Raw genomic sequence first — 72,089 nt, 5'->3', positions numbered from 1 at the left:
TAAATTCAACTAAATACTTGGGGATTACAGTTACAAATAACCTAAATTGAGACCATCACATAGATAATATTGTAGGTAGAGCAAACCAAAGACTGCGATTCATTGGCAGAACACTTAGAAGGTGCCACAGGTCTACCAAAGAGACCGCTTACACCACGCTTGTCCGCCCTATTCTGGAGTATTGCTGTGCGGTGTGGGATCCGCATCAGGTGGGACTGACGGATGACATCGAAAAAGTACAAAGAAGGGCAACCCGTTTTGTATTATCGCGAAATAGACAGACATGATCCGTGAATTGGAGCGGCAATCATTAAAACAAAGACGTTTTTCGTTACGACGCGATCTTCTCATGAAATTTCAATCACCAGTTTTCTCCTCCGATTGCGAAAACATTCTGTTGGCACCCACCTACATAGGGAGAAACTATCATCACGATGAAATAAGAGAAATCAGGGCTCGCACATAAAAATTTGAGTGCTCGTTTTTCCCCGCGTGCCGTTAGAGAGTGGAACGGTAGAGAGACAGCTTGAAGGTGGTTCATTGAACCCCCTGCCAGGCACTTTTTGTGAATAGCAGAGTAATGACGTAGATGTAGATGTAAAAAGGTGTAGACAATCTTTCGCTTCCTGCATTTTATCCCTGCTATCTCCAGAATTTCAAAGAGTGTTCCGCATCAAGTTTTTCAAAAGCTTTCTCTAAATCTACAAATGACATAAATGTAGATTTGACTAATTTCAGTGTGTCTCTATTTCTTCGTGTCTTCCTACTTTTCCCTGTACCCCAAGCCGATCTTCCTCGAGGTAGGCTTCTACCACTTTTTTCAGTCTTCAGCGAGTAATTCGTGTCAGTGTTTTATAACAGTACCTTATTAAATTGATGGTTCAGTAACATACGCACGTACCAGCCTCTGGCTTGTATAGAAATTGAATGAGGATATTTTTCTCAGAGCGTGAAGGTACTTCGCCTGTCTCATGAATATTGCACACCAGGTGAAATACACTGAATCACCAAAGAAACTGGTATAGGTAAGCATATTCAAATGCAGAGAGATGTAAACAGGCAGAATATGGCGCTGCGGTCGGCAACGCTTATATAAGACAGGTTTCTGGTGCAGTTGTTAGATCGGCTACTGCTGCTACAATGGCAGGTTATCATGATTTAAGTGAGTTTCAACGTGGTGTTATAGCGGGCGCACGAGCGGTGGGACACAGCGTCTCCGAGATGGCAATGAAGTGAGTATTTTCCCGTACAAGCATTTCGCGAGTGTACCGTGAATATCAGGAATCCGGTAAAACATCAAATCTCCAACATCGCTGCGGCCGGGGAAAGATCCTGCAAGAACGGGCCCAATCACGACTGAGAGTGTGCAACCCTTCCGCATATTCCTGCAGATTTGAATGCTGGACCATCAACAAATGGCAGCGTGCGAACCATTCAAAGAAACATCATCGATATGAGCTTTCGAAGCCGAAGGCCCACTCGTGTACCCTTGATGACTGCACGACAGAAAGCTTCATGCCTCCCCTGGGCCGTCAACACCGACGTTGGACTGTCGATGACTGGAAACATGTTGCCCGGTCGAACGAGTCATGTTTCAGATGGTATAGAACGGATGGACGTGTCCTGTCTGACCGCCCATATGCGTTCATGTCCATTGTGCATTCTCACGGACTTGGCCAATTCCAGCAGGACAATGCGACATCCCACACGTCCAGAATTGGTACAGAGTGGCTCCAGGATAACTCTTCTGAGTTTAAACACTTCCGCTAGCCACCAAACTCCCAAGACACGAACATTATTAGCATATCTGCGATGCTTGCAGTGTGCTGTTCACAAGAGGTCTCCACCCCTTCGTACTCTACGGGTTTATGGACAGCCCTGCAGGATTCATGGTGTCAGTTCCCTCCAGCATTACTTCAGACGTTCGTCGAGTCCATGCCACGTCGTGTTGCGGCACTTTTGCGTGTTCGCGGGGGCCCTACACGATATTAGGCAGGTCTGCATATTTATTTGGCTCTTCAGTGTACATTCGTCATGGTTGGTTCTCACAAGGGTCTCCATAATTCTGAGCGAATATCATCTACTCCACAGGTCTTGTTTTGACTTAGATGTTTCAGGTCCCTGGCAAATTCTTTCTGCCGTATCACATTTTCCTTCTCATTTTAATGTTCTTCCTCTTAAAGTACTACACTACTGGCCATTAAAGTTGCTGCACCAAGAAGAAATGCAGATGATAAACGGGTATTCATTGGACAAATATATTATACTAGAACTGACATGTGATTACATTTTCACGCAGTTTGGGTGCATAGATCCTGAGAAATCAGTACCCAGAATAACCACCTCTGGCCGTAGTAACGGCCTTGATACGCCTGGGCATTGAGTCAAACAGAGCTTGGATGGTGTGTACAGGTACAGCTGCCCATGCAGCTTCAACACGATACCACAGTTCATCAAGAGTAGTGACTCGCGTATTGTGACGCGCCAGTTGCTCGGCCACCATTGACCAGACGTTGTCAATTGGTGAGAGATCTGGAGAATGTGCTGGCCAGGGCAGCAGTCGAACATTTTCTGTATCCAGAAAGGCCCGTACAGGACCTGCAACATGCGGCCGTGCATTATCCTCCTGACATGTGGGTTTTCGCAGGGATCGAATAAAGGGTAGAGCGACGGGTCGTAACACATCCGAAATGTAACGTTCACTGTTCAAAGTGCAGTCAATGCGAACAAAAGGTGACCGAGACGTGTAACCAATGGCACCCCATACCATCACGCCGGGTGATACACCACTATGGCGATGACGAATAATCGCTTCCAATGTGCGTTCACCGCGATGTCGCCAAACACGAATGCGACCATCATGATGCTGTAAACAGAACCTGGATTCATCCGAAAAAATGACGTTTTGCCATTCGTGCACCGAGGTTCGTGGTCGAGTACACCATCGCAGGCACTCCTGTCTGTGATGCTGCGTCAAGGGTAACCGCAGCCACGGTCTCCGAGCTGATAGTCCGTGCTGCTGCAAACGTCGTCGAACTGTTCGTGCAGATGGTTGTTGTCTTGCAAACGTCCCCATCTCTTGACTCAGGGATCGAGACGTGGCTGCACGATCCGTTACAGCCATGCGGATAAGATGCCTGTCATCTCGACTGCTAGTGATACGAGGCCGTTGAGATCCAGCACGGCGTTCCGTATTACCCTCCTGAACCCACCGATTCCATATTCTACTAACAGTCATTAGATCTCGACCAACGCGAGCAGCAATGTCGCGATACAATAAACAGCGATCGCGATAGGTTAGAATCCGCCCTTTATCAAAGTCGGAAACGTGATGATACGCGTTTCTCCTCCTTACACGAGGCATCACAACAACGTTTCACCAGGCAACGCCGGTCAACTTATAACACTACCGTGTGCTACTGCTGTACCATAACCTTAAAGCTGGAAACAGGTTGTGAAATAAAACTATCTTATTAAAGCAATTATGGTATAAAGCAACAGAGCAGTGTTACCCTCTGAGAGGAATTTTGTTATGTTGACCGTGTTGTTCCTAACGGAGGTGGCTTATCGGAAATGGAAGTCAGAATTACGTAAATATTTGAACAGTGACAAACAAAATTTTGCCTATCTGCACTGTTTAACGGATAACGAAAACGGTCGCCAGCCTAACTAGGCAAGAGAATGATTAACATTCTCGTTCAAGAAAATAGTTATTAGTAACTTTAATGGATAAACACACCCTATACTTTGTCACACGCGAGTGGAGTGAACTCTGACACATACATATGTTTACGGTAAGATTGAAACTAACAGTTAGAGCAGCACAAACTATTTGCAAAATTATAACAGGTGCAGAAAAACACTATCACTTTCAGGGCTTATACAAACTGAATGGTCTTTATAATGTTATTATTACTATTCACTGCAGAATCATTAATTAGATATAGGTTAAGTCTCTCTCGGTTAAATACTTTACTATTTAAAATGAAAGTTAATTGGAATCCACTAACAGGTTGCTTCTCACTATCATTTGAATAAAGAAATTATAGTTTTCATAATTAGTCGTCTTCCCATTACTTGTTACCCAGCATTAACACAATAGACAAACTGTGGATCCTGTTATATTATTAATATGCACTTCCAATACACAAGAGAGACAAATGCTTAGCAAACATGAGTATAACTTTTCACAACTGCAGTTTTCCACTTTTACTACCGTGAGAAACAAAATTAACATATATGTAAGATACTGACTCACTTTCTCCGATTTACAACAGGCAGTAATGTGATCATTTACTAAGCAAAACTTTATAAGCCTCAGTCTTAAGAACTTTTAATTTGAAATTGACAACAACACATTAATAAGCAGTTTTACTAGGAAAATTATTTTCAGCAAGCATAATTAACTTTAACTCACTCTCTTGCCACATTAACTTTAACTTTCTCTTTACTATGTTCAAGAGGCATTAATTAGAAAACTGGGTTTTAATATATTTTCAGTAAGGACACTCGATAGTCACTTTAGTTCAAACGGAGAGGAACCTGAGAGGTGTTATGATGAGAAAAATCAAGTTTGGTATATAAATTCAGATATAAATAACCTTATATTTGAACACACTAACACATCCATTAAGCTGATCCTTCACTGTACATCATAATTGTAGCATTCCGATGCAATGATTGCGCAATGTGGTGGCAACTGCATGTTGGTAGGTGGAACTGCAGGTAGAATTGCTGGACTCTGTCATTTCTTGGTGGCGACGACAGATACAAATTCCAGAATAGTTCCAGCTATTTATCCATCCATCCGATGCATTGGAAAGTAGCAGAAAAAACCTCTCTCGGAACCAGCACAATATGCATCTTTTACATGGCAGTGCACAGTTCGGTAGCTCGTCCCCGACTCGTAGCTCGTCCCCGACTGACTATCAGTTCCACCTTTTCTACCTGGGCCAACCACAATTTGCGCGCGCTACACGGTTCCGTTCCCGAGGGGAACCACTACATCATTTACACACAAACTAACTAAGAACCCTAAGTGAGGATCAGCAATTTACATAACAGCAAACATACATTTTAAAAAAGACAGAACATTTGCACATATCGACATTTCTACAAAAAATTATTCACACAGAAATTACAATTATATAGAGTAAGTTTTGTTCCCTCCAAATGGGACAAAGAATTTAAATGACAGATACGCTACATTGCATAGAATCAAATCATGACATCAAAGTTCTTACAAATAAAAGAGTATACAGTTTTGTGTTATTGATTCAAACAAACACATTTACAGAATCTCATCAATGTAACATTAAATAAAACAAAAGCAAAATAAATCAGTAGAGTTATGGTGTTACAAATTGCTGTTTGTGTATGTTAAATCGGTTGTTTACTTTCCTCGTGTCAGCACGTTGTAGGTGTCGCCACCGGCGCCAACCTTGTGTGAATGCTCTGAAAAGCTAATCTTTGCATACCACAGCATCTTCTTCCTGTCCGTTAAACTTCGCGTCTGTAGCACGTCATCTTCGTGGTATAGCAATTTTAATGGCCAGTAGTGTATGATATTATTCTAAAGTTCTTTTCCTTTGTGTAGGCCTTCTATATTCCTTCCACCGTTCGGCCTTCCCTTCTATAGTTAGACTCTTGCTTTCCATCAGAGCTCCTAATATTCACAAATGAGCTTCTCTTTCATCCAAAGGCCGTTAACGTCGCTATAAGAGGCGCCCATCTTTCCCCTAGTCATTCATAGTTCCAGAGATCTGCATTTTCCTCCTACATAGCAATTTCGCACTTCTGTCAATCTCATTCTTTAGATTTCTGTATTTAGCTTTTCTGCATTTAATTACTTTCTCCTTTCGTCACTTGAGTGTCTAGTGTGTTATCCAGGGATTTCGTCTTGCCTCTTTACGCTATTTCATCTCTTAAAGCTACCCATTCCTCTTCTATTTGTTTGATGGTCAGTGGCTAATGTTCCCTTTGAAACTCTCAAAAACCTCTGCGTATTTCATCAAAGTCCTGTCACCTTAATTTGCTACCTTTCAGAAGTTTCTTCACTTTTCATCTGCAGTTCAATAAATTTAAATTTAGAATTTCCTTTGAGTTACTGCATTTATTCTATACAACTGGCTACAAAATTGTAGTCGCCGTTTCCTCATTGTATATTTTTTGTGTAACTTGATACTGCTTTTGTTCCATCTTCATGCATAAGCTGTTCTCACATTTTATCCCAGGATTTTCCACATAAGTTTTGACCTTTGTTTATATACGTTTTTTGCTTGAAAAGTGCGATCAATAACAATACTTTCAAACGAGTAAGGTATTTCTGTTTTAGCAATTGTGTATTAACGTTCTAATGGAAATAGTTCATTACATCTGTTCCCAGTGAGTGTGTATGTAGATGGCAGCATTATAATTATTCATTATTGTTTAACTTTCCGATTTAACCATTCCTGTTCTATAACAAAATGAGAGTAATAATTATGGAAACAAGTTTCTGAACGATAAACTAAGAAATACATTTTTTTCAATAACTTTTTCCACAGTTGATTGCATGCTTCAATAACATGGTGAACACCAGTGTAACTTCTGAGCCTTTCCTTAACAAAATTAAAGCTTTTCACCGTAAGAAATATTTTATCACGTTACTATAAGGAAAAGATTCATCCTGTGGTAATGATTGATTTAGTGTAATTTGAATATAGTAATGGTAGTGCTCAATCACGTTCAACTGCAATAACCTCCCAAAATGTGGAACTGTAAGCGATGTACTTTTTAGGCGACTGTGTGCCAGAAACTGACCACATTGTTGTATCTAACCCACAATATCGTCAGATCGTCGCCCACTAGCCTCACTGCAACACACAACCGAAACACAACGGAAATGTGGTCTATGTAGGTATATAAAACAGCAAATTAATTTTATCCATAAATGGACTGTAATGTAATAAACGACTGTTGCTCTAAAGGGTAACGTTGAAGAAAATCCGCTACCAGTTGCTTTTGCAGTTGGTTTGTTTAAAATACGATAGGTTTCGGGCTTCTGTCCGTCTTAAGGTAGTTACATTCCAGAGTTCACTCTTTGAACTCTAATAGAGGCGTACTGAGAGTCACGCGAAAGGAATCGAACAGGATGTGGTTATTGATAAGAGGTGCGTGCACTGTACAGCGCCCGAAGGAGCCCACTGCCGCTGCTGCAGGCAAACACGCCGGCTTCCCACGTGGCGCCAGCTCCCTGGCCACGTGAGCCCGCAGTGTAAACACGACACTCCCTCCCTGCAGCCTCGAGCTTCTCCCGTTTGACCTTCTCAAAGTCACCCGCGCCTTCGCCGCCGCCACGCCGACAGTGACACGTCACGAGCCGCGTGACGTCACGGTCCGACCGCAGCGACACTGACGGCGGCCGGTAGAAGCACTCGAGCGCGCGCCCGCGCAGCGGGGCGCCATCTTAAATAACGGAAGCGGAGCGAAGCGAGGCGAGCCCTCCATGTCGCGAGCGCGCGCTCGCGTTTGAATTATCGATGCGCGCGCGTCGGTCGGCGATCGACAGCTGCCGTCGATACGGGCGTCGCTCGCGTGGAACATTACAGTTTCAAATACGTGGCGGAGGACATTCGGTCTCCCTCCTCCAGGCTTTTGGTTCCATTCACGGCCGAAGGATTCGGTGAATGGCAGCGTAACCTATAACTGTAACCGACGAAAAGGTTTCCGACAAAAGCTTTCTTCATTAATTTACACAGGATGTTCAGAAGTTGGCGTCCATAAATGTAGCTTTCTTGACATAAAAACAATGCAGAAATTGCGTATGAAAATCTGATTTTGTCCATTATAAAAAGTTTTTTGAAAGTCTGCGACTGTGAAATCAGTGAGTTTGTTTATAAAAATCCTTTCTGGTACTGGTCATGATTTTCTTTTATTCGTATTTTATACGATGCCTTTCGGGAAACGATTCCCATTTCCAAGTGTGTTTTCTCTTTGTACTATGCGATTTGACACATCAAGAGAAAGGGCATTCACAATAGGTTTCGAACTCTTGATCTTTTTCTAGCAAATGTACAAACATAACTCCACAAGAGACCCAAAGGCACATTTCCGTGGCCATTCTGTCCCATTCGAAAAATTCCTTCGTGGCGCGTAATTTTTTTCGTTTTGCAGTGTATAAGAAATATTCTTTTTGGTTTTGAATTTCTTGGTAGTCTGTAGGTAAATAATCCGAAACTAGTAAAAGCAACATAATTGCCGGCCGATGTGGCCGAGCGGTTCTAGGCGCTTCAGTCTGGAACCGCGCGATCGCTACGGTCGCAGGTTCGAATCCTGCCTCGGGCATGGATGTGTGTGATGTCCTTGGGTTAGTTGGGTTTAAGTAGTTCTAAGTTCTAGGGGACTGATGACCTCAGATGTCTGGTCCGATAGTGCTGAGAACCATCTGAACCATTTTTGAGCAACATAATTAGTCATTACGGTTTTATTTGCTTAACATAACGTTTAACACAGTAACTCATTTGTAAAACAAAAAAAAAAAGAAAGATTGGCGTTTGACGCTGTTTTATAAATGGGAGTTCGATTCTTTAAAGAATCAGGGATGGGTTACAGTTTTCCCAAAAATCTGAAATCATTCACTGTCTCTAGGTTCTGGTCATTTACTACAATTTAGCTTGCGACCTTGTCTTCCTTTTCAAAAATATTGTTTTTTGGGTCGAGATTCTTAGCTATAGTTCTTGTCAGTTATACAGGATGAGTCAAGAGTGACAGTACGTGCTTTGAGGGGTGATATTAGTAGTAAACCCCAACCAAAAAATTTATATTGGCACATGTCCCCCAGTCCGAATAGTTTCCGAGATAGAAAACATTACTGTACGATACTTCTGAATAATTCTAAAACCGGACACTCCAGCCTGAACGTGTCGCAGTAAGAAATTAAACTACCTTGAATTGCCTACAAGAAGGTCCTATTCATTTTTTTCTGTAGGATTAATACATAGTTTGCGCGAAGAGAGCGTGAAATATTGAAAATATCGTTCGACACGCGTGCCCTGTAGCTTGGGTAGTTTTGTGGGGCAATTTGAGGTAGTTTCCCGATATGACAGTGTCCCGTAACAAATTTTTCGTCTCAACTTCCTCCGCACTACTGTCTTACTTTGTAAACAAGGACAATGTTTGAATGATACGGGAAATAAATGACAATGCATATTAAAAGTGTTCTACCTCGGAAACCGTTCAGATGAGGCAGATGTCAATATGAAATTTTTTTGCTCAGAATGGCTAATTCTATCACTCATCAAAGCGTGTACCTTTCCTCTTGACATCCTGCACACAGGGTGTCCCGTGAGGAATGCTCAATATTCAGGGATGTGACGCGAACGATCATTCGAAGCAGAATAGTCCAGTGAACAGGGGGTCTAAAATGCATTCCTCAAGAGCTGTGGGCGCTTATATTCAGCATAAGATACGTAAGAAGATGACTCCAAAAGAAGTGCACAATATTTTTGTAAAAATACAATATTCGTTGTGCATGTGTGAAAGTTTTACAGTGTGTAGATACATCCTTCCCGCCTGTTTTCAAACTTAGTTCAATCTGTTCCCGTGAGTGGCGCCGTCACAGGATGTCTTCAAGATGGCTTGTCGTTCGTCAGAAGCAACCTGCTGTCATAGAATTCCTGTGCTATGAAAACGAGACAGTGGGAAACATCCACAACAGATTGAAAAATGTGTATGGAGTGCTGCTGTCGATCGCAGCACAGTTAGTCGGTGGGCAAGCAGCTTACGTGACGAAAGCGGGCACGGCAATATTGAGGATTGTCCTCGCAGCGGCAGGCCTCGTACTGCACACACTCCAGACGATGTGCAGAGAGTTAACGAATTGGTGACTGCTGACAGACGCATCACAGTGAACGAATTGTCACGCTACGTTGGGATAGGGGAAGGAAGTGTTTGCAGAATACTGAAAGTGTTGGCGTTAAAAAAGGTTTGTGCCAGGTGGGTTCCCAGGATGTTGACAGTGGCTCACAAAGAAACAAGAAAAACGGTATTCAGCGAACTTTTGGAACAGTACGAGAATGGTGGAGATGAATTTCTTGGAAGAATTGTGGCAGGTGATGAAAAATGGCTCCATCATTTTTCACCAGAGACGAAGAGACAATCAATGGAGTGGCATCATGCAAATTCACCCAAGAAAAAAAAATTCAAAACCACACCTTTTGCTAGAAAAGTTATGGCTACGGTGTTTTTCGATTCCGAAGGACTCTTGCTTGCGCAATGTCAGTGAAAAAACCACGGAAGCGATCACAAAACACGAATGGACAACACTGAAACACCCGCCTTAGTCCTGACCTGGCTCCATGTGGCTATCATCTCTTTGGGAAACTGAAAGACTCTCTTCGTGGAACAAGGTTAGAAGATGATGACTCCCTTGTGCACGCTGCCTAACAGTGGCTCCAACAGGTTGGTCCAGAATTTTACGGTGGTTCCAAGATGGCGTAAGGAGTTGATAGGGATGGAAATTACGTGGAGAAATGAAAATATTGTTCCTAAAGGTTGTATCTAACACTGTAAAACTTTCAAACAAGTAGAATAAAAGATGGATTTAAAAAAAAATAGTGTGCATTTCTTTTGGAGTCACCCTCGTATTTCATAGTAGCGTTGATGAACAAGTACTCATAAGGTATGCTCTTTAGAGCCCCTGTTTATTGTTTTTTTCCTTGATTTCTTTCCTACTGCCACTGCTCAAAGAGCCTGCAGTAGAAGAGACTTGTTTCACAGTATCGAAGGTAAACAAGTGCTCGCAGTTGTTGAGGTATGAGTTTTACAGCCCATGGTTACTGGACATTTTTGCTTCGAATGATCGTTCCTCTTGACACTGACCTTTCCTCCATGGACAGGCTGTATGATTTATAAAACTGGCTTTTCAATGTACCGTCACTGACGAAAAGTAAAACTGCCTCCGTTTGGACACACCTGGTACTTGGCGGTCTAGGTCTGGTAGCGAGTACGGCGGCGAGTTGCAGGCGGGGCTGTGTTGGACTTCCGGCTTGTGCCCCCCACCCCTGTGCTGAGCTGCGACCGGGTGGCTGTGGCTGTATCGAGCGGCGGCAACCGGCTGGGTCGTCGCCATGGCAACGCCGCGCTGCCCGGGCCTACGGTGTCCCGCAAACTGCGCGCAGAGAAACTCGCGCCCGGGAAAGGTGGAGGGAGCGTCCACTGACCCCCCACCCCCTGTCCAACTCCTAAACTTACCCGGCAGGTAGAAGAGCCCTGGGCTGCCGATGGAATGCCGGACATTTGCCACACTCGCCCCTTCGCCAGGTAGCTTGAGTACCGATCCCTCAGGTAGGGGACGCCTTTCCTCGTACTTCTTCTCTCCGCTTTCAAACCACCCTCTCCACATCTTACTCGATACAACCAGTACGTAAGGGACCTTCTTCTTCGACATCTTGACCAAATACAGAGCTGCTTTTCCGAAATCGAAATATTTATAACTTTCGGGAAACGAAAGCAATACCGACGATTATGTCAGTATGTAATTAGTTCTGCCAAGTATAAATATAGATCCTTCTGTCTGTACGGTAGCTTCCTTTCACGCTTATTGATTGCGATAGAAACAGTCCATCGCCATGGGAGCAACAAGAAAGGAACAATGTAAAGAGAATGCGAATGTACGCTAACCATTTCTTTTTGACCACTGCATTTGTGCCTACTTTAATTACTACAGCTGCATGCCCAAAAGACAGTAAGGAAAGAAGAAATGGGTATGTGAATGTGTGGAAAGAAGAACGACATACTCCATATTAATTTAGTCTCTAAAATGCGATATCCCTTGTGGCGAAACATTAGTTAATGAAGTGCAGCGGGGCAATGTTCAAAACATGACTGAGAATACGTTCACTAAATAGAGATAGGAACATCTATGAGTGACATGTCATCTAAAGTCGACGTACAATTTTAAAATGTTAGAAATAAGGAAATGAAGTAATACAAAATACTATGCTTATAATGTACGTTGTTGTTCTACATTGTTTAGCTCTGGTATTTACAGGGTCACAGAGAAAGCATCCTAGGTTTTGGAGGGAAAAGCCGTAATTGTAATGATCTGTACTACAACAGAAACAAGAAGCACAACATAAGGAAAAATAATGTAATGTGTGTTTCAGCTCACAAGCGACATTGAAGCAGATAGTTCCTGTGACGGGCAGAGGTTATATTCCACAACCGGAATAAATTAATAACTGGCTCCTTTTACCGACCCCCTGTCTCAGATGAAACAGTTGCTGAACAGTTCAAAGAAAAGAAAACTCGAGTCTCATCTCAAATAGGTACCCTACTCATACAATTACAGTTGGCAGTAACTTCAATCTACCTTCCGTATGTTGACAAAAATACATTTTCAGACCCTAATGTAAATAGAAAACAACTTCCGTAATTGTTCTAAATGCTTTTTTAAAATTATTTTGAACATTTAGTTCACGAGGCCATTCAAATTGTAAATGGTTACGAAAACACACTTGACCTCTTAGCCACAAATAATCCTGAGCATCACGAGGGATACAGGGATTACTGAATACACAGTCGTAGCGAGGCTCAATTCCGTAACAACAAAAGTCACCAAAACTAAACGCGAAATATATCTATTTATAAAAGCAACTAAAAATTCGGTTGACGCCGATGAGCAGCATCGGGGTCGCTCGAATAACGACTGTAACGCCAAAACTTCCACAATTCGAACGTCATCATCACTTTATTTTTCGACGGATGTAATCACAAAATTTGTACTTAAGACCGTATCTTCAGAAGCGTCAGTGGAAAACGTAAAAAAAAAAGAAAGAAAACACGGCAAACAATAATTTAGAAAGGACGTAAAATAAAATGTGGTCATGCCGGTGGAACACCTAACGGAATATGTAATTTATGTAAGATGCGTTGTTATATCTTTGCTAGAAAATGGCTAACTCGGTTCACGGTACCTCGTTTCACGAGGAGAACACGGCAAGTGCCATACTCCAATTCTTCTCTCAGTGGAGGAGGGGTGAAAATAAGCCGACACATATCTCGGCTTCTCCGTACATATTCGACCGTTTCTGAGAAAACGTCGGTCGAAGGTTTCGTGGTAATTCGTGTACGGGCCTTTCAGCGAGTTAACAGTCCAGCCGATGTGGTGGCGCCGCAGCGTTAGTTCGACGCGCGATTATTATTTTTATGTTTGTTTTTTATTTTATACCACTATCCGTAGACGATTACTACACGGATGTTTTCCAATGTATACTGAAATAACAGTGTTCTTATTCGTCTCCTAATTGCAGGTTTAGTGAATGAATTTTTAAAAAGTAATAATAAAAACAAATGAATGGAAAGTTTATTTGAAATTGTTTTCGGTGAAATTCCTGTTATGTATCGTGATTAATAATCAAGTGCAAGTTTTCGAAAAAGTGATACGTTTTCATGCGTGGTTTGCAGCGAAATTATTGTCAACGCGCGATATCTTCAGGAATGTTAATTTCTTTCCCAGTGAGATTCTTACGAAGAATTGTCGCTATGGAAAAACTGCATTGGCACGATGCTCGTGGCTTCTGAGATTATATATTTCGAATGCCTCTACGATCGGCATCATCCAAGGGAATAGAGGAAATCTTCCTGAAGAATAAACATAAGAATAAAATATAAGAATTAAGAACTGATGTAACACTGAACTATCAGAAAAGAAAATTTAAAAGGACTGTAACTCTTGACAACACCATACACACATGTATTATATATGTCTGCCACTTCTTGTGAAACCCAGTTCTAATTTTACAATTAATATAACGCCCTTACATCTCCTAACTCGATAAGAAACGTTCGTATAGTAACCTTCTACAGGAGTGGGTATATGAATGAAAATAAAAATAAAAATAAAAATAAAAACAATAAACGAGTTCCGAACACGCGACTATGCCGCCCACTCGACTGAGCTTAGTGCGTGCTAAACGGTACCTAAAGTATGTCGAAAACTTTCGACTGTCGTTTTCCCAGAAACGGTCCAATATCTATGGATATGCCGAGACACGTGTTCGCTCCCTTTAACTCTTCTGAGCGGAGTTTTCTCGTAACCAGTTCAAGGTTGCCTATCTAATGGCTGCCAGGGACAGAAAAAATTGGTTTTCAACATATTTACTTAACGAATTTAAAAATTTTAAATGCTGCCATAAATACTAAGAGCTATGATTGTGTGTTGAAGGTTTAACACAGTAAGACTAATATTGTACTTACTAACTGTGTACAAGTCCTAACGGCACACGAACACCCAGACTGTATTCATTCCAGTAGTATTAGAGAATGCGAGCGCTAAGCGGCTTTGAACAAACTTTATATTTAAGTAGCTCAACAACAGCTGTTTCGCTTGAATACTGTATGGCCTGCACTTTTTTATCAAATTTTTATATTGTGCACAAACTGCTTCTAAGCTTTTTACGCTAATTAAGGACATATAAGCATAGACTGTTTCGAATGTACTTCCGACCAATAAGCGATTCTAGTAGCTGGAGTCCAAAGTTTTTGTTACTCATGCCCTTTGCATTCTTGTGGTGATATTTCCATAGCAACTCTCGTCCACTAACAAATATTTCTTTATATCTAACCGAGAAGTGGAATACCAATCTTCATAAATTTATTTTCAAATTTTTTTAATGTAACAAAATATTTTCTTATAAATTTTCATCCCCTATTGCACTCCCTTAGAGGCTTAATTTCCAGAAACTCTGAAACATGTATTTCTTTATCAGAGAAGCCAAATACCAACTGTCATCGATGTAGACTTAATCATTTAGTAGCTATTTAGTAATTATTTATTTTCAAAAAAAACTTTCAATCACTATTTTACACCTTTAGTGGTTGAATTTCCAAAAATCCTGAAACACGTATTTTTCATTTTCCGACTGAGAAATCAAATACCAGTTTTCGTAGTTCTAGCTTCAAAATTCCTGTAATAGCGACATACTTTCAAAAAGCCTCCCTCTTTCACCCACCACCCCCTCTCTCCCTTAGGAGTAGGATATCGGACAATCCGTTCTCAAACGATGCCTACAGCATAAGATTGACACCTTCTCCAAACTTCAAGTTTCCATGCTTATCGGTTTGAGCTGGGCGATGATTGGTCAGTGAATCAGGCTGCCCCTATTTCACCCTCTTAGGAGCTGAATTTCCAAAGACAATTACACGTTTGTTTTTTTTTCATCTCCAGCCGAGAAGCCAAACACCAATTTTCAATGGTTTACCTTTAAAAATGCTTTTGCAGTGAAATATTTTCATAAAACGTTTCACTCCTCTATTTCACCCTCTTAGAGGGTGAATATCCAAAAACAGTGACACGCTTATGTTTCACTTCTAATAGAAGAGCCAAATACAAATTTTCATAGATTTAGCTTTAAAAATGCTTGCACAATGAAATATTTCCATAAAAAGTTTCATCCTCCTTTTCACCCCCACAGGGACTGAATTTCCAGAAACAGTCAAACATGTAATTTTTTTAATTTCTAACTGAGAAGCCAAATTTAAATTTTCGTGGATTTAGCTTTAAAAATGTTGTCATAATAAAATATTTTCATAAAAAACCTCATCCCATATTTCACCCACTTAGGGGTTCAATTTCCAAAAACACTGAAACACGTATATTTTTATTTGTAACCGAGAATTCAAATACCATTGTTCCTTAATAATGATATATTTTCAGAAAAAGCTTTCACGCACTATTTCACCACCATAGGATTAAATTTCCAAAAATGATGAAACAGGCATTTCTTTATTTCTGACCGAGAAACCAAATACCAATTTTCGTAGATCTAGCTTCAACTGGCTTAATAGCGACATTTTTCAAAAAAAAGAAAAAAAATCATCATCCGCTAATTCACTCCCTATGCCCGGAATTTCAAAAAATCCCTTCTTAAACGGCGCCCACAGTATAAGATCCACACATTCTCCAAATTTCAAGTTTCTATTCTTAACGGCTACAGCTGGGCAATAGTGAGTTGGTCAGTGAGTCAGTCAGTCAATACATTGTCTTTGATATGTAGAGATTTCAAATCTGTTCTGAACTCTTAACAATGCCCTCACAATGATGACTGGAAAAGTGTTTATCACTCACTGTATTTTCTCTGTTCGCACAGTAAAACTGCCACACCGGGCATGACCTCTTAACCTGTTACTTCTTTACTGCACTGGTGTGCAAATGTAACGACCCGAGTAACTTTCTCACGATGGACTTGTGGTTGTCCCCTAGAGATGACAAAATGTGGGACATGATTCTTAACAGGGTGTGTGGTCACCATGGACGGGAATGGACGCTGTGCAACGCACTCCAGTGGTGGCCGCAGAGATGGTGAGGAGTTGTTGTGTTTGCGGCGTTCCATGCCTTCACCGACGAGACTGACAACGGCTGGAAGGTCGTGCTGCAAAACCTCTCCCCAATGCATCTCGCAGGAGGGCGATGGGATTTAAGTCGGGGGAGTGGGCAGGCTAGTCAGCTCGCCAAACATCTTGTCGCTCAACTTGTAAGGTGCAATATTTTGTGGTTTACTTATTCTAGGATTGAAGACAACTGTGTAAATTGAAATGACATGCTTAATGTCGCAATATTAGCACAAAAATACACGCTTTTACACCGTTTTCAATGCGACAACAACAACAACAAAAAACCAGTTGTCAGGATAACGCATCGCCGGCCGGAGTGGCCGAGCTGTTCTAGGCGCTACAGTCTGGAACCGTGCAACCGCTACGGTCGCAGGTTCGAATCCTGCCTCGAGCATGGATGTGTGTGATGTCCATAGGTTAGTTAGGTTTAAGTAGTTCTAAGTTCTAGGGGACTGATGACCCCAGATGTTGAGTCTCATAGTGCTCAGAACCATTTGAACCATTTTTCATAATGCATCTCGTCAACACCAAAAACAGAATTAATCCTAAACGCAACAGTATTAAATATTGACACTCAGAAGGTTAAATTATCCTAAACACGACAATATTAAAGTTTAACTAGAAGTTTCTTCACAAAATTGTTCCTACACTTACATTATGATGTTGGTCAGTACTACGAAAATCGTACGATTCCGGTTCGAAGTCCGGTGCTACTTAGAATGACAATCAAGTCTACGGTGGATGAATAGTTATGTGACAAGTTGAGCACAAGATTACTGAAGGTCGCTCGAGTTTACAGCGGACACAAGCTGGTGAACCAACGCGGTACTTACCTTAAGCTGCGATGAGCTGTCGCCTGCTAGGGCGCTCTCTTCTGCTGAGATTCCTATAAAACTAATTAAACCTTTGCTGAATTTCCCAGCAGAAACTTTCCCTGTGTTTCTCGTTATGCGAGAAAACATGTACTCATCACTTGTGCAAGAAAGTGGCGATATACACGCACATGGCTGGAGCAGCGTGCATGTTGTAATGCCCTCTCAGTTCTCGCAAGAACAATCGACTAATGGGCTGCTTCGTTTCTCCACAGTTGGAGCTAAACGATGCTACAGCTAATTTCTAGCTGTATGTCAGCCACTGTGAACACAGTGTTCACCCAAATTGCTTCTCTTCGCCGTACAGAGCGTTACGCGCTCCGTTCTACACTTGACGTCAGTTCAGAGCAGAGTCATCGAAAATTCCGTCTTGTCTTACTCATAGTCGAACTGTCTCCCCAGCTGGGTTCTTTCGTTCTTCACATCACGGCTTTTTTCGACCAATAGGAGCGTTCCTCTTATTTTGTGTAAACTCTCTATACCAATCGCAAGTTCCCTACCATTAAAATGCGCCGAAACGCCACTCTTTTCTTCTTCCTAGCGCGTTTCCGCCAATCGGACGTTTTGTGCCAGTGCCAGGCGGGTAAAAGAGTAGATTGATTCTCTCACATGCATACCACTCACTGGACACGTGATCGAAAATGCGTCACTGGTTTTGTTCATTGTTGTTGTGTTGTCTTCAGTCCGGGACTGGTTTGTTGCAGCTCTCCATGCTACTCTATCCTGTGCAAGCTTCTCCATCTCCCAGTACCTACTGCAACCCACATCCTTCTGAATCTGCTTAGTGTATTCATCTCTTGGTCTCCCTCTACGATTTTTACCCTCCACGCTGCCCTCCAATGCTAAATTTGTGATCCCTTGATGGCTCAGAACATGTCCTACCAACCGGTCCCTACTTCTTGTCAAGTTGTGCCACAAACTCCTCTTCTCCCCTATTCTATTCAATACCTCCTCATTAGTTATGTGATCTACCCATCTAATCTTCGGCATTCTTCTGTAGCACCACATTTCGAAAGCTTCTATTCTCTTCTTGTTCAAACTGTTTATCGTCCATGTTTCACTTCCATACATGGCTACACTGCATACAAACACTTTGAGAAACGACTTCCTGACACTTAAATCTATACTCGATGTTAACAAATTTCTCTTTTTCAGAAACGCTTTCCTTGCCATTGCCAGTCTACATTTTATATCCTCTCTACTTCGACCATCATCAGTTATTTTGCTCCCCAAATAGCAAAACTCCTTTACTACTTTAAGTGTTTCATTTCCTAATCTAATTCCCTCAGCATCACCCGGCTTAATTCGACTACATTCCATTATCCTCGTTTTGCTTTTGTTGATGTTCATCTTATATCCTCCTTTCAAGACACTGTCCATTCCGTTCAACTGCTCTTCCAAGTCCTTTGCTGTCTCTGACAGAATTACAATGTTATCGGCGAACTTCAACGTTTTTATTTCTTCTCCATGGACTTTAATACCTACTCCGAATTTTTCTTTTGTTTCCTTTACTGCTTGCTCAATATACAGATTGAATAACATTGGGGAGAGGCTACAACCCTGTCTCACTCCCTTCCCAACCGGTGCTTCCCTTTCATGCCCCTCGACTCTTATAACTGCCATCTGGTTTCTGTACAAATTGTAAATAGCCTTTCGCTCCCTGTATTTTACTCCTGCCACCTTTAGCATTTTAAAGAGAGTATTGCAGTCTACATTGTCAAAAGCTTTCTCTAAGTCTACAAATGCTAGAAATGCAGGTTTGCCTTTCCTTAATCTATTTTCTAAGATAAGGCGTAGGGTCAGTATTGGCTCACGTGTTCCAACATTTCTGCGGAATCCAAACTGACCTTTGCCGAGGTCGGCTTCTACCAGTTTTTCCATTCGTCTCTAAAGAATTCGCGTTAGTATTTTGCAGCTGTGACTTATTAAACTGATAGTTCGATAATCTTCACATCTGTCAACACCTGCTTTGTCAACACCTGTTTTGTTCATATCCCTTTGAAATTGTGAAACACAGTTTTTAAAAGCTTTCTTTCCTGCCCTCCCTCGGATGGGCCATTATACACGCTCTCCCCGTCTCAGTCACCTTGTCGGTCGCTGACTTTCCGCCTGGGACTCTCTTTAAGTGGTTCCCGCCTTGCGTCTGCTCGCCCCTCTGAAATTCCGAACTAAAACGCCTCTCGCTGCTTGTTGCACTTTCTGCTCATAGACATGCATTATATAGGAATGGTGTGTTTATTACTATCCATTGAGTGTCATTCCTGTTTTGCATTTCATACTGCCAGGCAAATTTGCTCATTACCGCCGCAGTAAGTTAGGTGCCACATTCACCTTCCCGTTGCGATGTATAAAGCTCTCGTGTAAGGTGCGAATCTGACCTACATTTATTCTGCCACCTTACATCTGCTGAGTTGGACGCAGTGGTGCATTGTCACCCACAAAGGAACAGTGTGTCACAATAATGTTGAACTGTGAGTGTACTGTGCTGAAAGATTTGGAGAAAAGTGCTGCCGTGCTTCTCCACACAGTAATACCTTGAGCCCCAAAACATGTTCGCAAATGTTACGAGTTCCCAGGTCTCGTCATATGAGGGTCCGTCTGGCATTGTCGATCGTGATCGTTTTGGTGGTCCAGATGTTGGGAGGCATGATGTTGCATGGGCATATTGACCTACAAACTTTGACCACTGTACACTCACGAGACAACGGTATTGTGAGAGTGTATTCCTTCCCCAAAGTGTATGTTTCCACGTATGCATTCGGCTCTGACTTCCGTTTCCATGATGACAACGCGCGACCCCATCAAACTGCGCAGGTGGAGAAGCTTTAGGAACGAGAAGCTGTTCGGGGGGAGAATGTACTGGCCTGCCTGTTCCCATGGAAGACGTGTGGGACGCGGTTGCCAGACGCCTCTGCAGCTCGTCCACATGTACCAAAAATCACCCACCAGTTGTCAACCGCACTGGTGCAGGAATGCAACGCCTTACCACAAGATCTTAACGTACGACCAGCATGGGAGTACGAGCCACGCGGGGAAGCCGCTCGGTCCGAGGCGCCTTCCCACGGTTCACTCGGCTCCGTCCGTCGGAGGTTCGAGTCCTCCCTCGGCCATCGGTGTCTCTATTGTCCTTAGCGTATGTTAGTTCAAGTTACATTAAGTAGTTCCAAACCTAGTGACCGATGCCCTCAGCAGATCGGTTCCATAGGAACTTACCACCAAATGGAAGCATGTTTCAATGCATATGTTACAGTCAAAACCCGTTTTTAGTTAGAACGCTTTCGTCCGAGATAAAACTAGTTTATACTGAGCCACTTCGTCAAAACGCGTTTTGCCTAGTTAAAACTAATTTTAACTGACTTTCGTTTTTGACCAGGAGTAAATTCTGCACTACTGGGCATTAAAATTGCTACACCAAGAAGAAGTGCAGATGATAAACGGGTATTCATTACACAAATATATTATACTAGAACTGACATGTGATTACATTTTCACGCAATTTGGGTCCATAGATCCTGAGAAATCAGTACCCAGAACAACCACCTCTGGCCGTAATAACGGCCTGGATACTCCTGGGCTTTGAGCCAAACAGAGCTTGGATGGCGTGTACATGCAGCTTCAACACGATACCACAGTTCATCAAGAGTAGTGACTGGCGTATTGTGACGAGCCATTTGCTCGGTCACCATTGACCAGACGTTTTCAATTGGTGAGAGATCTGGAGAATGTGCTGGCCAGGGCAGCAGTCGAACATTTTCTGTATACAGAAAGACCCGTACAGGACCTGCAACATGGGGTCTTGCAATATACTGCTGAAATGTAGGGTTTCGCAGGGATCGAATGAAGGGTATAGCCACGGTTCATAACACATCTGAAATGTAACGTCCACTGTTCGAAGTGCCGGCAATTCGAACAAGAGGTGACCGAGACGTGTAACAAATGGCACCCCATACCATCACGCTGGGTGATACGCCAGTATGGCGATGACGAATACACGCTTCCAATGTGCGTTCACCGCGATTTCGCCAAACACGGATGCGACCATCATGATGCTGTATAAAGACCCTGGATTCATCCGAAGTAATGACGTTCTGCTATTCGTGCACCCAGGTTCATCGTTGAGTACACCATCGCAGGCGCTCCTGTCTGTGATGCAGCGCCAAGGGTACCCGCAGCCACGGTCTCCGAGCTGATAGTCCATGCTGCTGCAAACGTCGTCGAACTGTTCGTGCAGATGGTTGTTGTCTTGCAAACGTCCCCACCTGTTGACTCAGGGATCGAGACGTGGCTGCACGATCCGTTACAGCCATGCGGATAAGATGCGTGTCATGTCGACTGCTAGTGATACGAGGCCATTGGGATCCAGCACGGCGTTCCGTATACCCTCCTGAAGTCACCGATTCCATATTCTGCTAACAGTCATTGGATCTCGACCAACGCGAGCAGCAACGTCGCGATACGATAAACCGCAATCGCGATAGGTTACAATCTGACCTTGATCAAAGTCGGAAACGTGATGGTACGCATTTCTCCTCCTTACACGAGGCATCACAACAACGTTTCACCAAGCAACGCCGGTCAACTTCTGTTTGTGTATGAGAAATTGGTTGGAAACTTTCCTCATGTCAGCACGTTGTAGGTGTCACCACTGGCGCCAACCTTGTGTGAATGCTCTGAAAAGCTTATGATTTGCATATCACAGCATATTCTTCTGGTCGATTAAATTTCGCGTCTCTAGCACGTTATCTTCGTGGTGTAACAATTTTAATGGCCAGTAGTGTAGTTTTAACTAGGCAAAACGCGTTTTGACGAAGTGCCTCAGTATAAACTAGTTTTAACTAGTAAGAAAGCGTTCTAACTAAAAACGAGTTTTGACTATAACACATACATTGCGTTACGTGGTGATCACACATCCTATCAAGAAACATGTCCCGCGTTTTGGAATATCCAGGGGACCATCATAAATGGCCGTGCCTTTAGTGCGGTTACTGTCTTTGAATGAATGTGTCATTTCTATTAGTCTCATTGCGTATTTCATTCAGTTAGCTACTATAATATACTGAAGCAGTTCTTTCTATGTATGGTCGAAGTTTTATCGAGCTGCGTTGCTTTCCAGTAACACATTATGCGAAAGTTACTTACATCCTTAAGTTTTTGCGCACCAGTGTAAAATTTTTTAGTCCTTATCATGCAAAAACACTTACATACTCGTTTTAGGGTTTTTTCGGCTACCTGTTTGTAAATAATAGTTTGTCCATGGAGCAGAATGTTTTCTCCAGGAGAAATGGTTTTAGATTAGACTTAAAAACTGCTTTGCTACCTGTCAAACATTCCGTGCAATTGAGCAAATGTTCAAAGATTTATGTTGTTGCATATTTAAATCCTTTATGAGTCACCGACTGGTTTAATCTTGGACAATAAAGTCATTTTTTGGTCCTGTTCTGTAGCTATAGACATCACTGTTCTTCTTATTACGTGATATGCAGATTAAACCGGAACTCCACCGACAAATTTTCAGACGTGGTTGTATGGACCAAAGCAAGAAAAAATGTCGAGCAAACATGAGCTTTAAAATGTGTACTTAAAGAGCCACGAGCCCATGTTCAGTAGGAGAGATTTGTTTCACAGAAGCAAAGATAAACACCAGGTCATACTGCATCTCCCGAGGGATGCGCAATGGAGACCATCCTTAAAGGATTTTTTATCCTTCATTGAGATATATATTCCGTTTTCGTACCAAGGGCGTTCAAAAAGTTTTGCACAGTCGTCTCTAATATTTTTATTTTTTGCAGGAGGAGAATGAAATTTTTTGTGAACATGCTTGGAACATTTAGCTATAAATTGGTATACAAAAGTATTTTCTTTTATTTACAGGTGAGCATTAACAACGGTCGGCGATGGAATTCCTCTTCAAGAGCGGCGATGACTCTGCTGCATCGATTCACACGAAGTTGCTCCCTGTTTACAGGGGGACACAGTGGATCGCAGCAGTATCCAGCGGTGGCTGCAGAGGTTTAAAGAAGGTGATTCCTTTCTACTGGACAATCCACGAAGCGGTAGACAATCGACGGGATCACTGTGGTGTCATTTTCTTTGACTTTTTGGATCCTGGCTCCACAATTAACCGTGACCAATACCGTTTGTCACTGGACAAGGTGCGACGTGCTATCAAGACCCACAGACCACAGCTTCAGGGTCAGCTCATCAGACTTCACCATGACAACGCCAAACCTCATACAGCCCTTACGACGCAGGAGAAAATCAGGAAAATGGGTTGGAAAATTGTTCGTCATCCTCCCTACAGTCCGGACATGGCTCTGTCTGATTTTTACCTCTCTGGTCGTCTGAAGGCCCACTTGCGCGGTAAAACATTTGATAGCGAGAAAGACCTTATTTCCTGAGTCAAGCGATGGTGTAAAAGTCAGTCCCCAGAATTTCACCAAAGTGCATTTACATCATGCAAAGAACGTTGGCGCAGATGCGTCACAGCTGATGGAGGCTACATGGAGTAGGCTCAATGTATAGCTAAAAGTTCCAATATGTTCACAAAAAATTTCATTCTCCTCCTGCAAAAAATAAGAAAATTAGAGACGACTGTGCAAAACTTTTTGAACGCCCTTTGGACCTGAATCAAAAGCCGTTATTTTTCCATAAGCAGTTCACGTCTTTTATTTATGAGGCATCTTTGGTCGTTTGTAATACGTTATAGTTTTATATGTGTAATAAATGCGGTATGTAGTAATTATATGTATCCTACTGTACTACGTTTCCTCCAGGTTTTCAGGTTGGAAACGACCTTGGTAGCGCAAGTTTCTTGAGGTTAACGCTCAACCGACGATGCAGAGTCTCTGGGACTCGAGAGAAATATGATGTTCTAGTGACTTTCGTATTTATTGATCAGTGCCTTCCTATTGTGGAGATCGACGCCGCGTAGTCTGGCTACTGCAGTCTGTTGTCAAGATAACCGTGGCAAATGCCGAACTCAGAACCCGCACAAATCGTGAATATGTCCGCGAATCCAGAAAAAGTTAACGCCGCAGATCCTTTCTCCGAGGATGGTGTTCTAAGCTTGATTGAGGAATATGATGCTCACTGTTCAGATCAAGATGACGACCCAAAATTCCATTCTAAGTGATCTCGATACAACAAGTTAACTACCTGGCGATGAATCTGATGACGAAGGTGAGATGTAGGTCAGAGAAAGTGAAGACAAAGATTGTGTGTTCAGTGCGTAGCAAATCTACAACACTCCTAAATACGACGGCCGTTCAGAAAGTAACCTCCGGTTGATTTAAAAAAATACACCAAGTTAAATAAAAATATTTTAATATATACATCTTACAACTACATCTTTGCACTATTTTTCTACATAGTCTCCATAGCGATTGAGGCACTTATCGTATCTCTTCACAAGCTTTGAAATTCCTTCTGCATAACAATCACCCGCTTGTGCCTGGAGCCAGCCTGTGACCGCATCTTTGAGCTCTTCGTCGTCATCAAACCGCTGTGACCCGAGCCATTTCTTCAAATGCATGAAGAGGTGATAATCACTTGGCGCCAGGTCTGGGCTGTAAGGTGGATGGTTGATAACGTCCCACTTGAAGGACTCAAGAAGGGCCGTTGTTCTGCGAGCAGAGTGAGGACGGGCGTTATTGTGCAAAAAAACGATACCGGAAGTCAGCATACCACGGCGTTTGTTCAGTATAGCCCGTCGTAACTTCTTTATTGTTTCACAGTACACGTCTTGATTAATGGTCATACCACGTTCCATGAATTCAACCAACAACACCCCTTTGGCATCCCAAAACACCGTTGCCATCAGTTTTCTGGCAGAAAAATCTTGCGAGGCTTTTCTTGGTTTGGTAGGCGAATTTGAATGTGCCCACATCTTTGATTGTTCTTTTGTCTCAGGGTTCACGTACTTAATCCAGGTTTCGTCACCGGTCACGATTCTGTTTAACAATGGTTCTCCTTCGTCCTCATGACGTGACAGAAAGTCTAATGCAGAGGCCATTCTTTGAGTTTTGTGGTGGTCGGTAAGAATTTTGGGCACCCATCGTGCACAGAACTTACGGTAACCCAATCTTGCTGTCACTATCTCGTACAAGAGAGTCTTAGAAATCTGTGGAAAACCAGTAGACAACTCCGACATTGGGAAACGTCGATTTTCACGAACTTTTGCATCAACTGTCTGAACGAGTTCGTCAGTCACCAATGATGGTCTACCACTCCTCTCTTCATCATGAACGTTTTCTCGTCCACTTTTAAATAAACGTACCCATTCACGGACAACTCCTTCACTCATAACTCTTGGTCCGTACACGGCACAAAGCTCACGATGAATAGCTGCTGCAGAATATCCTTTGGCTGTAAAAAACCTTATGACAGCACGCACTTCACATTTGGCGGGGTTTTCTATTGCAGCACACATTTCAAACTGCCACAAAAACTAAACTAGCGCAGGTACGACGTTCACTCGACCACGGCTTGATGCCGACTGACCTGTTGAGTGCGTGAACGCACAGATGGCGTCGCTACTCCCCCCACAACCCGCACTGTGACCAATCGGAGGTTACTTTCTGAACCGCCCTCGTATTATCGCTTTTTATATGCATTTTTGGAATGTTGTCAGTAGTTTACAGTTTCCGTACAGAAGTAAATGTATGCACTTTTCTTATTGTTTAGACTTCACCAAATGTGTGTTTGACAAGAAAATCATATATTTCTCAGTTTTTCTTGGAAAACAGATATAACAGAAATACTATGTTCATTTTTGTAATATCTTTAGTTCAATTTTTTTTCACTTTAGTTTGTTCCTAAATTGGCTGTAAATAAACAAAGGTCTATTTCCTTATACCTCTTTGATTTCACACGCGTCCCAGAACAAAACAAAATATTACCGGACATAATACACATGTTTTGTTTCGGATTCCCCAGGGTATTAATTTCCGACCGCGCCGTTAAGTGTTATATTATCGTGGTGTTGCCTACGTTTTACGATGTTGCTAATCGAAGTGTGCCCTGAAGTCATATTTATTCGGCCTGCATCCACAGATGGCCGATTTTTGGCGTTTTTACTACCGCATTTATTTTAACAGTTCATTTCCACTTTCCACTGTGTAGTGAATGTGTGTGTCTACAGTATTGGCGATTGTAACTGTGTGTTTATAAAAAAAATGTTTCAAATGGCTCTGAGCACTGTGGGACTTAACTTCTGAGGTCATCAGTCCCCTAGAACTTAGAACTACTTAAACCTAACTAACCTAAGGACATCACACACATCAATGCCCGAGGCAGTATTCGACCCTGCGACCGTAGTAGTCGCGCGGTTCCAGACTGTAGCGCCTAGAACCGCTCGGTCACTCCGGCCGGCGTGTGTTTATCCTTCGTCTGCTCTGGTATGTGTGTGTGTGTGTTTTGATACTTGTTCATACAAACCACAAGCCAAGCCAAAGACGAAAGATAAACACAGCGACAGTTGCCAACACTACATACTGTAAACACACACTTTCGCTCACAGTGAAAATTAGAAGAGAATTATTGAAATAAATGCGGAAAAAGCACGGCAAATCAGCCATCTGGAGGGTGCAGACCAAGTAAATACGTCTCCAGGACGATACACATAGACTAACACAATCGGAAATCGTGATACCAAAAGCATAATTTAACCTCACGAAACTGGTGCTGCATAAGTTGTTTCTAACCTAAAAGCGTGATACACTAACACACTTGTAACTACTACATCTACATCTACATTATTACTCTGCAATTCACATTTAAGTGCTTGGAAGAGGGTTCATCGAACCACAATCATACTATCTCCCTACCATTCCACTCCCGAGCAGCGCGCGGGAAAAACTAAGACCTAAACCTTTCTGTTCGACCTCTGATTTCTCTTATTTTATTTTGATGATCATTCCTACCTATGTAGGTTTGGCTCAACAAAATATTTTCGCAATCGGAAGAGAAAGTTGGTGACTGAAATTTCGTAACTAGATCTCGCGGCGACGAAAAACGTCTTTGCTTTAATGAGTTCCATCCCAACTCGCGTATCATATCTGCCACACTCTCTCCGCTATTACGTGATAATACAAAACGAGCTGCCCTTTTGTGCACCCTTTCGATGTCCTCCGTCAATCCCACCTGGTAAGGATCCCACACCGCGCAGCAATATTGTAACAGAGGACGAACGAGTGTAGTGTAAGCTGTCTCTTTAGTGGACTTATTGCATCTTCTAAGTGTCCTGCCAATGAAACGCAACCTTCGGCACGCCTTCCCCACAATATCGTCTATGTGGTCTTTCAAACTGAAGTTGTTTGTAATTTTTACACCCAGGTTCTTAGTTGAATTGACAGCCTTGAGAATTGTACTATTTATCGAGTAATCGAATTCCAACGCATTTCTTTTGGAGCTCATGTGGCTCACCTCACACTTTTCGTTATTTAACGTCAACTGCCACCTGCCACACCATACAGCAATCTTTTCGAAATCGCTTTGCAACTGATACTGGTCTTCGGATGACCTTACTAGACGGTAGCCGGCCGGTGTGGCCGTGCGGTTAAAGGCGCTTCAGTCTGGAACCGCGTGACCGCTACGGTCGCAGGTTCGAATCCTGCCTCGGGCATGGATGTGTGTGATGTCCTTAGGTTAGTTAGGTTTAATTAGTTCCAAGTCCTAGGCGACTGATGACCTCAGAAGTTGAGTCGCATAGTGCTCAGAGCCATTTGAACCATTTGAACTAGACGGTAAGTTACAGCATCATCTGGGAACAACCTAAGAGAACTGCTCAGATTGTCGCCCAGGTCATTTATATAGATCAGGAACAGCAGAGGTCCCAGGACGCTTCCCTGGGGAACACCTGATATCACTTCACTCGATGATTTGCCGTCTATTACTACGAACTGCTACCTTCCTGACAGGAAGTCAAGAATCCAGTCGCACATCTGAGACGATACCCCATAGGCCCGCAGCTTGATTAGAAGTCGCTTGTGAGGAACGGTGTCAAAAGCTTTCCGGAAATCTAAAAATACGGAATCAACTTGAGATCCCCTGTCGATAGCGGTCATTACTTCGTTGTACAAGAACGATGTTTTCAGAAACCATGCTGATTACGTATCAATAGATCGTTCCCTTCGAGGTGATTCATAATGTTTGAATGCAGTATATGCTCCAAAACCCTACTGCAAACCGACGTCAATGATATAGGTCTGTAGTTCGATGGATTACTCCTACTATCCTTCTTAAACACTGGTGCGACCTGCGCAATTATCCAATCTGCAGTTACAGATCTATCGGTGAGCGAGCGTTTATTGTATACATAAAACAAACATGTATTACGGGTCACTGAAGCTGCTTCACAAATAAAGCCTTTCATTTACTTGCAGGGGGGGGGGGGGGGGAATATATCCCCACGAGTTTTTAAGTAACTAAGAAACGACAGAAAATGGAAAAAATGACGATGTTTTTCTCGTTTTAGTCCATACTATCTCCATGAAAAATATGGAAAACAAAGAGCTTTCAGTAGAAGAGATTTGCCTCATAGTAACGAAGATGAACAAAATGCTCATAACTCTTAAAGTACGCATTATATTCTTGGTTTGGTACGTTTTACAAGCCCTGAAAGTTTGTCGATGGATTTATGGTTCACAGTGTATATCCAAAGCCTATTTAGAGAAAGAGTAGCGGCCACGTTGCGTCCACACTGCAGTAGAACGTACAGATAGACGATAGTCCTCTGAAGTACCTGTGTCACTGAGACAAAGGAACGACATGAAAGTGTGAAACATACTGTGGCACACCTTTTGTACTATTGGATTGTTTCTAAACTAACGTTATATCTCCCTACTGCGTTTATTTAGGGACGTAGGTGTTTCTGCTTTCACTCTTGTTCAGGAGACAAATCGCTTCCCTCACACGAACACTGACTACAAATTTAATTGTAAGATTTTTTCCGTATCAAGCGCAAAATGTTCGAAAGTGAGGCACGCATTACGCCTGATAAGATGAAATCGTAAGTTTCTGAGATCGCATAGTGTTAAAGTATACTGCAATAAATAGATAAATGAATCAATATAGCAACAGAATTTTGTCTACTTTAAAATAGTTATAAATGTCGTAATTTAGACAATTAATCTGAAGGTGTTGTATGTGATGAGACTATAAAAGACTGTCAAGGCGATTTGTTCAGCAAACAACTTTCAAGTGGACGCTTATTTACAGTGAACAGTCGTGCAGCAGCCACCTACAAATACTAAAGAATAGCGATAACGGTGTACCCACGGCAGCAGTACATCGAATCCGAAACGAAGACTAATGTTCTGAACAGTTGCGGATACAGAAAACCCTCAAGGAGGGGGCGCTAAAAATATCTTGAGCTAGCTTTACTTTTACCGTAATAAAAAATAATCAAGCCACAAGCAAAGTTTAAGAAAGTTTTATTTAAACTGATTTTACACATACAGAGTGAAAAGTATTTAAACCGACAAACTCTGGAACGTTGTAGAGGACATCAAATCAAATATTGTTCCCTAACGTCATTTTTTTCTATGAGGATTATTTAAACCGGTGGAGGCCGTATTACGCTCTTCAGTTGTTAGAGGCCGTATTATGATCTTCAGTTGTCAGAGGGCGTATTACGCTCTTCAGTTGTAGGCAACTGCCGTCCACCAGTGTAGTAGTGCATTGTCTCTGTTTACTAATGGAGCGATACAGTAGTGTAGTAGTGCATTGTCTCTGTTTACTAATAGAGCGATACATCTGGAGTGAGTACACTGATATGGTTGGTGCGTACTACGTAGCGCACCACAACGGACGAGCCGCAAAGTGGGTTTATCAACAACAATATCCTAATCGACGTATCCCGCACCATACGACCTTTGCTGCTGTGTACCAACGTCTGCGTGAGACCGGGTCATTTTGCAGATTACCTGGACAGGGACGCCGTCGCACGGTAAGAACGCTGCAATTTGAGGAAGCTGTCTTGCAGCATGTGGAGCGGATCCTTCAATCAGCACTCGTACAATGGCACGTAACATGGGGACGAATCAGACGAATGAAAGAACAGTCCTTAGAGAGCAATTGTTACGCCCATTTCACTTACAGCGTGTCCACAACCTGGAACCAGTTGATTATCCACCCAGAGCACAGTTTTCGCAGTGGTACCTGGAACAGTGTGAAATGCATCCTACATTTCCATCCTCTGTGTTGTTTACCGATGAAGCAACGTTCGGGCGTGATGGAGTCTTCAACATGCACAATTGGCATGTTTGGAGTAAGTGTAACCCACATGCCACAATTACTAGCGCACATCAAGTGCGGTTCTTCGTTAATGTGTTGGTTGGTGTTGTTGGGGACTCTTTAATTGGACCGTATCTGCTACGTAGGCCACTAAATGGCAGGCACTATTATAATTTTGTCGCCAGATCATTGCCAGAATTGCTGGAAGACGTCCCGCTCCATACAAGACAACGCATGTGGTTCCAACATGACGGGGCGCCGGCACATTTCAGTCGCCGTGTGCGTCGATTCCTGGACTGACGGTTCCCAGAAACGTGGACTGGCAGAGGTGGTCCTGTACCATGGCCTGCTAGATCCCCAGATACTTCCCCTCTGGACCTTTTTCTGTGGGGACAGATGCACCACCTTGTTTACGTAACCCCTGTTGCATCAGAAGAGGATCTGGTTGCCCGGATAGTAGCAGCAGCAGGAACAATTTAGGTTACTCCTGGGGTTTTTGCCCGTGTCAGACAGAACATGATCCGACGGTGTAACCTTTGTTTACGTGTCAATGGAGGCATTATTGAAAACCTACTGTAATTGAAATTGGGTTGTGTTAATGTGTTGTCTCTTGGTCATAAAAAAAATTGGAAAGCGTTTGTTGGTTTATTTAATTTGGCGCCAGAGAAATCTTACTCTACCGGTTTAACCTCATAGGAAAAAATGACATTAGGGGAAAATATTTGTTTTGATGTCCCCTACAGCCTCCCACAGTTTGTCGGTTTAAATACTTTTCACACTGTATACAAGACAATGCCATCTTACGATATAAAAAAGTTACAATTGTGGTTCTCTTCCTTAAATGATGAATTAAATGGGCCTATTCTTGTTGGCAAATTGGTTAATTACGTCGTCAATAGGACAATCGATGTCACGGTGAGTGTTCAACATAGCTAAGCCAGTAAGTCGATCCTGCCCGTCTGTCGACCTCAGCCATGCGTTTGTACGCCGCAAATGTTGAAAAACTTCTTTCTACCGTAGAAATAGATGCAGCTACGTTATTAGTAAAAGATTAAGGAAAGGCAAACCTACATTTCTAGCATTTGCAGACTTAGAGAAAGCTTTTGACAATGTTGACTAGAATACTCTCTTTCAAATTCTAAAGGTGGCCGGGGTAAAATACAGGGAGCGAAAGGTTATTTACAATTTGTACAGAAACCGGATGGCAGTTATAAGAGTCGAGGGGCATGAAAGGGAAGCAGCGGTTGGGAAGGGAGTGAGACAGGGTTGTAGAATCTCCTCGATGTTATTCAATCTGTATATTGAGCAAGTAGTAAAGGAAACAAAAGAAAAATTCGGAGTAGGTATTAAAGTCCATGGAGAAGAAATAAAAACGTTGAGGTTCGCCGATGGCATTGTGATTCTGTCAGAGAGTGCAAAGGACTTGGAAGAGCAGTTGAACGGAATGGACAGTGTCTTGAAAGGAGGATATAAGATGAACATCAACAAAAGCAAAACGAGGATAATGGAATGTAGTCGAATTAAGCCGGGTGATGCTGAGGGAATTAGATTAGGAAATGAGACACTTAAAGTAGTAAAGGAGTTTTGCTATTTGGGGAGCAAAATAACTGATGATGGTCGAAGTAGAGAGGATATAAACTGTAGACTGGCAATGGCAAGGAAAGCGTTTCTGAAGAAGAGAAATTTGTTAACATCGAGTATAGATTTAAGTGTCAGGAAGTCGTTCTGAAAGTATTTGTATGGAGTGTAGCCATGTATGGAAGTGAAACACGGACGATAAATAGTTTGGACACAAAGAGAATAGAAGCTTTCGAAATGTGTTGCTACAGAAGAATGGTGAAGATTAGATGGGTAGATCACATAACTAATGAGGAGGTATTGAATAGAATTGGGGAGGAGTTTGTGGCACAACTTGAGAAGAAGAAGGGACCGGTTGGTAGGACATGTTCTGAGGCATCAAGGGATCACAAATTTGGCACTGGAGGGCAGCGTGGAGGGTAAAAATCGTAGAGGGAGACCAAGAGATGAATAAACCAAGCAGATTCAGAAGGATGTAGGTTGCAGTAAGTACTGGGAGATGAAGAAGCTTGCACAGGATAGAGTAGCATGGAGAGCTGCATCAAACCAGTCTCAGGACTGAAGACAACAACAACAACAACATTGTTACGAGTCTCGTAACAATACTTTTGCCGAGAAATTGCTATGAATTACTATCATTAATACTTCACAATCAACTGATCACTCTCACTTTTGACTAATCTTCACAGTTGCATTTGCCACAACTAGGACTTTTTACTTGTTCAGTCTTAATATTTCAGCTTCTGAATGTAAACTAACTTCCTATTCGGCGAATAGTCTGTATTTATAACGCTACGTACCGAAGGTTCTCTGTACAAGAAAACATTAGAATATTCGCAACTTTTCTGGAACAAATGCCAGACAGAATAACGTATCGAAATCACTATGATGGCCGCGACTTTTCTCGAAGGTATGTGTTAGCTGTCTATTTGCCAGACAGAAACGTGTAGGGCACGATGACGCGAACGCGCGTGCTGCACAGGAGAGTACGGCTAGTCGATAACTCGATTCATTCAGATCGACTGACGAGAGAAACGAACGAACAGCGTGCGGGCTGACTGGCGCGGGGGTGGCAATGCGGGAGGCTCCGCAAGGGGGGGGGGCACCCACCCCCACCCCCACATGTTTCCGCCACTGGTTCTGGATCCCACTGAAACTTAAGATTGGCGTCACAAAGTCATGCGGTGGCAGAGTGGTGGCGAGAACGTTTTGTTACCAGCGGAGGCTGGCAGACGCCATTCAGAACGCCTGATTGTTGTTCGTAACAAAATTCAAAGAAGTGTAGTTAGTCCACAAATCAGTGTTCTTCAGCTCTTGGTATTGCGGAAGTTGTTTACAGGAACATGCGAAAACTAAATCGTATCACACCTTGAGAGTTACAGCGACGAAATAACAACAACAAAGTGTTATTGTGGCCCGCAGCCCTCAGAGAAGTCAACCAATAGATTGTTCTCGTGTGAAATAAATTCAAAAGGCAAGGCAGTATCTATAGAAAGACCTGCTAGTCACCGGCAAATGCATTTCTTCCGTGTGTGTTTCACATCTTTCTTTTTATTGTAAATTCCCATTGATTTCTTCTTTCCTCGACCCGTGGTAATAGGAGAATACGAATCCGACATTGTCTTCTGTTTGCACAGCCGAGAGCAGCACAATCTGTAATTGCTTGTCTGAATATCGGCAGAATGAATGACAGATGGTCAAATGTATACCACGCAAGTGTTACTGTGCTTATTTCAAAACCATACTGGTTTCATGACAAACACTTTCTTATTCTAACTTCGAACAGATAGTTCTCACAAAGCGACCCCACTGACTGACTTTGTTCGCTTTTCTTTATACACAACGATAACGTCTTTTTATTTGTGATAGAAAATATTGACTCAATATTCACCGGGTGTAAGTGCAGACATGTCTTACGTTAATATGTACACACGTGTGTTAGTCGTTTTTCCTCTGCGTCTAACAGCCTTCCCACGTACACGTCACACAGATTAGTAGTTGATGTTTTCTGCATAGTTGTAATTGCAACACTAAGCAGACTACGCATGTCAGTATAGACTAACCGTTTTGTGTCCGCATGCCCACATTTCAACATATGGCCTGCCACCCAGGGCAAAATAAGCATTAATGTCTTGCCCTTTAACCGAGCGAGGTGGCGCAGTGGTTAGACACTGGACTCGCATTCGGGAGGACGACGGTTCAATCCCGCGTCCGGCCATCCTGATTTAGGTTTTCCGTGATTTCCCTAAATCGCTCCAGGCAAATGCCGGGATGGTTCCTCTGAAAGGGCACGGCCGACTTCCTTCCCCATCCTTCCCTAATCCGATGAGACCGATGACCACGCTGTCTGGTCTCCTTCCCCAAACCAACCAACCAATCTTGCCCTTCTCACAAGTACTCGAGGGAATAACCAACCTTAAAAGATAAGACTTGTAATAGCTATGATTATTGGTCTACACATGACGTAAATATTGAAGTAAACCTATTCAGTACACCATCCTGAACCACCGATAGAAACATGTGCACTCGTACCTGTTGTACACTGCATAACGCATGTCGCTTCTAAGAGTTGTCAGGCACGTTTTCTGTGGTGATGCAGCAGATATTTGCAATGTGCAGCTGCAGTCAGCCCGAACGAACGCTTTTCGCCACTTCTCCCATGCGACGTGCTGCGCCAATCAAAGCGTCCCTTTGTTTCTCTTCGCAAAGAAAATGTATTTTAAAGTGGAATTCCACACCCATTCGATACAGAGGCGCCAGATAAGGCTAGTGCGATATTCGTTTCATCGAAATGTAACAACTGGGACAGAAGAAGATGAAGATTAAACGGAACTGCAGCATCGACAGCACCGCAATGGACAGCGCTGGCTGGTTGGTAGTGCTATGCAGCAACGCTGGTCACTCGCTATTGGAGTATTGGCTATTCTTCTTGTTTTACTCTCCCTGTAGGCCTGTACTGTCAAAACCCGTAAGGATGAAGAAAACTGGAGAGGGGCCGTCAGTTAAAAGATAATCGGTCAGATAAGAGCTCATATTTACGCTCACGAGCATAACATCCTCTATAATTTGCTCTCTGTGCTGAAAAAGTGGGTTACGGACGGAAAAGACCCACCGTGGTTTAACAGCGCAATTCAGAGAATGCTCAGGAGGCAAAGACAGTTGCACTCGCGGTACAAGAAAGATCGGGAGAATGAGGACAGGTAAAAGTTAGTAGAGATTCGTGCTGCTGTAAAAAGAGCGATGCGCGAAGCATTCAACCACTACCACCGTCATACCTTAGCAAAAGATCTTGCTGGAAACCCAAGGAAATTCTGGTCTTACGTAAAATCGGTAAGCGGGTCGAAGGCTTCCATCCAGTCACTCACTGATCAGTCTCGCCTGGCAACGGAAGACAGCAAAACGAAAGCTGAAATTTTAAATTTAGCATTTGAGAAATCTTTCACGCAGGAGGATCGTACAAACATACCGCCGTTTGAGTCTCGTACAGATTCCCGTATGGAGGACATAGTGATAGACATCTCTGGGGTTGTGAAGCAGCTGAATGGGTTGAAAATAAATCCTGATGGGATTCCAGTTCGGTTTTACAGAGAGTACTCTACTGCATTGGCTCCTTACTTAGCTTGCATTTATCGCGAATCTCTTGCCCAACGTAAAGTCCAGAGCGACTGAAAAAAAGCGCAGGTGACGCCTGTATATAAGAACGGTAGAAGGACGGATCCTCAAAATTACAGACCAATATCCTTAACATCGGTTTGTTGCAGGATTCTCGAACATATTCTCAGTTCGAATATAATGAATTTCCTTGAGACAGACAAGTTGCTGTCCATGCATCAGCACGGCTTTAGAAAGCATCGCTCCTGCGAAACGCAACTCGCCCTTTTTTCACATGATATCTTGCGAACCGTGAATGAAGGGTATCAGACGGATGCCATATTCCTTGACTTCCGGAAAGCGTTTGACTCGGTGCCCCACTGCGGACTCCTAACTAAGGTACGAGCATATGGGATTGGTTCCCAAGTATGTGAGTGGCTCGAAGACTTCTTAAGTAATAGGACCCAACACGTTGTCCTCGATGGTGAGAGTTCATCGGAGGTGAGGGTATCATCTGGAGTGCCCCAGGGAAGTGTGGTAGGTCCGCTGTTGTTTTCTATCTACATAAATGATCTTTTGGATAGGGTAGATAGCAATGTGCGGCTCTTTGCTGATGATGCTGTGGTGTACGGGAAGGTGTCGTCGTTGAGTGACTGTAGGAGGATACAAGATGACTTGGACAGGATTTGTGATTGGTGTAAGGAATGTCAGCTAACTCTAAATATAGATAAATGTAAATTAATGCAGATGAATAGGAAAAAGAATCCCGTAATGTTTGAATACTCCATTAGTAGTGTAGCGCTTGACACAGTCACGTCGATTAAATATTTGTGTGTAACATTGCAGAGCGATATGAAGTGGGACAAGCATGTAATGGCAGTTGTGGGGAAGGCGGATAGTCGTCTTCGGTTCATTGGCAGAATTTTGGGAAGATGTGGTTCATCTGTAAAGGAGACCGCTTATAAAACACTAATACGACCTATTCTTGAGTACTGCTCGAGCGTTTGGGATCCCTATCAGGTCGGATTGAGGGAGGACATAGAAGCAATTCAGAGGCGGGCTGCTAGATTTGTTACTGGTAGGTTTGATCATCACGCGAGTGTTACGGAAATGCTTCAGGAACTCGGGTGGGAGTCTCTAGAGGAAAGGAGGCGTTCTTTTCGTGAATCGCTACTGAGGAAATTCAGAGAACCAGCATTTGAGGGTGACTGCTGTACAATTTTACTGCCGCCAACTTATTCCGCGGAAGGACCACAAAGATAAGAGAGATTAGGGCTCGTACAGAGGCATATAGGCAGTCATTTTTCCCTCGTTCTTTTTTGGAGTGGAAGAGGGAGAGAAGAAGCTAGTTGTGGTTCGAGGTACCCTCCGCCACGCACCGTATGGTGGATTGCGGAGTATGTATGTAGATGTAGAAGACAGTATAACAAATCCGAAAGTAACTCAGATACACTGCAATCGTTGTCACAGGTCTTTAAAACAATATTCCAGCAACGGAAAGCACTGCTAACATAGGAGTCGAAAGAGACCCGTAGACGAAATATGGCGTCGCAGCTGACCAGCCGACTTCGCCCACGGCAGATACCTTTCTGCATAGAGACCCTGTGAAGAACAGTGAAGAAACAGAAGAATTGGGAAAGAAAGGGAAATTGGAAGGAATGTACAGAACTGTGAAATACTTAACAAGAAGAGAAATAAGGGCAAGAAGCAACCGAGGAATGTTACATATGTAAGGTGGCAACGGTCTTGCACCTCACTTGAGTCCATTTAACGTGACTGTAATCACTTTGCGAGCACTTTAGGTCAATAAAAACGACTGACAGCGGCGCAGTCGCTTTGTAGATAAGTAGTTGGTGTTTGTTGGAGCAATACTCTCGATTACGGTGTACGGAACGTCTGTGGAAACGCACCGGCACGCTGGCTAGGTAATACAGGGAGAATTACACGACTTTGTAATTATCAAATTTTGCGTCAATGTATTATGTGCGAGGCACCCGCCAGGGTAGCTGAGAGCGCTAACGCGCCGGTTCCTGGACTCGGGTAGGCGCGCCGGCCCCGGATCGAAGCCGCCCGGCGGATTACCGTCGTCGGCCGGTGTGCCGGCCAGCCTGGTTGTGGGTTTTAGGCGGTTTTCCACATCCCGCTAGGTGAATACCGGGCTGGTCCCCACGTTCCGCCTCGCAGACATCTGAACACGCTCGCACTATTCCATTAATTACACTCGACGCAGACAGCAGGGGTACACTAAGTCCGTCCCGGGGGGTAGGGGGTGGCTTCAGGAAGGGCATCCAGCCACCCCTTTCCACTGACCGCGCCAAATCCGATCCTAACAGTGCCGACCCTGCGTCAGCGCGGGTCGTGGCACCAGTGAAAGAAAGAAAGAAAGTATTATATGCGAGGCATCGGGGACAGATCTGGGCCAGCAGCCTGCCAGTGCATCTCCAGGTGTGTAGCCTCAAGTGTTTACAGAACAGGGCAGTGGCTTTCTGGGTGTGCTCTCGCCTCCGTTCCACTAATTTTACGCCTTCGAGTAATTGAAGTGGGGCAGGCCGGGAGTCCCTTAGGAAGCAAAAATTCGGGAAAAATTGTTGTTGCCCGCAGCTGCGCAGGTGGCTTGGGCGGTGTTTACTCGTGAAATTTGGTAGAAAGGGAAGAATTTGAAAGGTCTCTGTTGGATTCCTTTCATGTTAATTTCTTAAATCTGTTGCCATTTACGGCATAAATTCCTCTTCTAAATTTACTGTGCCATTTCTGACTATCTGGGAGGAGACTGAGTAGTGGAACGTGTTACTTTTACACATAAACAAGAACGATCTGTCACACTACTACACTTTAAAACACAGTTTATATATAATTCATGTCACACAGTCTCATACGGAACCTACATCCGCTTTCTTTTATATACTGTATATGATAAGATACTGTCATCCCCCTTCCCTTCTGTGTGAAAGAATGAATGAGCAAATGTATTTCTAGTTGCATGCTTGAGGGTAGCAGACAAGCCTGTCTGCTAGAGAACAGTAGGACCAACGTCGGAACAGGTAGCTACGCTTTCTAAAACCAGAGAGGTTTCTATTCTTAGTATGGTCCTGTCCGTCCCTTGTCATGTTGGTATAGGAAGCTGCATCTCTGGTCACTTCCGTTTGTATTTGGGAAGCACGCTCGGTAGGAGCGCAGGTCAGTCTGTCCGTGGCGAGCGTCTGAAGTGGTAAGATCTCCGGCTAAGCGCGTGTCTGCTAAGTATGTAGGACAATGGATTTCTTAAGTTCAGCCTAACTGAAAATTTAATCACCTTTATTTCAGGTTTAGCTCTAAAATATGTAATGTTATCTCAAATTGCAACGCAGTGTAATTCGAGTGTGAAGTTCAGAATATATGCCGGTAGTTGCTTTGTCACTACTTTGTGAGTAAAGTGGAACACGTGTTGATCAGTAACTCTAACTAAGATCATCAATCTTCAATGCGAATGTGCGTGAGATTAGAACGTCTCGTCTTGACAATATTTTTCAATATAGCAAATTTTCTTTATGTTCAACACACGTGGGGTGTCCTTTGTGAGACCAGTACCACGTGCTTATACAGCTGTTTGACCCATCAGGTTAATAATAAGACGATAGTAACCAGTTAGAGGTTTTTCTCTTGTAAATTGCTTTTCGATCTAATTTATTTTAATTATCAAAATTATTATGGAGTTACACTCTTTGTGTAAATGAAGTTGACCACGTGAAGCATGTGGTGTAATCATCAAAGTAGCCCTCAGCTATTCTTTTCGGGAAGATTTCACAGAGAGTTAGTATGAATTTAGTATACTAGTGTGTGGTAATTTCATGACGGACAGGATTGCGCTACGAACGTAACTTCTTTGGGTGAAAATTGAATCGGTTGGTTGTGGTTAATTTCCTCTTGCATATGTTTCAACGTTCTTCGTGTGTTATTTTATGAATACAGTGTTGTATGCAGTCTCCCAATCTTGACTCCATATTTAATGTGTTCCATAAGATTACAAACTCACATTTTCACAGTCCTAAATAAGGCACCAGCTTAGTTATGAATCAAGTTTAATATGCTGAAATTTCAATGATCAATGTTAAAATAAATTTCCAAATATAAACTGATTTATTTCTTTTTATTTAAATTCTCTTTTTTATATACATATCACCGGTTGACGTATGACTATTAAAAGATTATAATTAACGTTAGTCTGGTTGGGAATTTTGTAAGCTAGGCCGGATACCTGGTGAAATAATTGCTCAGTAATGCAGGGTTAACTTCCCCTGACAGCTCACAGCTTTTAACCCGCTTTTATTGTCTAGCAGCACCGCTTGCAGAATAAAATTAAAGCAACAACATTGCAAATTGTGGAAAATAGTTCGATTCCCAGGTCGTTCATTGGTCCGCACATGGAAATTGGGTATTATGAGCGTTTGTAGGCATGTGATTTGCTCGGTAAAGTTTTGGTGGCGAAAACAGAGATGAAGAGCGTTCTTGGTGGAGTCTCTGTCGTGGTCTTCCGCCTTGGGCTTTCGTTCTGAGAGGACGTGAGCCGTGGCAGCTCTTTGCTGATGGGAAGATTGTCGCAATTCGAGAAATTTACGGGCAGCAGTCTGTTGTCCAAGTACTATAGGAGTGTAGTTTCCGAGGCGCCGCACCCGGGTTGCACGACCGCCGGCGACCGCCGCTGCAACAGGCAGCAACATTAAAGGCCGGCCCACTCGCAACCATCTGTCTGCGCAGACATCGGCGCAGATGTCTGTACATGCAAAAGATCGCTGCAAATGTGGTGTGTTCACACGACACAAACCCCAATCTAGTACTCGCCCACCATCTGTCGGTATAGAAAAGAAATATCAGAGGCGAGCGACTACGCTCCCCGTAAACGTCATAAATTTAATTCGGTTATTTTGAAATATAGAAATGGAGGAAGTTCTGTTGTGGTCTGTGTTCGCAACCTGTGTTGCAAAAAACGTTCAGACCAACCGTAGGAAACAGAGAAAGCGGTCAAAATGGTGTAGACAGTGGCTGCTAAAGCGAAAGCAGTTTTCTCACGTACATTTACTGCGAGAGTTGCAGGGCGCACCTGTTTTGTTTTACATTACCTCGTGTTGCATTTCCTGGCACATTGACACTCCAATTTCATCTTCAATTGTACTCCTGCTTGGTCTTGACGTTTCTTGATCACTAAGAAAGCCAAGCAGATCAAAATACCATAACGTTGGCTGGTATACTTGATCTACTCTTACACCAGATCTTCTACATTTCTGTACTTTGGATAACTCTTTTCGGTAAACAGTTCGCTGACAGACTTAATTTACTTGACTTGCCTTCATGAACTCATCCTTCAGGACAGCGTAAATAGCTTCACATGTGTTGGGTATTATTTCACTCAACGCTTGTTTCGATATTGCAGTTGAAAATTTCAAATCCTTGTAGCTCCTTCCTGTTGCTAGGAATCTTAATGTTACCGCCAGCCGTTCATGAGGAGAAATTGCCCTTCTCGTACAAGTATTTTTTCTCGTAATATGAGGGGTTTCAAGCTTTAAGAGATAATTATAAGTTTCGACATCCGTCCGCAAATAACTTCGCGAGTTCGCAACGAATTTATTTATTTTATTACCGTTTCTCTGTTTGCGAGGCGTCAACTGCCCGCAATTTGTCAATTAGAGCATTGTATACTGCTGTCTTTTTGTCTCGCTCACTATATTCTTTACTTTTAACCTTCCACAAACATGGGTGGTTTCTATATATTTCAATGAGTTCACTTACAAACTCTCGAGAACACTGACGAGTATCAGCCATTTTAATGCCCTCTGCGCACAAATACAAACACTAGACTAAGCAAACAGCTGTTTCGCGCCAGATTTGCGGCGATCTCCTGTCCACACGCTCCAACTTGTCTGCGCAGATGTGGTTTGAACCCACAGATTTGAGAGGTTTCGCTCAAACCTCCAACTACTTCCAGGTTTGCTCACACCTCAGGTTGGTGCAAATCATCTCTCCACACACAACGATCTGTCTGCGCAGATGTGATAGATCGTTGCGTGTGGACGGGCCTTTACGGTGAGATGGCTCCCGCTTCGGCCTGCGTTAGGAGTAGCGTTGAACAGATGGATCACGTGGATCTGCTGTTTCCACTGAGGTTCCACGACACTTTGGGGTGTAGTGAGTCTTCTTATTTTACTTTTTGTGTCGATGTCAGTCGGTCAGCCAATTTATAAGAGATCCCGTTTTGTACCGAAGACACAGTTCACTGCCAATCCCAGCTAGGAGGGTAATTTGTAAATGGTGAAACGTCTCTGTGAAGTCGTTTCATAAGACGCTTGTCGAATTCGGAACAACGTATTCATTTTAATACCTGATTTTAGCTCAATTCATGAACTCTTCCAGAAAGACTGAGCACTTAAATAAGGCCTATTGATTATCATATGTGTGTTTTAATGTGGGGTTTAGGTTTTGTTTTGTTGGAAACGCTGAGTTGGTCATCGTCTGCTGGGAGCAGACGACGTTACTTCTCGTTCGAAGGAGAGCACAGGATGACCAACTTGGGTTTCCAATACCTGAACAGAGAGGTTTACCCATCTTAGTCGAAGGCTGTTTTTGTCTGTGAGGTTGGTGACGGAGGGCTACCCCTCTGGTAGCTTCTCTGAAGCGTGTAAAGCGAGTTATTTTTTTTTGAATAATTTTTATCTTATATTTTGTGGAAATTGCTTTTGTCTTTGTGTGTCGATTTTGTGCCACGTGTTTGGTAATCAATGACCCTTCTGGTTCACCACGGCACCGCATTACACTTTATTTCAACAGTTTGCTTCTTTAATGAGATACAATTTCTGCAAGAATATCTCTTCTTTCGTGCACTCTCTACAAAGTAGCACAACAGTTTGAGTCATAATGAACCACGCTCTCTAGTTCGGCCGTTTGCAAGCAGCAGACGCAGTTAGTATGTTAAATAATTATCGCACAGCCTTATGTATTGGTTGACCCTCTGTCCAGAATAGTACATGCCTAGAATCGTAATGCAAATCTCACTGAGATATTTTTATGGTATCAATGCAAAGGAGATGATAGTATAATTGTCTCCCAACCCCGTTTTCTGTGTTTCTTCTTGCTGTAGTTAAATTGTGCTCTGTTACATTCTCACGTAATTCTTACTTAAATATTTCTACTCAGGCACCAGTTATGTGTAGTTAGGATGTGCAACCAAATACTTAGATACAATAAATAATCTACGTGAAAGATAAACTCTGTGGTTTTGATCTTGTGCCCTTACTCCGATTTACAATCCTGAATTAATCAAGTTGCTTCATGCACGACATGGAGTGCTATTTATCTGGCTGCTTAAAGAAATTTGCATACTTGTAATTATATTATTAAAGTAATTAAACTAATAATTTTCCAGCTCCGTTTTTTTCTAAATGGTTAGGAAGTGCTTGGGCTGGTGGTGACCCTGAATTTCTGAATTTTTATCATTATTTGTGTGAGAGAAGCAGCTAGAAATGCGAGATAACGTGGTAATACGTTACAATGGTTAATTTGTGTCTTTATTCAACATTGGACTGAAGTTGATAGTAAATTTATTGATTCTGTAGAGCTTCTACTTTCAGTATTATGATCCTAAATTCACCGTTTCCTTTACTTTATTTCTGTGTAATTGTCTGATATCATTGAGCCACCTAAATGTCCGTTAGGGTTCATGTTTGGAAGTAAAGATAGGCGTGATTTATGGTCAACAATACTGTTGTTGTTGTTGTTGTGGTCTTCAGTCCTGAGACTGGTTTGATGCAGCTCTCCATGCTACTCTATCCTGTGCAAGCTTCTTCATCTCCCAGTACCTACTGCAACCTACATCCATCTGAATCTGCTTAGTGTATTCATCTCTTGGTCTCCCTCTACGATTTTTACCCTCCACGCTGCCCTCCAATGCTAAATTTGTGATACCTTGATGCCTCAAAACATGTCCTACCAACCGATCCCATCTTCTAGTCAAGTTGTGCCACAAACTTCTCTTCTCCCCAATCCTGTTCAATACCTCCTCATTAGTTACGTGATCTACCCACCTTATCTTCAGCATTCTTCTGTAGCACCACATTTCGAAAGCTTCGATTCTCTTCTTGTCCAAACTAGTTATCGTCCATGTTTCACTTCCATACATGGCTACACTCCATACAAATACTTTCAGAAACGACTTCCTGACACTTAAGTCTATACTCGATGTTAACAAATGTCTCTTCTTGAGAAACGCTTTCCTTTCCATTGCCAGTCTACATTTTATATCCTCTCTACTTCGACCATCATCGGTTATTTTACTCCCTATATAGCAAAACTCCTTTTCCACTTTAAGTGTCTCATTTCCTAATCTAATTCCCTCAGCATCACCCGACTTAATTTGACTACATTCCATTATCCTCGTTCTGCTTTTGTTGATGTTCATCTTATATCCTCCTTTCAAGACACTGTCCATTCCGTTCAACTGCTCTTCCAAGTCCTTTGCTGTCTCTGACAGAATTACAATGTCATGGGCGAACCTCAAAGTTTTTACTTCTTCTCCATGAATTTTAATACCTACTCCGAATTTTTCTTTTGTTTCCTTTACTGCTTGCTCAATATACAGATTGAATAACATCGGGGAGAGGCTACAACCCTGTCTCACTCCCTTCCCAACCGCTGCTTCCCTTTCATGCCCCTCGACTCTTATAACTGCCATCTGGTTTCTGTACAAATTGTAAATGGCCTTTCGCACCCTGTATTTCACCCCTGCCACCTTCAGAATTTGAAAGAGAGTATTCCAGTCAACATTGTTAAAAGCTTTCTCTAAGTCTGCTAATGCTAGAAATGTAGGTTTGTCTTTTCTTAATCTTTCTTCTAAGATAAGTCGTAAGATCAGTATTGCCTCACGTGTTCCAACATTTCTACGGAATCCAAACTGATCTTCCCCAAGGTAGGCTTCTACCAATTTTTCCATTCGTCTGTAAAGAATTCGCGTTAGTATTTTGCAGCTGTGACTTATTGAACTGATAGTTCGGTAATTTTCACATCTGCCAACACCTGCTTTCTTTGGGATTGGAATTATTATATTCTTCTTGAAGTCTGAGGGTATTTCGCCTGTCTCATACATCGTGCTCACCAGATGGTAGAGTTTTGTCATGACTGGCTCTCCCGAGGCCATCAGTAGTTCTAATGGAATGTTGTTTACTCCCGGGGCCTTGTTTCGACTCAGGTCTTTCAGTGCTCTGTCAAACTCTTCACGCAGTATCGTATCTCCCATTTCGTCTTCATCTACATCCTATTCCATTTCCATAATATTGTCCTCAAGTACATCGCCTTTGTATAAACCCTCTATATACTCCTTCCACCTTTCTGCCTTCCCTTCTTTGCTTAGAACTGGGTTGCCATCTGAGCTCTTGATATTCATACAAGTGGTTCTCTTATCTCCAAAGGTCTCTTTAATTTTCCTGTAGGCAGTATCTATCTTACCCCTAGTGAGACAAGCCTGTACATCCTTACATTTGTCCTCTAGCCATCCCTGCTTAGCCATTTTGCACTTCCTGTCGATATCATTTTTGAGACGTTTGTACTCCTTTTTGCCTGCTTCATTTACTGCATTTTTATATTTTCTCCTTTCATCAATTAAATTCAATATTTCTTCTGTTACCCAAGGATTTCTATTAGCCCTTGTCTTTTACCTACTTGATCCTCTGCTCCCTTCACTACTTCATCCCTCAGTGCTACCCATTCTTCTTCTACTGTATTTCCTTCCCCCATTCCTGTCAATTGTTCCCTTATGCTCTCCCTGAAACTCTCTACAACATCTGATTCTTTCAGTTTATCCAGGTCCCATCTCCTTAAATTCCTCCCTTTTTGCAGTTTCTATCTGCAGTTCATAACCAATAGATTGTGGTCAGAATCCACATCTGCCTCAGGGAATGTCTTACAATTTAAAACCTGGTTCCTAAATCTCTGTCTTACCATTATATAATCTATCTGATACCTTTTAGTATCTCCAGGATTCTTCCAGGTATACAACCTTCTTTTATGATTCTTGAACCAAGTGTTAGCTATGATTAAGTTATACTCTGTGCAAAATTCTAGAAGGCGGCTTCCTCTTCCATTTCTTCCTCCCAATCCATATTCACCTACTATGTTTCCTTCTCTCCCTTTTCTTACTGACGAATTCCAGTCACCCATGACTATTAAATTTTCGTCTCCCTTCACTACCTGAATAATTTCTTTTATCTCGTCATACATTTCATCTATTTCTTCATCATCTGCAGAGCTAGTTGGCGTATAAGCTTGTACTACTGTAGTAGGCATGGGCTTTGTGTCTATCTTGGCCACAATAATGCGTTCACTATGCTGTTTGTAGTAGCTGATCCGCACTCCTATTTTTTTATTCATTATTAAACCTACTCCTGCATTACCCCTATTTGATTTTGTATTTATAACCCTGTAATCACCTGACCAAAAGTCTTGTTCCTCCTGCCACCGAACTTCACTAATTCCCACTATATCTAACTTTAACCTATCCATTTCCCTTTTTAAATTTTCTAACCTACCTGCCCGATTAAGGGATCTGACATTCCACGCTCCGATCCGTAGAACGCCAGTTTTCTTTCTCCTGATAACGACGTCCTCCTGAGTAGTCCCCGCCCGGAGATCCGAATGGGGGACTATTTTACCTCCGGAATATTTTACCCAAGAGGACGCCATCATCATTTAATCATACAGTAGAGCTGCATGTCCTCGGGAAAAATTACGGCTGTAGTTTCCCCTTGCTTTCAGCCGTTCGCAGTACCAGCACAGCAAGGCCGTTTTGGTTGATGTTACAAGGCCAGATCAGTCAATCATCCAGACTGTTGCCCCTGCAACTACTGAAAAGGCTGCCGCCCCTTTTCAGGAACCACACGTTTGTCTGGCCTGTCAACAGATACCCCTCCGTTGTGGTTGCACCTACGGTACGGCCATCTGTATCGCTGAGGCACGCAAGCCTCCCCACCAACGGCAAGGTCCATGGTTCATGGGGGGGGGGGGGGTCAACAATACTATCGCAGATTAATTAGAGGTGACAGGGCGACATTTAAAACTAGCGTTATCCGTTCTTGCATACATTTCCTCTCCCCATTTCTCTGTAAGTTGTTTGACAGGGGCCAACACCGCGGTTCCTGGTGTGTCCGCTGTGCCGTGCGTGTGATCATTGCTTGTACAGCCCTCTCGCAGTGTCCGGAGCAAGTATGGTGGGTCTGACACACCGGTGTCAATGTGTTCTTTTTTCCATTTCCAGGAGTGTATACACCCATCGTTCTACCATTCCTAGACCGGCAAGGGAACTTGCTGTTCCAACAGGACAATGCACGTCCGCATGTATCCATGCCACCCAACGTGCTCTAGAAGGTGTAAGTCAACGACCCTGGCCAGCAAGATCTCCGGATCTGTCCCCCATTGAGCATGTTTGGGACTGGATGAAGCGTCGTCTCACGCGGTCTGCACGTCCAGCACGAACGCTGGTCCAACTGAGGCGCCAGGTGGAAATGGCATGGCAAGCCGTTCCACAGGACTACATCCAGCATCTCTACGATCGTCTCCATGGGAGAATAGCAGCCTGCATTGCTGCGAAAGGTGGATATACACTGTACTAGTGCCGACATTGTGCATGCTCTGTTGCCTGTGTCTGTGTGCCTGTGGTTCTGTCAGTGTGATCATGTGATGTATCTGACCCCAGGAATGTGTCAATAAAGTTTCCCCTTCCTGGGACAATGAATTCACGGTGTTCTGATTTCAATTTCCAGGAGTGTGGTTAGACGGAAAAAACATAGATCGAGTAAAATTCTTTCTGTACCTGGGAAGTTTAATGACATAGCTCTATAGAAAAAACAAGGAGGAGGATATCTGTCGCATAGAGAACATTTAACAAGGTGAAGCACTTAGCGACAGCTAGAAGAATTGGAATGGAGCTGTGGAAATCTGCTAAACTGGTGTCTGGAGCGCAGTGTCATACAGTAGAGAGTCATGGACAGTTCAAACGAAATAAGTTATTAGAAATTCGTGGAAAGTAGTCGCCAAAAAGAATGCTTTTGGCGAAGTGGAAAACAGGGGAAGAAAGGTGATTACTGAAAGTGATCAGAAAGAGGAAAATATTTTTGATGGGTCATACACTGCATGGGAACTGTCTGTGACGAAGAATTATAGAGGGAAAAGTGGAAGCAGTTAGAGGAAGAGAATTAGAATGATGTATGACATTAGAAGAGCACGGACATACGTACTGATGAAGGAAGACACTGAGTACGGTATATGATGGAGAGCATCCATTTGGAACCTAAGGTACCTTAGAGGAGAAGAAGAAGAAGTAGAAGAAGAGAAAGAAGATACGCTCTCCACCTCTCGGTGCCGCCTGCTGCTCCCTCCCAGCTACGCCACGCAGCTGCGGAGTACCCAACGTGTCCGCCACGTGCAGAGCTCCGTCTGGAGCGCTACACAGCCTCGCCGCCCGCAGCTTGCAACAAACCAGTTCTGTGACTTCAGGCTGGGGTTGCAGTGGCGACGCGACCACACGCCGTACGGTTAGGCGGGGCGCTGATCCGTCACAGCTACAGACAGTTGAAGGCTGCAGGTGGTGTTCCCACGAGCTGGCCGCTCCAGGCCAGGCCGCTGGACCAGCCACAAGGGGGAAGCTGCGGCCTGGGGCGACCCTGCCGTCAGCTGGTCAGCAGCTCGTGGACTCCCCTGGTGCCCATATGGGCGGCGGGGAGAGGAGAGGAGGGGCCAAACAGCCACCCTCCTCGATCTCTTTCGGCCAGCGCTTGCCGGCCGTCTGTACTCGTGCAAAATATCGACCTAATACTTAATCCGTGGATAACACAAGAGAGATCAAATTTAATTGACGAAAGGAAGAAACATAAAAATGCAGCAAAAGAAGCAGACGAAATGCATTACAAACGTCTAAAACGTAAGATTGACAGGAAGTGCAAAATAGCTCTGCAGGAATGGCTATACGACAAATGTAAGAATTAGAAGCATATTTCTCAGGGGGAAAGATACACTGTTTACAGGACAACTACAAAGGGCTTTACAGACAAAAGAAGGAGCCATATCTACATCTACATACATACTCCGCAATCCACCATACGGTGCGTGGCGGAGGGTACCTCGAACCACAACTAGCATCATCTCTCCCTGTTCCACTCCAAAACAGAACGAGGGAAAAATGACTGCCTATATGCCTCTGTACGAGCCCTAATCTCTCTTATCTTTGTGGTCCTTCCGCGGAATGTAAGTTGGCGGCAGTAAAATCGTACTGCAGTCAGCCTCAAATGCTGGTTCTCTGAATTTCCTCAGTAGCGATTCACGAAAAGAACGCCTCCTTTCCTCCAGAGACTCCCACCCGAGTTCCCGAAGCATTTCCGTAACACTCGCGTGCTGATCAAACCTACCAGTAACAAATCTAGCAGCCCGCCTCTGAATTGCTTCTATGTCCTCCCTCAATCCGACCTGATAGGGATCCCAAACGCTCGAGCAGTACTCAAGAATAGGTCGTATTAGTGTTTTATAAGCGGTTTCCTTTACAGATGAACCACATCTTCCCAAAATTCTACCAATGAACCGAAGACGACTATCCGCCTTCCCCACAACTGCCATTACATGCTTGTCCCACTACATATCGCTCTGCAATGTTACGCCCAAATGTTTAATCGACGTGACTGTGTCAACCGCTACACTACTAATGGAGTATTCAAACATTTATCTATATTTAGAGTTAGCTGCCATTCTTTACACCAATCACAAATCCTGTCTCGTACACCACAGTATCATGAGCAAACTGCCGCACGTTGCTCTCCACCCTGTCCAAAAGCTCATTTATGTAGATAGAAAACAACAGCGGACCTACCACACTTCCCTGACGCACTGGTTCACGATGGAATACCAGTCCTGAGCAAAGAAAGGAAAGCTGAGAGGTGGAAGGAGTGTACAGTTTACACAGGGAAGATGAACTTGAATTCAATATTATAGAAAGGGAAGTGGACGTAGACGAAGATGAGATGGGAAATATGATACTGCGAGAAGAATTTGACAATGTCGAAAGAAGGCCCCTGGAGTAGGCGACATTCGTCAGAACTACTGATAACTTTGGAGAGCCAGCCGTGACAAAACGAACTATCAGCTTAATAAGTCATGGTTGCAAAATACTACTGCGAATTCTTTGTAGACGAATGATAAAACTGGTAGAAGCCGACCTTGGAGACGATCAGATTGGATTCCAGAGAAACCTAAGAACAACCGAGGGATTACTTATCTTAGAACATAGGTTACGGAAGAGCCATCTTACGCTTGTAGCGTTTACAGACTTAGAGAGAGCTTTTGACAATGTCGACTGGAATACTCTCTTTGACATTCTGGAAGTAGCAGGTGTGAAATACTGGGAGCGAAAGGGTATTTACGACTTATACAGAAACCAAACGGCAGTTGCAAGAAAAAAATGGTTCAAATGGCTCTGAGCATTATGGGAGTTCCTCTAGATCTTAGAACTACTTAAACCAAACTAACCTAATGACATCACACACATCCATGCCCGAAGCAGGATTCGAACCTGCAACCGTAGCAGTCGCGCGGTTAGAGGACTGAAGCGCCTAAAACCTCTCGGCCACAGCAGCCGGTGCAGTTGCAAGAGTTGAGGGCCATGAAAGCGAAGCAGTGGTTAAGAAGGGAGTGAGACAAGGTTGTAACCTGTCCCACATGTTATTCAACCTGTACATTGAGCAAGCACTAACGGAAACCAAAGAAGAATTAGGAGTATGAATTAAAGCTCGGGAAAAGAAATACGAAACCTTGAGGTTTGCCGATGACATTGTAAATCTGTCAATAACAGCAAAGGACTTGGAAAGGAGGGCATAATATGAACAACAGCAAAAGAAAACGAGGAAATGGAATGCAGTCTAATTAATCAGACGATGCTGACGGAATTATATTAGGAAACGAGTCTCTAAAAGTAATAGATGAGTTTTCTTATTTGGGCAGTGAAATAACTGATGATGGCCAGATTAGAGAGGATATAAAATGTAGACTGGCAACAATAACGAAAGCATTTCTAAAGAAGAGAAATTTCTTAACATCGAACAATGATATAAGTGTTAGGAAGGTTATTCTTAAAGTATTTGTATGGACTGTAGCCATATAGCGAAGCACAGGGGACAAACAGCTTAGAGAAAAGAGAATAGAATCTTTTGAAATGTGGTACCACAGAAATTTGCTGAAGTTTACATGGGTAGATCACGTAACTTATGAGGAAGTACCGAATAAAACTGGAGAGAAAGGAAATTTGTGCTACAACCTGATTAGAAGAAGGGATTAGTTGATAGAACACATTCTGGAACATCAAGGCATCATCAATTTAGTATTGGAGGAAATTATGGGCGATAAAAATCGTATAGGGGGAGACTAAGAGATGAATATAGTAAGCAGATTCAGAAGGATGTGGGTTGCAATAGTTATTCGGAGATGAAGAGGATTCAACAGGGTAGGGTAACATGGAGAGGTGCACCACATCAGTCTTCGGACTGAACACAACAACAACAACAACAACAACAACAACAATACTTCGCTTACCAATTCCAAATAAGGATGGTGTTGACAGGTATGAAAACACGGTGTCCAGGGCAGAGGTACACACTAACAAATGCTTATAACGAGAGAACTCACTTTATGTTGTTGGGTAAGTACGCTGTTGATAAACACTCTCCATGACGTGACACCATTTCACGAATGGCGCTGAGTCGTATGGCGCATGTTTACAGTGCACTCACCACGTGGACGCCAAAACGAAAGGTGTGTACTATGGTTAGTAGAGCTAAAGTTTGCAACATGTGTTCAGCAATGTGCAAGAAGAGAACGGAACGTCTATCCTCCCACTCGCAAATCAGTGCGACGCAAATCTCCGAAAAACAGGATGTTTGATTACAAATGCTGGAAAACTTCCTGAAACGCGTATGACTGAAGAGCCCGTGGAACATGTGCGCAAAGCATTCGACAGAAACCCACGTAAATCCATTAAACAAGCTAGGGGGGAATCCCCTTCGACGGCGCGCAAACATCTCCGGTTGCGTGCTTGCAAATTTTTGCACCATATTGGGTCTGAGGTTCACCGCAGACCATGTGATTTTGCTGTTGAAATGTTGCGTCGTAGACACGAAAGCGGCGACTACCTCAGTGCAGTGCTGTTTAGTGAGGACTCTACTCTCCACGTCTGTGGCAAAGTTACCCGACGTAACTGTCGAAGATGGGGAATTGAGGCTGCAGTAGAAGTGACTGAGTATGAAAGGGACACACAAAACGTGGATGTACTGTGGGGATTACATAAACATGCTGTGATTGGTCCATTTTTTATGGGCTCTACAGTGACAGGGCACATCTATCTCGGCATGTTTTCCAGCAGGATGGTGCCCCACCCAAATATCATGGCCGAGTTACCACATTTCTCCTCGAGACATTTTCTGAGCGTTGGGCTGGAAAGGGGAGGGGCTGGGGGGACTCCGCCAGGTATCAGTTCATTGGGATTTATCAAGGACTTCGTAGATGTGGTAGATTTCGCACAACAGATCTACGCCGCAGTACAGGCCATAACACACGTCATACCTATGAACGTGTGACGAGAGGAACTGTTTCGATAACTGTCGGGCTACCGGCCGGAGTGGCCTAGCGGTTCTAGGCGCTACAGTCTGGAACCACGTGACCGCTACGGTCGCAGGTTCGAATCCTGCCTCGGGCATGGATGTGTGTGAAGTTTAAGTAGTTCTAGGGGACTGATGACCTCAGAAGTTAAGTCCGATATTGCTCAGAGCCATTTGAACTGTCCAGCTGTATGTAAACCGTGTCCCCATTGAACTAAATCAACGTGCATAACAATGTTTAATGAGCCACGTACAATGTTGGACAAATAAAGTTATAAACCTTAATAAATACTGAAGTATAAACAAATGTTTTTGTGTATCTCTAGCCCTTACTATCGAACTATCTGTTTTATTAAGTAATAGTTGCAAAGTACTGACCCAAATACTTCAGCCCCGGATCTACGAAATTTCCTAACCACTGCAAAAACTTGATAACGCCCCGCTTCCCACTCGAGCGTTTGAGATAGTACATAAAAAATCGATTTTTCAAAAATATGTTCATTTTGTAGCGCACATCTTCATGTAGAGTTCGATGTATAAAACATATATGTCCGAGGAAATGTAAGAAATATCATCTGGTGTTAAGTAGGCCAAAGTGCAGTGCCACGCCTCTTCACACAGGATTCTTCTATCGCTCGTCATTGTATTTCGCTCTGTGGAATTCAAACGTGTATATTTTATAATGGAAGCCATCAAACCTGTATTCAGGACAGTGGAAATAATTTGTGACGGGGAGAATAAGAACTCCAGAAAATTTGCACTCTTTATGCCTGTTGGTAATAACTTTCTCTTTCGTGTGACATAAATATGGGAAACATTAAACCACTAAAGAAAAGAGACAAGCAAGGCAGTACACATTTCTTCAACCCTTAGATCCCAGCATTTTTTTCTCTCTAATCTTGCTACAGTGTTACACGGTGTGCTTTACTTTCTGAGAAAGAACCCATTACCTCATCAAAGTTCGTCAAACGTTTTTCTAAATCAAAAACCGAAATGTCGTTGTCTAGTATTGTAAAAACTCTTAATACGAGTAGTACCAAAGCTCGTGTGGTTTCTCAATTTGATTACGTGTATTTTGTCACTGTCTGCTAGATACAACGAAAGAGGCCTTTTTAATATTGCAGCAATTTAACACATGCCAGATAAACGAGACTGTTTTGGCACAAAGGGTCAATTTTATCTACTTCGTTTACATAAATAACGTGACAGAATATCATTCACAAATTACCAGTATCAAATGCCTATTAGTTCTATTACAATGAGAAATTTTATGTTGGGAAATAGTTTCACATTTCATTCATATGCTCCAGTTTCTCAAGCATGAGATCGAAAAGTAGTAATAGTCCGAAGTTTTTATATGAATTTGAAAGGAATCTAAGTGGGTACACTTTATGTGGCGCCCGAATGTGACAATAGTATTGATGTAAACTAAAACAAAACTACGATTTTTATAAACGATGTATGTCTCTGATAGGCTTTATAATGCGGATCGCTGACTGTGTACGACCGCAGAGCCAAAGATACTGCTTCTGGTCTGAGATTGTAGTGTTGGAGTAAGAGAGGGCTTGACGCACTGTTGTAGGTAGCTGTCTGTAAGTGAAAGTGGCAGTTTTTGTGGTTTGCTCTGTGTAGCCACCATTTGTTGGATTTATATAGAAATTACGAGAACATGGAAGCAGAAGTCTTCATGCAAGCAAGGTAAAGATGTTAAATAATTGTGATTTTCGTTTTGCCAACGCTCTGGTATAGATGAGTTGGTTAATAATTTGTAGCTGTTGAGTAACCCCAGAATGTACGTAAACTGATTGATAAAAAGGCTAGTTAGATATTTCACTTTTTTAATGTTTCTAAGTTTTTTTAACAGAGCTGTATGTAATTTGATGATTTGCATTTATGCGGTTTCATGAGGTTAGATAATACTTGCTGTATTGTTCGTGAATTAATTAGTAAATATGCTTCAACTGTCAGATGTTTTTCAAAAGACAAACTTAACTAGCCATCTAATTTTGTTAAAAAAAACCCTCAGTGCTAGTAATTCACCATAATCAGTACCGCCTCCCTGTCCAGGTCATATGTTTTTCAAAGAAGTTGGATTTTTCTGAAATGTTTTCATTTATCAGCCAAAAGAATACCATGTGCATTTCAAAGTATTATGCCCAGCATTGCACAGTGCTGAGCCTGTAGCTAGCATATTTTTATTTTTTTTAGAAAAGAGACCAGAATATATCGCGTTTCACCGTTGCTGCTCTAGAGGTACTATTTGTATGCCCTCGCCATTATTCAGTGTATTCCATACATAGCAGAATAATTTTACTAAGTATACAAAATATTTGATTAATTAAAAGAACTTTACAATTTGGAATCGTCATATTCTTCTATATAATTTGTGTGATGTTCCCGTTTCTTCTCCTTCCTCGTTCTAACAATCCTGCCATCACTGATTCTGTAACTACCCTCCAGTTAACTTCACTGGTTTAGTTATCCCACCTTTATTTTCCGGTTAGGCCTTATTACATGTTCGCACAACGCGTTTTCCGCGCTATTCCTAGAATAGAACCTTAAGCACCTGCTAACCAGGGACTGTACAACTGGGCCTTAGTAGTGTAGTGATCTGGTAAAAATTTTCTGTCAATTTTCATTTTCTTGGATACACCGAGAAGACAATATGTAATCTTTCTTGCCCGTTTTCCTGTTAGTCGTTTATTTTCACTCTGATAGTCTGAATCTATGGATTCGCTAATAATTATACCAACGCTGATCATTCGCACACCCAGTCAACCACATAAACAAACAGCGACAGGTACTCACCCGTTGGGGTTTATTCAGCTCAGTTCGTTTAGCCCTCTCCTCTTCTGTCTGCGGAAAACTTTTTTCATTTCTAGATGCGACGAGGATTCTCCTGGCTGAGACATCACTTACACTATGTAAGCATTCAAAAATCAACTTACGATTAGTTCCGAAATCAACTTTGACTGTGTTTAAAAATGTTCAAAAGCAAACTGGGATGCTTTTCAAAATCATATGAATAATCGATAGACCAACGTGCGCTGGATGTTATGCGCTTTGTGAAAAAGGATTTTTCTTCAAGATTGTGAACTTGGCGCCTCCTGAAATTGCCGCCCCGGGCAGACACCCGGTGCCCCCACCCCCCACCCCCACCCTTCCCGGCCCCTTGCCCCAGACCCAGGCCTGAATTATTTACAAATGAATGGGAGGAATTGGTGGAAATCGAATTCGGGGAAAATCAGTTTGGGTTCTGGACAAATGTAGGAATATTCGATGTCTTACAGGACCTACAACTCTTCTTAGAAGACAGACTGAAGAAAGGCAAACCTACGTTTATATCACTTGAATCGTATATATTTAAAAGGGCATCAGCCTATAATTTTATGATTTCGAGTTTGCTATTACATCAGGTACTACATATGTAACTGCACAAACTGACATTGAGGCATCAATCTGTTAGTTATTGAACATTCTGCAAGTTTCTATAAAACAATGTAATTTTTGTAGAGGCTTCAATCAATTACCCATGCCCTTTCAAAACTAAAGATGTACAGAGTCGGGACTCGTAACCCTTTGAAAATGAAATTCAGAGGGTGTCATATATCATTTCTGCTCCCAACCCCTCTGTAAGTTTCAGAAGAAACCGGAAGTATTCCGAAAGTGACATTGTTTACGAACGCTTTTTCACATTCTGTTTTCAGTGACGCAAGAAAGAGTTTTATTACTCCTTCTACGACGATCAATGGACCGATTATACTTTTCGCCTGTGTCTCCAACGTGACTGCGCCAGAAGGGCCAGGTTATGCATTTGGTTATGTTCCAGGTAATTCCAGTACAATCAAGAAATTGGAACACTTGGTTTTCTATGAAGAAATTTTGAATTGGCCTGTAAAGAACGACAGCCAAGATGACGGGTGAATGGACTGTCAGACACTGATTATTGTTATAGAATGATGCATTAGTATTCTCAAATATAGTACTGTATGTTCTATATTGTATGCAGTCAACGTAATGTTATTTCACTAATATTTTACATGTGGTTTTATAAAAAGGTATTGGTTTCCATAGTTTGGTGATTACTTACATTACCAGAATATAACTTAAAAAGTTCAATCTCTTGTCCAACAATCACATTTACATCAATAACAACAATGCCAAGGAAGTTTCCCATATAAAGTTATTATGAAATTCAAACAGTTTTTCTCACTTTCTCACAAATGTGTCTTGGTTAACTTCACGCTTTTTAAAAATAAACGATTCATTTGTAGGTTTACAGAAAACTCTTGCAACGTTGGGTGGAAAATATGCGATGAAACTGAACTTAGCAGGACTAAAATACAGAGAGCGAGAGGCAACTGACAACACGTTATTTACCACTAGCCAGCTGTTATAAGAGACAAAGGACATGAAAGGGAAGCAGTACTTCAAAAGGCAGTGAGACAAGTCATAGCCTTTTCCCGATGTTATTCAGTCTGTAAACTGAGGAAGTGGAAAAGCAAACAGACGAGGTATTTGGAAGGGGATGTAAAGTTCAGGAAGAAGGAATAAAAAGAAGAAGACCTTCGTATTACAGAAACATGTTTCAGTACATTTGAACATCATCAATGGCCCATGTTTTATTCAGATCTGGAAAATACAACATACACTACTCAATAATTATTGAACGAAAATTTGGGCAAAAATCAGTTCATGCGTGCATGACTATTAAAAGGAGGTGCAACAAAATCTCCTAGAGACAAATGTAATGTTTAGAATAAATTTAAAAAGTTGTAGGCCTAACTTTCGTTCAGTAATTATTCCGAGAAACACACCAGAATAAAACAGACACACTGATGGTGGTGGAAATGTGCTGAAGCACAAGTGTTCTTTGCATAAACAAGAGAAATTTTTTGCCATTAGATTGGAGTATTCATCCGTCCTAGTTGTTATACCACTATCTTAACAGTAAAAAAATAAAATTAAAGGGCATGTCCTGCTATCAGAAGTCTTGTACAGCACCAAAATATCACGTGCGAGCCATATCAATGAACACTTGATTAAAAAAGAAAAAGCCAAAGTTTCCTCAACTGGCGGATTACTTTTGTTTTATGCTTTAGGAATGGTTGGTGAAAACCTGCGACTGTAGAGACAGTGCGTTTGGTTGTGGAATGACTTTTTCTGCTGGCAGGCACGATTTTCTTTTGTTTAGTTCTTGGACACTCCCAGTTACGATTTTCTGTTATATATTTATTACATGACAAATTTCCGAGAAATAATTCCCATTGTCAAATGAGCATTTTTGTGTATTGTGGTATGTACGCGTAATGCTTTCGATGTGTGAGTTGCTGCATCACCATTGTGTTGCGTTTATGAAAGAAAATCGTCACTGGCAACAGAAAACGCTATTTTATGAAGAAATAGGTTCACAAAATACTTAACACTTATACTTTCTTCTTCATTATACACTTTGCCTAACGATACGACTGTACTCGTTCCACTGTGTGAAGCGTTCGCAGTCCTCGGTAGTATAGTGGTTAGTATCCCCGCCTGTCACGCGGGAGACCCGGGTTCGATTCCCGGCCGGGGAGAAATATTTTACCTTCTAAAGGAATACCGTTGTGTTTGAGAACGTTAATTTAATGACCATGACATGTTGTGGTGTTTATCTTTTTAGGCAGAAAATACAATTTCCACATTTTCATATATTATCATTGATGTATGACAATTACACAACTTCGGAAGGACAGATAAAATATGTTCATAATTTACAAATTTATAGACATATTATTGACATAATTTATCACATCTGTCGTAGTGTTCAACAAGTCGTAGCGGTTTCGAGGGTAAGAACGTTCAGGGTATGCTACAACAACGTGTCTGACATTTTGTCTTGAGAAGCCATAGATGCACTCTAGGTCCACCCTGTCTTCGACGACTCATCCGGTTCCGGTTTAGTATATATTTTGTCGTCGAGGGAAGATCAGGTTCCCGCGGTTTGCGTTTGGCTTCGAGAAAGCTGTGGAGCACCAGTGGAGTATTATTATACATTACGACCCTTTCAACTAAGCTTGGCGGAGATGAAGTTATGGTGTAACAGGTTGCTAGCTTTTCTGAGTGGGGGATGTCTCGACTGGAGTCTGTTGGTTCGGGCAGGGGACAGCTGCCAGTTTTTGCAGATTTTCGTGTATTCTATCAGGGGATTATTATTTCTTCTCATGTTAGCTGGTGAAATGAAGGTCAGGGCAGGCAGCCCTGGATTTCAGACTGTGCCAGTAACCATCCGCATTGTTTAATTTAGTTTCGCATCTGCCAGCTTCTTGTGGCTGCTGTTTATCCAGACAGGGCTGCAATACCCTGCCGCTGATGATAAGGCCGAGAGCTGACGATCGTAAGCTCGACGCTTCTGAACCCCATGCTGCGCCACATAATTTTGCAGAATATTATTTCTTGAACTCAGCGTAGCTGCAGATTTTGTTGCATGCAGTTTAAATGACAGTGTTCTGTCAAGTATAGCTCCAAGATGCCTGAACCAGGCGAATACCTCGAAAATTATGTCCAGTTCACGGTAGTCTAGGACATTATTTCAAGGGGTTCGCCAAAACTCTTTTCCAAAATGGCGGGTCTCGAAGTTAGGCGTATTACTGCTTCCTTAGTTTGGGTGGCATTGTCATAATAATAATAATAATAATAGTAATAATAAATTATTATTATTATTTTACAATTAAACCTATAGTGCCGATTGTTACATAAGTGTGACGCCGGGAATTTATCACATTATTTACACAAGAAATTTATATTTGCCGCAAATGCCCGATTTACAGTTATATAACAACGATAGGAATGCATTTGATTTCGCTGCTGTGGAAATTTATTCTGGCAGCTTCTTTGTGTTCTAACAATGTTAACAACAGCATCGCGACACCACTAAGGATCAGTTACGTGGAGGTCGGTTCTTTGATTTTCAACAATAGGCTATTTCTTATTTCCTCGTGGCAAATGCATTACATTGTCTGTTGTGTATCAGCGTGTGTCAACAGGTCATTCAGCTTCTAGTGTGTCAATCCGGCAAAAGTGAACCGTGTGTAAAGAAAAGAAAGTACGATGACAATTACGTTAGGTTTGGATTTCCGTATATAGGATTGTCCACGACCACAGCGCGTTGTTTGTGGCGGCATTCTTGTTAACAGTAGTCTGAGGCTTTCTCTGCTTAAACACTATCTAGAAACTAAACAGCCCACCCCCGTAAACAAATGTGCTGAATTTTTTTACACGAAAAGCTAAGGAATGGAAGAATAAATAAACTAATTTTGTATTCGCTACAAGCAGTGACAATCAGAATCCTTTTGAAGCGTCTTATCGTGTTTGCTACAGAACTGCTAAAACTGCAAAACCTCATTCAGTAATTGAAGATTTAGTGTGCCAACGTGTAAAGGATGTAGTACAGAGCATTCTTAGAGAATCTTTCACATAAACATTAGTATGGTACCGTTGTCCGACAGTAGAATCAACCGCCAGATTAAAGACATGTCAAAGTATGTCGAAAATGAAATTTTGGAAAGAGTTCGCGCCAGTCCTTTTGCGATTCGTCTTGACGAATCGACTGTGTTGCCAATTTAGCCATTTTGTTACTTTTCGTCTGTTATATTAATGGGAAGTCGGTAGATGAGAACTACGGGAGGAGACATATTTAAGTTAATCGACGAATACTTTCGCGAATGTTGTCAAACTGAAACCGATAGCGCCGAACGCTTCTTGGAGACATTGTTGCATTCATAGACGAGCTACTGTCTCTAAACGCATGTCCGATGGGTTGAAATCTGCACTGGACGATGCGGTGAAAATAATTACTTTTATTAAGGCTCGCCCTACAAATTGACGCATCTTTGCATTGCCTTATGGGGGAAATGGGAATCATTTGTAAGTGTTTATTGTCTCACTCGAAGATAAGTGGCTGTCTCGAGTGAGAACTGTTTCCAGGCTTTCCAGACAGCATGAGCTGAAAGACGGGATTTACGTTTATCTCACCAGCCTTGCCTCCCACAAAGCAAAGTGCATCGAAGATGAAATCTGGCTTATACGATAGAGATTTTTTCAATCTCCCTGGGAGTCAAATTTAAACTGTTTATATTGTGCAAGACAGTAACGAACCATTTATTAAAGAACTTTATTTCTGGGAAACGTGATTCAGTTGGAATAAAACGGAGCACGTTGATACCCTTGAAGACTTCCTGGTGAAAAATCATCTTTCTTTGGACGAAAACGTCAGGAACATGATTAAAGGGTTAAAGAACATTTGAAGGGACTTACAAAAACCGTCAGAGAATATTTCTGTTATGTCCAAAAATAACGGTTGGATTTGCAATCCCTTCGAAGAGCCAACAATTTTAGAATCCACGTTCAGCGACAATTGCTAAAGCTTAAAAAGCTACAGGACAACCGAAGACCTCCGAAAATAATGCAAGTAGTGCGTTCTTTGGCATGCCTGTCCTTGCACCTCCTTAACGAAACACCATTGTCAGGGCTATTCAATATTCGTTTTAAAAGTAGCGTCCTTCTGTTGACGTGGATAGCTAAGATATACCGGGTGTCCCACTCAAACCTCCCTGATTTCAAGGACCCAGGAGACAAAAACCAAAGTAGATATGACAACGAAAAATGCAGCACATTGTAGAGCATCTCAAAGAATTTACACTACTGGCCATTAAAATAGCTACACCACGAAGATGACGTGCTACAGACGCCGAATTTAACCGACAGGAAGAAGATGCTGTGATATGCAAATGATTGGCTTTTCAGAGCATTCATACAAGGCTGGCGCCAATGGCGACACCTACAACATGCTGATATGAGGAAAGTTTCCAACCGATGTCTCATACACAAACAGCAGTTGACTGGCGTTGCCTGGTGAAACGTTATTGTAATGCCTCGTGTAAGGAGGAGAAACGCGTACCATCACGTTTCCGACTTCGATAAAGGTCGGATTGTAGTCTATCGCGATTGCCGTTTATCGTATCGCGACACTGCTGCTCGCGTTGGTCGAGATCCAACGACTGTTAGCAGAATATGGAATCGGTGGGTTCAGGAGGGTAATACGGAAAGCCGTGCTTGGATCCCAACGGCCTCGTATCACTAGCAGTCCCTGAGTCAGCAGATGGGGACGTTTGCAAGACAACAACCATATGCACGAACAGTTCGACGACGTTTCCAGCGGCATGGACTATCAGCTCGGAGACCATGGCTGCGGTTACCGTTGACGCTGCATCTCTTGTTCGCATTGACGGCACTTGTGAACACTGGACGTTACATTTCAGATGTGTTACGACCCGTGGCTCTACCCTTCTTTCGATCCCTGCGAAAGCCTACATTTCAGCAGGATAATGCACGACCGCATGTTGCAGGTCCTGTACAGGCCTTTCTGGATACAGAAAATGTTCGACTGCTGCCTTGGCCAGCACATTCTCCAGATCTCTCACCAACTGAAAACGTCTGGTCAATGGTGGCCGAGCAACTGGCTCATCACAATACACCAGTCACTACTCTTGAACTGTGGTATCGTGTTGAACCTGCATGGGCAACTGTACCTGTACGCGCTATCCAAGCTCTGTTTGACTCAATCCCCAGGCGTATCAAGGCCGTTATTACGGCCAGAGGTGGTTGTTCTTGGTACTGATTTCTCAGGATGTATGCACCCAAATTGCGTGAAAATGTAATCACATGTCAGTTCTAGTATAATATATTTGTCCAATGAATACCCGTTTATCATCTGCATTTCTTCTTGGTGTAGCAATTTTAATGGCCAGTAGTGTATATTCCCACATCAGAAGTGGAAAAGTATGTCGCCATAGAGCAGCATGGTCGCAAGAAGTGAAAATGGCGACACAGCAGTGCGCACAAGCAGTAGTGTGGTTTACAGAAACAAAATCGCCGTTTACTGTGCAAATAAATTATCTTCGTGTGTATGAATGTGATCCATCTGATGTGAAAACATTTAAGGAATGGTATAGAAAGTTTTTGACGACTCGAAGTGTTCTGAAACATTCTGGCAGTGCACGTTATGAAGTTTCAGAAGAGACGGCGGAGGACATCAGAGAAACGTTTCTCAGAAGCCCACGTCAGTCAATTCGTCGAGCATCTAGGCAACTTGATGCACCTCGATCAACATTGCATCGTGTAGTTCACCGGCGTCTTTGTATGTGTGCTTACAAAGTGCAAATTCTATAACATCTGACGCCGAACGAAAAACCACGCCGACGTCAATTTGCTGCAGATATGCTGCAGTGTATTGATATGGATGCCAGCTTTCTGGAAAGATGTTTATACTGAGATGAGGCAACCTTTCATCAATGAGGAAGGGTTAATACGCATGATGTTTGGATTTGGGATTCGCAAAATCTGTATGTTGTCATTGAACATGTTCGTGATAGCCCTAAACTAAACATCTGGTGCAGGCTAATGCACGATAGAATTGTTGGACCGTTCTTCTTTGTGGAACAAACAGTGAATGGGTCAGTGTATCTGGACATGTTGGAGCAGTCTGTGTACCCTCAGATACAAGACTTGCAACCCAACATCGTTTTTGAACTAGATGGACCTCCGCCGCATTGGTCAACGGCTGTTCGCAAGTTCCTGGATAGGAAATTTCCCAATCGTTGGATCGGGCGCGGAGGACCCATTGCCTGGCCACCACGTTCACTCGACATTACGCCGCTTGATTTCTTCACGTGGGTATTTATGAAGGACCGCGTGTATGCGACCAAAGTGGACGACATTCCTACATTGCGACATCGTATCACTAATGCGATTGCAACAATAACAAAGGAAATATTACAAAGAACTTGGCGAGAAATTGAATACAGACTCAATATTCATCGTGCTACAAAAGGGTCACATGTAGAGATATATTGATGATAAATAAATAAATAATGTGAGGTGCTCTACAATGTGGTGCAGTTTTCATTGTTGTATCTACTGTGTTTTTTTTCCCCTGGGTCTTTGAAATCAGGGAGGTGTGTGTGGGACACCCTGTACTGTAAAACAGTAGTCCTGAATAAGCTTTTTCCGCTTTATACAATAAATTATTAACTGAGTCTGAAAATCTGCATTCCATTTCTGCATTAGTCACTTTCCACTTTTAAAAAATCGGCAATAAAAGTGTATTGAATGCATTGGGACTCAAGAATTCGTAGGATTTGGCCACATTTCCGTGTTATAGACGTTCTGCTTTGATCAAATTTTACTGTACAAGCTAAATATGAGCGGAGCTAGGGCTGAGCCTTGAGGGAGACCATTGCTGAGAGCCTTCTGGCCACTAGTGGTACCGTCTATAATTATTCTGAATGGTCAGTCAGTCAGCATGTCCACAGCTCGTTGTCTAGAGGCTAGCATTGCAACCTCTGGATCACGGGGTCGCGGGTTCGATTCCCGGCAGGGTTTGCCTAGGGACTGGGCTAGATTGGAGTGCGTAAAAAAATTGGACTGTGCAAAAATTGGGTCTTTGTACGGGCGCTGACTATCGCGCAAACACCATCAGTCAACATTCTGTTGGGTTGGGTTGGGATTGATTTGGGGAGGAGACTAGACTGCGAGGTCATCGGTCTCATCGGATTAGGAAAGGATGCAGAAGCAAGTCGGCTGTGCCCTTTCAAAGGAACCATCCCAGCATTTGCCTGAAACGATTTAGGGAAATCACGGAAAACCTAAATCAGGATGGCCGGACGCGGGGTTGAACCGTCGTCCTCTCGAATGCGAGTCCAGTGTGCTAACCACTGCGCCATCTCGTTCGGTCTCAAAATGTTGTTAAGCAGTTGTGTTATTCCTGTACAGGGTATTACACGGAGCAGCTTCTCCACGGTACCATAAGCTGCAGACAGGACAATAAATACAGCAGAGGTCGTTAATTGTTTCTCGTAGCTAGTGTATATGTACAAGATGAGAATAATCAACTATACGGAAAAAACGTAAATTAGTTACAAACTACAGCTTTCACACACTTTATTCAACATGTAAACGTCACAACAGATCAGAATGAGATTTTCACTCTGCAGCGGAGTGTGCGCTGATATGAAACTTCCTGGCAGATTAAAACTGTGTGCCCGACCGAGACTCGAACTCGGGACCTTTGCCTTTCGCGGGCAAGTGCTCTATCAACTGAGCTACCGAAGCACGACTCACGGCCGGTACTCACAGCTTTGCTTCTGCCAGTACCTCGTCTCCTACCTTCCAAACTTTACAGAAGCTCTCCTGCGAACCTTGCAGAACTAGCACTCCTGAAAGAAAGGATATTGCGGAGACATGGCTTAGCCACAGCCTAGGGGATGTTTCCAGAATGATATTTTCACTCTGCAGCGGAGTGTGCGCTGATATGAAACTTCCTGGCAGATTAAAACTGTGTGCCCGACCGAGACTCGAACTCGGGACCTTTGCCTTTCGCGGGCAAGTGCTCTATCAACTGAGCTACCGAAGCACGACTCACGCCCGGTACTCACAGCTTTACTTCTGCCAGTACCTCGTCTCCTACCTTCCAAACTTTACAGAAGCTCTCCTGCGAACCTTGCAGAACTAGCACTCCTGAAAGAAAGGATATTGCGGAGACATGGCTTAGCCACAGCACAACAGATATTCAGATTTAGGTTGTGTTCGATATGCCTGCCATCATTGGCGATGATGTGGCGCAGACGAATAACGAAATTCTGCAGGACCCGCTGAAGTGTCGATAACATCCTGAATGGCCGTTTTCAACTCAGCAGTGGTTCTGGGGTTATTGCTGTACACCTTCTCTTTAATATAGCCCAACAAAAAGGAGTCGCATGTGTTCACATCTGGAGAATATGGCGGCCAATAGAGGCCTATGCCAGTGGCCTCGGGGTACCCCAGAGCCAGAATGCGGTCCCCAAAGTGCTCCTCCAGGACATCATACACTCTCCTGCTTCGATGCAATCGAGCCCCGTCTTGCACGAACCACATGATGTCGAAATCAGGTTGACTTTGGATATTGGGGATGAAATCATCTTTCAAAACCTTCACGTATCGCTCGGTAGTCAACGTGCCATTAAGGAATATCGCGCCTATTATTCCGTGACTGGACAATGTACACCACACAGTCACCCGTTGAGGGTGAGGAGACTTCTCGATCGCGAAATGCGGATTCTCAGCCCGCAAATTCACCTGTTTTGCTTATTGGCGAACCCGTCTGAATGAAAGGGGGCTTCGTCGCTAAATCGAACCGTACGTCACATAGTAATTCGCATCATGCCAAGTGGACAATCGTGTAGTTTGAACGTCCTAACGCAAACCGTTTAGAAGTTATGACGATTTTATTTCATATAGTTCAATGATCGTCATCATGTAGGTTGCCTAAGACAGGATTCCACACAGCCAGTCTGGTCGGAATCTGGCCTCTTCAACACGAATCTCCTCCTGTACCTCGATGCGTATTCTGTAGCTTCACGTTCGTAGGTGCAACCTGCTCGTCTCTCCTGGAGGGTGCTAAGCAAGCAACAACATTAGCTGTTGCACAGTCTTCATGACATCCTAGCTCAATACGTCGCTATGAGTCCTAGCAACTTGCACAACAATGCGCCCATGGATTTCAAAACAACTTACAAGTCCACGCACTCATGTAATAATAACGAGAAAACTCGACGCTTGGATTTGTACACGGTGGGACAGTACTCTGTTCGCAATTTCGTTGATTTACTCTGCCTGCACGGCTAGATGTCGTAGCCCCTTGGTGACGTGTTGTGAGACCGATGACCGCAAATATTGAGAACAGCGATCTCTGGAACTATTTTGACTCGTACCTAGATTCCCGCTTGCAATATGAAATAAAGTAAAAAACACTTTAATAATTAAATTCTAGTGTCACACACCTTTCCCGTAAAAATAAATAAACAAATAAAATCATTTTTCAATTCCTTCCGCGGGAATACAGGTTGCACTGTTCTTGAATCAATTTTTTATGCTGATTCTAGAAGCGGAATACAGGTTGCACTGTTCTTGAATCAATTTTTTATGCTGATTCTAGAAATAACTATCGTTTTGTCTATCACGTCAGGTTTTTGCACTTCTGAGCCCACAATTATATTCTAACACCATTTCACAAAACTGGAGTTTTTAATCAAAGCATATTTAAAAACAAAATAATTTAAAAAACACTCTTACGAACTCCCTTAACTTGTTTTGTGACTACCGTGTATAAAAACAAGAAGTCAACAGTATTCCATAAATTTTTAAAATTTCTCTTCTTTGGCCTCCTGCCCCTCTTCAACATCCAACAGTAGTCGGCCAACACAGCTGCTTTTCAGTGTGGCTGGTGCCACCTCTTCATATTTCGGTGAAAACGTTTGCTCTGCTCTTCAATATCATATCCCAAATTTTCCAGAAAGTAGTCAGACTTTCTGACTCATTTAACAACCCATCTTCTTGAAATTTTGCGACAATAATGGCCTTGTAATTAGGATCTTTGTTATTCCATAGAAAGTTCTCAGTAACTGATCGGGATGCAGTAACGCACCATTTCCTCTTTTCTTCATTGTCTCCTCAGAATCTTCACCCTCCATCAGTTTCTATATTTGAGGACTAAAAAAAGTTTCAGCTTTCAATTTGTCTCGTGTTGTGAAGGGAAATTTCTTGGAAAGGAACTTGAAACAGGGTCCATTCTGTGGTAGAGATTTTGCAAATTACTTCATCAAGCCCAATTTTATTTGTAGAGGTGGAAGCAAGACTTTTTTTTTGGTTCTACAAGCAGTTCGCGCGAGATGTGTTTAGTTGCAGACACAAAATCTCTCCGCTGTGACCAAACTCCCCCAGTCCAATGTCTGTGGCTTGCCCGACTGTCCAGTTCACATAGAGAGCAAGGCACTCTTGTGTACCCACCTTGTTGCTCCAATAGTATACCGATAACTTTGAAGTCACCGCAAATAAGCCAAGTCTGTTCCTCATACTGGATACTTGTTACGAGTGTCTTCATGTTCTCATACGTCGCTTTCATCCGAACTGAACGGCCTACAAGCCTTTCAGGCTCCACGTTGATGAATGTATAAAAGTCTCTTTTTATGTAGGATCATTTTAAATGGCACAGAAGCGCATTAACTCGTTTATGGTACTGGAGTGAACCAAGGACTGCTTCTGTGGGAATAAATGAACTAATTCTTTCTTTCTATGTTTGTACCTTGTGTGATGTGTTCCTGGTTCCAGAGGATTCTTACTGTTTAGGCGGGAGCCAAGTAGTTCCGCTGATTCCTTGGCAACTTCAAATCTCGTATTTGACCATTAAGTTCACTCTGAGAAAACGCTTATGGAGTAAAATTGCATTCAGGGTGGTGGACAATACTATCGTCTTCGGTAATTGCATCAACTTCATTTTCTTCATCATTTTCTGCCACGTTCTCAACAATAACTGGAGGAAGAGGAGCAATCAGATCCTACCCATGCGAAAACTGGCCTAATGGCTAAATCAATGCTTGGGTATACAATTTGTCTCTCATTTTTTGAACTGCACCCCCTAACTAAGCAGAAGTAACAGTCATTAAGGTGACTTTTACCCCCCCCCCCACACACACACACACATACACTCTCACAACAGGAAACAAAAATGGGAAGCATGTTTTTTTTATTAATTTTGTCCACAATCTTAAAATCTCCACCCAATACCAGCAAACTACCTCTGGCGCCCATCCCTGATCCTGGCCACCAAGTTTCACTTTAAAATAAGCATGAATAGCTTTTTACACAAAGTCTGCTTAGCCACTCTGTAATTCCCAAAAATGTAACAGCAAATATTTAGCTTCTAGACAGACTTGCGTGTTGACATTGTAGTAACTATCAACTGTAGGCGAAGTGTTTTATTAATGCTATCCTAAATATATAGAAAAATGACAATATAGCACTGGTAATCCAAGCCTGTGAGACAAGCAACACTTTCAGGTCCACACAATAACAACTAGCGTCAACAAGTGTAACATCCTAAAGGTATAAAGGGTCGTTTTGAGAAATTAGCGGCAAAACTGTACGTGATAGCAAAAAACTGATGACAGATTAGCAATCAGGGCAAAAAGTTGAGATAGTATCACATATTAGTTTTCAGTCACCTGATATCCTGAAGACAAGTGTCCACAGTAAACTCTGCACTCAGTAACGGTCTATGTTTACCGCTTGACTGTTTAGATGTCTCCAGCTTCATTTAATCGATAAAATTGTTGCCTTTGTTGGACCATCGCGCATACTGTATTCTCTGCGGAATGCCCGTGTTGCAACCAGTGAGTCCGTCATCCAGTATGTTTTCACAATAAAAACCCGCTCTGTAAGTGTGTACTGTATGCTTCTGCCAGCTACAGACTGCGAACGATTCACTAATTTTCTCGTTACTGTCACGCGTCCCGAGCTACACACCCACACACTTCAGAAACCGCGGACAAAAGAACGAACGAACACGACCCGAGCATGCGCGGCATTATAACGGACAAAGGACGTCTTGTACTGAAACAACAATCAACTTGCAAACAACAGGCGGTACTTCTGATTCTCCCGAAGCCACTGAGATTATTAAAACAACTTTCTTGTTTCGATGAGCTTTCGAAGGGAAATTATAACCCATGGAAGTAGTTCAGGTTTATGGATCGCCCTACAGTAATCAGAATAGAGCATAATTACCTGAAAACCATTTCAGTGACAGTATTTTCCACTAATTAAGCTGACAAAAGAATCTCTTGTCCAAATTGGTAAACTGAAATTTGTGGTTAAGTTCGTTTGGGACCAAACTGCTAAGGTCGTCTGTCCCTAGGCTTACACACCACTTAATCTAACTTAACGCTAAGGACAACACACACACACACACACACAGACACACACACACACACACACACCCATCCAAGTTGGTAGATCCACCGTCGGTACTCATTTATCCCTAATGGTCATTAGCTTTCTGCTTTAAAGTACAGATAGTCAGTGTTACTTAGAGCCAGTTTTTGACAAATGTTTCAATTTTCCTTCTGTGTTGTTCATGCCAAACCATTTCTAGCTATAGTGTGTTACCGTCTCACATCTTATTTGCAAAACAGAATTTCAGTATCAACTGAAGTAAATACCAATAACTCTTTTTATGAACAGCGCTAGTAGTTGGCACAAACTTGCCTAATTAGGCTGGAAATCCCTTCCTTTTACGCAATTGCTGTTTACTTTATTACTAATATGACCTTGGTTCGATCCCCGTTTTTTCTGGTATTGCTTGCTTTCAATACAAATCTTTCGAGAAACTCTAAACAGTCCGACAATTCATTACACACGATCACAGTCATTTCAAATCCTTTCACAGGAATAACTTTGTAGGCCAATTGTTAATTTAGTAGTAGCCGGTAGTGCTATACTTGGATTGCCCCGTGACAGGAATAATAGTTCCGTAGGGGAAAACGTCGTAAGTTCAAATGGCTCTGAGCACTATGGGACTTATCATCTGTGGTCATCAGTCCCCTAGAACTTAGAACTACTTAAACCTAACTAACCTAAGGACATCACACACATCCATGCCCGAGGCAGGATTCGAACCTGCGACCGTAGCAGTCACGCTGTTCCAGACTGAAGCGCCTAAACCGCACGGCCACACCGGCCGGCAAACGTCGTAAGTGTTCTGAGTATCAAGTACCACTTGATAGATACAAATTTACAAGACTCTCAACTTCAAGAACAACAGACATAATGTTGGCATTAAATCTGCGTGAGACATTTAACACAGTGGTGGCATATCTAAGACGGTGCCGTCGTCTCGAACGTTGTCCACAGCTCGTGATCTAGTGGCAAAAAAGAAAAAAAAAAAATGGCTAGCGTTGCTGTCTCTGGATCACGGGCTCCCGGAGCCCCGATTCACACAGAAAGCAACGTCACGCCAGCTCCAAATCGGGTCACCTGACGCAAAATATTCTTCAGTGCTTTCAGATGGGAAGGTTCAAATGGTGAGCTACGTCTTAACGTCTGTTTGCCGGCTGACGCAAAATATTCTTTGATGCTTTCAGATGGCGAGGTTCAAACAGTGAGCAATGTCTCGTCAATGTCAGTTTGCCAGCTGATCAGTATGCTCCGAAAGAATAGTCTGCCACTCACGGTGAAGGACCGGTCGTGCTGCCCGAGCGGTTCTAGGCGCTTCAGTCCGGATCCGCGCGACCGCTACGGTCACAGGTTCGAATCCTGCCTCGGGTATGGATGTGTGTGATTTCCATAGGTTAGTTAGGTTTAAGTAGTTCTAATGGCTAGAGGACAAATGTAAGGATGTAGAGGCTTATCTCACTATGCGTAAAATAGATACTGCCTATGGGAAAATTAAAGAGACCTTTGGAGAAAAGAGAACCACTTGTATGAATATCAAGAGCTCAGATGGAAACCCAGTTCTAAGCAATGAATGGAAAGCAGAAAGGTGGAAGGAGTGTATAGAGGGTCTATACAAGGGCGATGTACTTGAGGGCAATGTTATAGAAATGTAAGAGGATGTAGATGAAGATGAAATGGGAGATATGATTCTGCGTGAAGAGTTTGATAGAGCACTGAAAGACCTAAGTCGAAACAAGGCCCCGGGAGTAGACAACATTCCATTAGAACTACTGACAGCCTTGGGACAGCCAGTCCTGACAAAACTCTACATCTGATGAGCATGATGTATGAGACAGGCGAAATACCCTCAGACTTCAAGAAGATTATAATAACTCCAATCCCAAAGAAAGCAGGCGTTGACAGATGTGAAAATTACCGAACTATCAGTTTAATAAGTCACGGCTGCAAAATACTAACGCGAATTCTTTACAGACGAATGGAAAAACTGGTAGAAGCTGACCTCGGGGAAGATCAGTTTGGATTCCGTAGAAATATGGGAACACGTGAGGCAATACTGACTCTACGACTTATTTTAGAAGCTAGATTAAGAAAAGGCAAACCTACGATTCTAGCATTTGTAGACTTAGAGAAAGCTTTTGACAATGTTGACTGGAATATTCTCTTTCAAATTCTGACGGTGGCAGGGATAAAATACAGAGAGCGAAAGGCTATTTACAATTTGTACAGAAACCAGATGGCAGTTATAGGAATCGAGGGACATGAAAGGGGAGCAATGGTTGGGAAGGGAGTGAAACAGAGTTCTAGCCTCTCCCCGATGTTGTTCAATCTGTATATTGAGCAAGCAGTAAAGGAAACAAAAGAAAAGTTTGGAATAGGTATTAAAATCCATGGAGCAAAAAATAAAAACTTTAAGGTTCGCCGATGACATTGTAATTCTGTCGGAGACAGCAAAGGACTTGGAAGAGCAGTTGAACGGAATGGACAGTGTCTTGAAAGGAGGATATAAGATGAACATCAACAAAAGCAAAACGAGGATAATGGAATGTAGTCAAATTAAATCAGGTGATGCTGAGGGAATTAGATTAGGAAATGACACACTTAAAGTAGTAAAGGAGTTTTACTATGTGGGGAGCAAAATAACTGATGATGGTCGAAGTAGAGAGGATATAAAATGTAGACTGGCAATGGCAAGGAAAGCGTTTCTGGAGAAGAGAAATTTGTTAACATCGAGCATAGATTTAAGTGTCGGGAAGTCGTTTTTGTATGGAGTGTAGCCATGTATGGAATTGAAACATGGACGATAAATAGATTGGACAAGAAGAGAATAGAAGCTTTCGAAATGTGGTGCTACAGAAGAATACTGAAGATTAGATGGGTAGAACACGTAACTAATGAGGAGGTATTGAATAGGATTGGGGAGAAGAGTTTGTGGCACAACCTGACTAGAAGAAGGGATCGATTGGTAGGACATGTTGTGAGGCATCAAGGG

The 72,089-nt window shown here is 42.7% G+C and overlaps 1 non-coding gene across 1 annotated transcript; it reads left to right on the top strand.

Annotated features, from left to right (window-relative positions):
* Positions 1–57,798: 57,798 nt before the first annotated feature.
* Positions 57,799–57,870, top strand: Trnad-guc. The gene has a single exon. It is a non-coding gene; the product is annotated as a tRNA-Asp (tRNA).
* The last annotated feature ends 14,219 nt before the right edge of the window (positions 57,871–72,089 follow it).

This window comes from Schistocerca americana, chromosome 9 (genome assembly GCF_021461395.2).
Source record: "Schistocerca americana isolate TAMUIC-IGC-003095 chromosome 9, iqSchAmer2.1, whole genome shotgun sequence".
In the NCBI taxonomy this organism is placed as follows: Eukaryota; Metazoa; Arthropoda; class Insecta; order Orthoptera; family Acrididae; genus Schistocerca; species Schistocerca americana.
Note: the sequence above shows the minus strand (reverse complement) of the source record. Positions and strands in the feature narration are given on the sequence as shown.